The sequence below is a fragment of the Coloeus monedula genome (genome assembly GCF_965178545.1).
Source record: "Coloeus monedula genome assembly, chromosome: 5".
Taxonomy (NCBI): Eukaryota; Metazoa; Chordata; class Aves; order Passeriformes; family Corvidae; genus Coloeus; species Coloeus monedula.
This window is the reverse complement of record NC_138785.1, coordinates 59,403,718-59,474,781: the sequence shown is the minus strand read 5'-3', so window position 1 is coordinate 59,474,781 and position 71,064 is coordinate 59,403,718. Positions and strand designations below refer to the sequence as shown.

Sequence of the window (71,064 nt, the reverse complement as noted above, 5' to 3'; positions counted from 1 at the left end):
TCTTCTTGTATCTCTACAGTAGTGGGCAAAGTATAAAATTTCATTCTGAATATTACATGTTTGAAAGCCTTTTTTTAAGGGTTTTTTTGAAGGGTTTTTTCTGTAGCATGATTAGGCAGTGCCTTCCAATACTGTATTGCACAATAACAGCTCAGAGAACTGCAGGAGGCAACTGAAGTTTTATGCATAAAGCAATAACTTAGGAAACAACATCAATACTTCTACCCAGCACTGTCTTTTATAACTTGCCTGACACCGGTAATCTCAGGAAATGTCAGCTCATAGATAATAATGCTGAGCTCCTTCAGAATGCACATCAAAAACTTTTTGAAAAAAATTAGTGCATCAACAAACATTACTGAAGAAACTAAATGCTGTGCAAATTTAACAGACAGCAAAAATTCAGAGAAGCACAAAGAAGCACTGTGACTGAGCTATTTTGTACTTTTATGATTTTGTCCTCTTCTGGACTCAGGAAGAAAGACTTAAGGACTTCTCTCAGCTATCCTTCATGTTTTCACCAGCATGGCTGTACCAAAGGCTTACACTTGGCTTTGGCGCTGCCTCCAGCCCATCCTCCAGCTACACACAAGATCGCATCCACCTTTTCTTCACCAAGAAGTTTTCCAACTTCTGCTGTCACCTTCAACACATAGAATAAGAATATACTGAAAACACTGAACTGATAAGGTAAAGAGGTAAACACCAAGAATGCCCTAAAGTTACTTTTTCCTACTTATGTATTTGAGTAACACAAGACAAAGCAATTTAAACAGCTATAGAAAATTAATATTTATGATCTATGAACTCAAAACAACGGTGTTGAAAAATAACTATAGGTGAAACTCAGATGAATGAAAGCCATAGAGCGTGTGATGTCACTGGAAATAAGTGATCATCAGAGCTGAAACACCTGACCCTTACCTCTATCGTTAAAAATTATTATTGACTTGCTTTTGGCAGGTTCTCTTCCAAGTATGGTGTCGTTTAAGATGGGGACGAAACTCCAGGTCTGACTAGGACTACTGGTGTCACTTTTGATGACAGTGCAAGAAAAACAACTAAAGAGTAGCCTTCTTATTGGTTCTGTCTAGATCACAACCATCAGTTTGAGCCTGGCTGTTAAATTTGAGCTTGTATACTTTTAGGTATCTACAATTTGTTCTCTTTCAAATGTAAGATCTCGCAGCTGGTAATGAATTTGTTGGCTACAAATTTTCTCTGTCAAAGTAAATAGCAAACAATTCATCTCTCAACAAGAGAAAAAGAACCAATAGCTTTTGCAAAAAATATTGAAAATTGTATTGCAAATATTCTATGTTACTCTTTCGAAGCTTTAGGGGTTGTGTAGATATAAAGAAAACATATTGGGTAGATATTCAGTATATCAGTAACAGAAATTGGTTTGAACCTTAAAATGCAAAAACTAAACCTTATCTATTGAGAATACAGCAAAGTATTTTTTTAGGCTGTCTTAGATTCTCCCATATTCACTTTTGTGGAAACCAGTGTATTCCCCTAGGATCCCTTGGGGTTTAGGTTCATACGCTTTGAGTATGCCATCTACCTACACACAACACATTTATAAGTCAGGGTATTTGAAAGAAGTGCTGCATTTTAAGATGTCCTTACCCATCTTCATTACAACTCACCTGCTTCAGTCTGTGACTTTTAAAAGTCAAAACAAAAGCAAAGCAAAACTGCCTTATGTGCTGAGCCTCCAATATCCCGGATCAAGCTCTTTCTGTGTATCCAGTTAAAAGGAATTACAAAAAATTAAAAAGAAGCGACGAGCAGAAGCTGAAGGACCTTGAGTTTCACGGTATGGCCGCACGACCGCCACCGACTGCGCTCCTGCTTCCCGCATGGAGCCGGACCCATCCCTCCAGCCGCCTTGCTCACCGCGGGCGGCAGCGAAAGAGATGCTCACAGCCGCGGCGAGGCTGCGCGCATCGCCCGGCCGAAGGGATGCACACACCCGGGGGAGGCTGGCTGGGGCACCACCCCACCCAGCACCGACCGGCCGCCCCGCACTCGCCGCCGACCCACCTGCTCGGCCTGCTCGGGGAAGGAGTCGGTCGCCCTCACCACCACGTTGGCGCTGGCGTCCGCGTTCTCCGCCAGGTCGATGCTGGCCACCCACTGCCACGGCGAGAGGAACGCCGCGTTAGCGGCCCGCGCCCCGCAGCGCCCGGCCCGGCGGGGCACGGCCGCTCCCCCGTGGGGCGTCCCGCCTCGCCACCTCCCAGCCCGGCGCTTACCCAGTTCTTGGACTTGAAGTACCGCACGCACTGGGAGCCCAGCGCGCCCCTGCCCCCGTACACCAGCACCCGGCCCGCCGCCATGCCCGCTGCTGCTCTCCCGCCGGCGGATGGGCCGCCCCGCGGGGCGGGCGAGGGGCGGCAGCGCCCGGTCGGGGGTGGTGCCAAGGGCGGGGCTGGGCCGCCCGCCCGGGCCGTGCGGAGCCGGGGCCAGGCGGAGGAGGCGAAGTCCAAATACTTCGGCCGAGCCACGCCAGGGGGCCGTGTTACCAGTCCTGCTGTTAATTAAGTAATTAGTGGTTCTGAAGGTCCTCCCAGGGCTCGGGTAGCAGTAACCGTAGAAGCGTGCGGGCAATTACGGCCGGTTTTCTGTAGCGCTCATGGATCGCACCTGTAGCTTGAGTTACGCCGCATGAGTGCCCTGGGCTACGGCACGGCTGGCCAGGCCACCCCGGCTGCGAAGGGCTTTGTGCGCCCCGCTGTAATTCAGAAGATTCCAGACCCATCATTTCTGCCCTTCAGATAACTCTGCCTGCAGTGACATTTAGAAGCTGGGTGGGAGCAAGCGCCGGGAAGCTCAGCACGGCTCAGGCGACAGCAGAATCCTCCAGCCAAATTACACTGTTTTAATGCTTTGTCCCTTGCACACAACTGTTTACCCGCTTTCTTTAATAATCTAAGAAACTGGATTCTTCTCGAAATTTTCTTCACATGAGGTTACAGTAAAAAACTTGATGTCATTTGAGCAGGACAATTAAACCCTTGAGGAAATATTAGACAGGCCATAGAGATAGAATTACTTACTGCAGAAAGAAGCATCACCGTGCTACAATGTAATGAAGCCCTTACTTGCAACCATTTCAGGATGTTGCAGGAAAATGTATTTTTTGCCTTGATTTTTAACCATGCAGATTAATTGCTAGACCTTCAATATACAAAGATAAGTATTTTGAAATGCCTGATATTCGGCTGTGGATTTTGGAGCATGATGAAAAGTGGGAAATACAACTGACTACTGCAGATAGGGCTTGGAGATGATCCCTTGAAAGCACTAGGATGCCTGGCTGCTTTAAAAAGACGTTATTTTCCTTGGCTTCTCTAGTAAGTTTTGTGTCTTTTATCTTGATTGTTGTTGCAATGGGGACCCCAAAGTGGATGACTGGAAAGATCCTTTGCAAAACAGGAGCTGATTTGGTCAATGCCACAGATCCAGAGCTGGTAAAGTTCATTGGAGAAATTTACTATGGACTCTTTCGGGGCGGCAAAACACGCCAGTGTGGCTTGGGTGGGCGGCGTTCCAAATTCACAAGTAAGTACAATTTTGGTTGAATATTTAGTCTAATGTCTAGTTGGAATTTAGCACTTTATTCTTTTTGTTTACAGAACTCGTAGAATGCAAATTATTATTATTATTAAATAAATATGCAGTCTTTATGGTTTGGTGTTTGAGAGTGAATATAAAATTTCTATCATTTCAGGAGTGATTTTTGCTACAGTTGTACTCTGTAGTCCTGGAATCAAGATGGGAAAAAAGATCCCTAGGGATAGATGGAGAGTTTCCTTTTAGCCTTGTGAAGGGGGTGAAAGTCATTTGGAGATGACCCTGTAAATCATACTTTCCCCTTGACTGACTTTTTCTATGCCAAGTTTTGCTTTGCCATCTCTCTGCTTCTGTCCTTGCCTTCTCTGTTGAACTCTTCTGAGGTTTTTTTCCCTTTAAGAAGCAGAGATTTATTTAGCTGGCCACATTTTTGTATTTCTCTGGCTGTCATAATGCAAATGTCTACCATAGCACACACCACTAACTGTATTAATAATGTTGAAGAAATTCTCACCTTCTTTTCTATTAAGTTTGGAGACAATAAATTGCTGAATTCTTAACACTTGTAGAAACTCTTCTAAATGTATTCCTTTTAACGTAAAATATTTTCTTGTGGTCTTGAAAGCACTGAGCTGTATGCTCGATAATTTCCACATTTTAGTCATCCTGTTTTGTAGTGAAAATGGTAATTTGCATTGAAGATTTTTAGTTCACTGTACAGATTTCCTGCAACTTAAACCAATATGAGTTGAAGCTGCTGCAGTCTCACCCTCTCCCTAGCCCACAGCAATGCTGTCCTGTCCCAACCTTTGCATTGCCTCTGGTAGTTGTTGTGGTGAGGTAGTTCAGAAGTTAAACTGGCCAAAAATTTAACCTACAAAAATAAATAATTGTTTTCCCACAGGATCGTGTCTGACTACACAACTGCACAAGCACTCCTATAAAAACTTGAAGGCAGGTGTGACTGTGGGACTTGAGAGGGAATGGAGAAAAGAACCAGAGCAACCTCAACTTAGATCAGCATGACCAGTTTTTAAACTGGATGAATTTGGACTGGTCACTTTTAGAGTAACCAAATTATTGCTCAAGCTCTGACTGCAGCTGCAACTTCATGACATGGACATAGCAGTCATGCTCATCCAATCCCAGTTCTTTCACCCCATTCTGTCAGAGATGAAGAAAAAGGTAGCCAATCTCCTTTAAAACTCTGTACAACTTTCTGGACTATTTAATAAACTTTCAGATTTTTTCCTGTGTAACCTGAGAGGAAGGCATAATGTTCCACAGTCACGCTGGAGCACATTGATATGCATTTGGAGGACATGAGCCTGCACTCCTTAGACAAACAGAGCTCTCACTGAAGGTAGTAAGAATTCTCCATTAGAACTGTAAAACTGGGTCATTAAGTTCAGTAGGCACAAATACACATTTTGGTCAACGAGTGTTCCAGAGATTTTCCCTTTTAAATATTTTAATAACTCTATTGAGTTTGATATTTTCACAATACTGTTTTCAAACAACAATACACAAAGCTGTTACTTTTGCACAATGGTGAGCAGGACTGGGGATTCTGTGTTTGACATGACATTTTTCTGGTTTGAATTTCCCCCTTAATCTCTAAGCATTCTGAATTTACTGGGGAGCAAGAACTGTGAGACTTTTCTTGAGGGATGTAATGATATAAATGGGACTTCACTGGCACCATAGATCAAGACAAAGCTAACACCTCATATGGTGCAGTATGGCAGTACCTCTGGCACTTTGGAATTCCAAATTGAGGTAATTTACTGTTATTGGTACATCCCCTTTCCCTCTGTTAACATTCACTAGAGTAGACTTACGGCTGGCACACTCGCTTTTAGCTGGGACAGTGACAGCATGACTCAATTGCCATAATAGGTATCCAGTGCTCTTTTGTACTCCTCAAGATGTATATCTGGCCTCCAGCTGCTGCATCTGGAAGTGTCCCATATATAGTGCAACATGTATGTTAGACCCATGGGGTTGTTATGATGGTCCTAAGACACCTAAGTTGGCATAAGATGCTTATGTTTTGACAACTGAGTCAAACCCTGAGAACAAGCTGGGGAAGCCACACATTTTGCCTGTGCATAGCAAATACTGCTGGATTGTGTCAGGAGTCTCCACAGAAATATCCTTCCCATGGATTCTTATTTCTGCATACTAAGCCAGACCCAAGTCTTTGGGACTTGGCTGCGAGACTCAGAAAAGAGACCAAATAATCCTTACAACTGCCCTAAAATCTCTGATGGTTTGTAAGGAGGCTTAATTCCGTGTGCTTTGTTGTTACACTGCCAGTTGTTTTCCAGTCAGAAAGCAACCTAGTTTTTGGATTCCCATTTCTAATATATACTTCTGATTCTCATTTAGTCCCCTCGTTTCATCTTGTCAGTCTCCTGTAGCTCCTCTGTACACCAGGCCCAGCTATAACCCCAGAATGAGCTACTGAAACAGATCTGTTGAATCACAATATTTTTGTATGGGATTTCTACAATATGATTTTTTTCTACAGAATCTACTATAATTCTGTCATGTCATGATCAAATTGTACGCCTGATGTTCATGGTGACATCCACTAACTATTCCTGCCTACTTTTTAGGTGGCTTGTTTGGACTTTGGGGTTTTTTTGTCAGTTATGCAGCACAGGAAGGAATTAATTTATTTATTTGTTTATAATATAGTATACCTTCTTTGTAGTAATGTTTTAGTAATTAGGCAGTAAGTTCTTCAAAACATGTATGAGTGTGCAGTGCTATGCTGAAGGTCTCTTTTTGATCACCTTGTCTTTTAGGGTTCCTCTCAATCAGCCTCTCTCTTTCCTCTCAGTCAACATGTCACCTACAATTCCCTACTCACATTTCTTCTGATTGTGTTACTGAAGGGCTGCAGGATAAACTAAACATTCAGGTGTACATTTCCTGCTGCTGGCCAATCTGCCCCCCCCTTCACCTGTTACTGTGAAGAGAGAACCAAGAAGATTACTGTTCTCTAGAGACAAGCAAGTGACAGTCTGCTTAAGGAGAGCTTGTGCCTGTAGCAAAACATGGGAGCACTTCACCTAAAGCCTACCTGACTGCAATACTTTACAAGCTTCCTACATCTGTAGATAAAACCCTGCCAGATGCCCAGAAAAGCATAAAGGGGCTATAAACATGAGATGAGAAACCAAGAGGAGAATCTTAAAGGGCAAACCTGTGGGATTAGGATGTATGAAATCAGGGCAGATCTCACTGGAGCCAGCAGTAAAGAGAGGAATAGAAAAAAAGAACATGAGAAAATAAACACAGGAAAAAGTGATACTATTTTAAGCAGCAAGGGGCCAAACAAGGAAACTATGAGACTCCAAATGGATGAGATTAAAAGCATAAGACAGGAATGAGAAGCTCAAAATCAGGAGTTTGGTACAGAGAAGAGAGGTGAAAAAGAGACAGGAAAGTATGCAGCAGACAATACAGCAGCAGAGATAAAGACATTAACACAACTAGATAAATAAACAGGACTTAAGCCTGAATCCTTAACCACAGATCCTGTGTAGATTATTCCTGTAGCAGAATATCCCTGGTTTGTCTGATGCACTGAAAAATAAGGCATCATGAACTGAGGTGTGTGTAACTAGCTGAATTCCACATCTCTGTAAAAAATAGTCTTGCTTAAATATAAACTGAATTTGAAGCAGCAGCACAGTGTGATGTTTACCATCATCAAGAAAAGCTATACACTGAATACACCATTTATTTTTCCTTGACAGTTTTCCCACACATGGTGAAAAAGTTGAACACAGGCCTGCATGTGATGATCATAATATTCCTCTGTGTGGCCATTTTCTTTTCTCTGGTCAGTTTTGGATTCTGCGTTCTTAATGCAATAAAAGTTCCTTACCGGGCTATTAACGGTCCAGCAGGAGCATGCCTTTGGAACTTCCTTGCAGGTAAAGTCATTTACCAGTGTTTTTTTCTAGTTACACTCATAGAAAATGATACAAGTTCCTTCTTTTGCCTTGGTAAATACCTCTTTGACTTAAATATTTGTGAGCACAATGACGGTTGCAGTGAATTCTCACCTATCAAAACAGAACTTCCAGGTGGCATCTCAGCTTCTTGCGTCTAGTCAACATTTAACAGGAGCTATGAATGCCAGCCTTTAGGCTTTGTGTCACTGATAAAAGTATGTTTGCCCATACAATAAAGCCTAAGCATTTTGAAGGTTTTAAGCCATGCTTTTGTCTATCCTTACTCTGTAGAGTGCTCACTGATGTATTCAATAAGTCTTTTGAGGCACAATCAAAATGTCTGTATTGTTTTGATTTGATAATGGTAAATACTTCATTTTGTTGCAGGTGGATTTGTAGTACTTGCAGTCACCAGCTTCATGGCTGCTGTGAAACTTCATCACCTCACAGAAAGAATTGCCAATTTTCGGGAAAATGTCTTTCGGTTCGTTATCTTAGAGGAACGCTCTGAAGACTGTTTTTGGATTTGTGTGGCAAGTGCCACAGCACATGCAGTCAATTTGCTGCTAATAGCCATTAGTGGGATTCATTTCCCTAAAATTAAGACTAAAACAGAAGAAGTGAATGTTACGGCAGAAGATATCATGTACTAACAAATCTACACAAAACTATTTTGGTCAAGTGAACTGTTGTGATAGGAACAGCTTCTTGGCTCTTCAGCCTTTGTTTTGGATAGATGATTTACATATAAACCTGAGTAAAGATGTCAGTCTACAATACCAGCAACTAACATGTCTGTGAAAAAGTAAAAAAACTCAAATGCTATAAATATCATTATTCTCAAAATGGACTGATATCTGCAGTGAATATATGCTGTTACTCAGTTTTTAGAGCATTTGCACTTCGGCATATTTTAGAAAACTAAGGTAAAATATTATCTCATCAAACAAAGTGTCTTCTTTATTTAGAAAGAAAACATGTTTATCACAAATCTTTGAAACTATAAGGTTATTTCAAAACAGAAAGAATGTATGTTTGGCATTCACTTTCACAGAATTATCTAGAGCATGTTGAGAGGGACATATAAGTTATGTTTGATGATGTTTTACAGCATTGAAAAAGAAAACATCATATGTGAGGCTAAAGTTAAGGGGCAGCAAAGTCTCTAAGTGTGTGTGAAATGTTTTTAAAACAGAAATTATCCAATACCCCAAGGCAAAGAAGTGAGAAATGTAAAGTATATGGGATGCTATTAGTCTATGAAGAAAAAATTCTTAGTTGCTAGATGAATATTTCATTGCAGCTTCTGGAAGTAAAGTAAACAGATTAAAGGTAATAGTGCTTTTAGATAACCTGGAAAATAATATTCTGACAGATTGTCTTTATAACTGCGTTAATTGTTAAATCCATCTGAAATCAAGTAAAAGTGATGTATGATGAAACAGTGTTGAAATGAATAGAGCTGGCTAAATGGATGGAAAAGTTGCTTTCTTAGGAAGTACCATGGTTTTGACAGGGATTCAACCAGTTCATGGGTCACGAGGAGTGAACATTTTTGAGAAAAGAATATGGAATGTACCACTAAGAATGGATACGGTGATCTCTACCATCTCTGGGTTTGGCTCTACAAGGTTAGGAGGATTATGAGTGAAGCAGAAATTTGTGAGGGTGCCTCTGCAATAGGCCCTAATAACCTGTCTTCTTCAAGACACTATGAGCCACTTTTTTTTTCAGGAGGACTAAAATTATTTTTTAAAATTTAAGAGAGAAAATTATGATGAGTCTAGGGAATTCATTTCTCAATGAAATAGAACAATTAAAATTTTAGCATAAAAGAGACTCAATAAATCAGAAAAAGTGATTCCTATTTTATACCACCCTCTTATTTCACTGTTCTTCTGATTTTGCTGGTGCTTTCACTCAGATTGTACCCTGGGCCACAACTCCAGAAAGATGGTCCCAGTACATGGACAGGCAGCAAACAAACCCAGTCTATGAAAGCGTCTTAGAGGGTAACAACACAGTACTGCCGGGGAAACTGTCCACAGAGGCTTCTGTGGTACCACCATCTTCCCCTCCCAGAAAATTCTGAGTGGCTTTGAAATAGAAAAACTTGAAGTGCAGCATAATTATGCAAGTAGAAAATGTAATACTTGTCATTTGTACTCTTTCTATGAACATGTATAATTTAGACGTAGTTACTGTACAGAAAGAATTATATTGTGACATGTAACTTAGCTTTTACTAAATATAGTTTTCTTCAGGAGGTGAGAAGGAAGCAGATTGTTAAATCCTCCATATTAAAAGATTGCTTTGAAAATGCTTTTCAGTAATATTAATATGCATGTATTGCAACACATTTTCATACTGATAATAAACTGGTTAGTGGCCTCCAAATTTCCACCCCTTCCAAAAATATTGTTGAATAAGAATCATTTAGGACTATTTAGGTAAGGACAAGATTAAACATTTGTTGGAGTGGATTCCTAGATAGGTCACAGTAGCTCTGTGGAAGAACCTGCAGAATGCACTGTATAGATGAAGTTAAAGGGGGATGGCTGGGCTGATCAGCATTTTAATTTCTTGGTTTGAATCAATTCAAGAGTGGAGCATACTCTGCAGTAAAGGTCCAAAAGAAGATTTGTCTTACAGCAGATGTATGAAGCATCATTGTGGGATACTGTACCTGCACGAGTAGAATGACCAAATAACATTATCACCCAATGGCAGTGTTGTGACGTGTGAGAAAACAGTATTTTCAGTTCAGAGTGAACAGAAGTATCGCCATGCATGAGCTAAACTTAATGAAACAGATGTAAGGCTAAATTAACCTTTCACCTGCACGGGTTGTCCGAGCTTAAGCCCTGCTAAGATACACTGATAGGTCAATGCATGGAATATTTGCCCTGGGAAATTTTATCTGCAGAAAAAGAGGTTAAATGCAGTCATACATATTTGAAATGTACAATTACAAAGCACATCCTGGGGTTAACAACAGGTAAGATTATCACTTAAACCTTTTCAGCTTTCCCTTGTACATCATAAACTAATTTCAAAAACGTGCAACTTGATATATGTGGTCTACTTTATTTACACATTTTTTATTATGCTTCACATAGTGTATCTGATCATATGCATGCTCAACACGTGGAAATTAATACTTCTCTGGGGGCACTTCTTACCTTGGAAGATTTGAAATCCCAGAGGAGAACATTTATGAGCAATATCTGCCCAGAACTTTGAAGACGTTATGGGTCTAACCTTATCTTTCCATAAAATTAAAGACATCCTCATATATCCCAAAAATACCTACTTAATTTGTATGTGCAGAATAATATATAGAAGCACCATGTAAGTAGAGAAGCTATGGAGTTCAAAGAACTAAGGAACTGCTCATTGTATCCAACAGCCTTGCCAAAATAAATTAAGCTAAAAATTAATTACCACTTTGATCCTTTAAATAATATGATGGTTTAATGTTTAAAAAATGTATTTTTACAAGATAAATCCAATTGGATGCCATTTGCCTCAGTCATTATTTCTGACTGCTGCTGTTCTTAATAAAACATGTTATTTGTCTCTGTACCATGTACTTCATGGAAAAAGCTGGTAGGTGGGAAATGCAACGGACTCCTAGAGAACAGGCCCAACTCCTTCTACATCATGTTCTGCTGGTTTAACAGCGTAACTCCACTTAAAGATGTATGGAAAAGCAAACATTGTTATACATAGTGTCATAAGGTGTCTTATTCTCATGTATAAAAATGAATTACTTAAAATCTATGCTTCATACTTCAGGGGCAGGGAAAGAAACAAAAAAGGTCTGGATCACCTGAAATTAAAGTCCAGTGCATGTTCAGTGCTCTTCAGACTGACAATACAATAGCTGTCAGCAAACTCCAACCAGTTCTTTTCCATGCAGTGCTTTTGCTGAGCATATATCTACTTCTGACAGTACAGTGACAGAATACAGACCTCGTATTCTGTTGTGAATTTTCCTGACAAAATATAACCACAGTCATTCTCACCATTTTTTTTATTTTCAATTACCACCTTTTTATTTCTATTTGTATTTTCAGCCTGAGATTGTTACTGCTTTCTCATAGAAAATAACGTGCGTTTGCAATAAGGCTTTATTTTTCCTAAATAATTTACATTTTAATCTTCAATATGCAAATTAAGTATGCAGTATGCAGACCAGGGCTGCTTCAGTTTGTGAGAAACCCCCGAGAGAAGTACGACCACGTATCTAGAACACGCCACGAGAGGGCAAAAATCCAGTGTGAAGCCGAGCCGCCCCCTCGTACGAATGCTGGTACACCAGCAGAAAACCCCAGCTCCCGTCCCCCGGACTCCCGGCCTAGGCAGCGCTCCGGCGGGCCCGGCCCTTCGCTCCGCGGCCGCGGGCCCCGCCCCTGGCGGCGCGGGCTGATGAGGCGCGGTGCGCGCCGGGCCCGCCGCTCGCTGGCCGCCTGCCGTGCCGCTGCCATGCCGCTGCCCTGCGTGCGGAGCGTGGCTGCGCGCCGCCTCGCCCGGGACGTGCCCCGCGCCTGCAGCTGCTCGGCGCAGGGCCCCTCGCCGCGGGGCCACAGCCGCGGGCCGGCCGGGAAGGTGAGGGGCTGCCCGCGGGGGGAGCCGGGGCGGGGGGGCCGCGTGTTCCTTCCTCCGCTCGGGCCCGCGGCTCTCGGCTGAGCCCCCCGTGTGCCCCCCGGAGCTGAGTCAGGAGTGGTGCGGCTCCCTCTGCCTCTCTTGGATGTACCAGACTGGAGGTCTGCACTGGCGGGGATAAGCTCTTTTGTATTTAAAATTACTGATTGAAAGAAATTTTGTCTTCATGTGCTCGGCAAAATTGTTGTAAGTTTAGTTACGTTGTATCTGATTTCTTTTTCACACTTTAAAGTAGTTGTAGTAGTTGATCCTGGTTTACTGAAGAGTTACTCTGTTCATTACGTTAGATAAATTCAAAAACTGAGATAAATAAATACAGAGGTAGCAAGAGTTTGAACAGTGTGCTCGCTGCCTCTCTGATGGGTCTCTAAATTTCGTGTTGCTTACATTAACGCGTGTCCTTTTCTAGGGTCTTGTTCTGGGAGTCTACTCTAGTGAAAAGGATGATGGTGCTGCCCAATTCACTAGTGCAGGAGACGCTTTTGATAGGCTTCTGTCCGGAAAGCTGAGAGCACTTCTGTCCCTGTAAGTGTGTGATAAGCTTCTGAAATGGATTAAAGTATCAAAAAATACCAGTAGGAATGATCTTTTTTTTTTTCATTATTAGTGTCTGTGTCCATATCACTGTCAGGCTGGTATTTGCTTTTAGAGTTTGGAGGGGACCTCCCATGATAAAACCAAGCACTGAGCAAACATGCAAAATGTTCGTGGGACCCATCCTCTGCTGTGAATCAGCACAGAGCCAAGCATACCGTCACATTTGTGTGGCGCACTGCGTGGTCATGGAGTGAGTGTAGTACTGTAAGATTTATCACAGTAAGGACCTCTGTATTGAAAGAATGCTTTTGTGTCCTAGATGTGGGCCACCTTTGAAGAAAGGCAAAACACGCATATTTCATGGTTTGCATCAGGTATGAACTTTGTGGTTTTGTATGCTAATTGATTAATGTATGAAGTTTGCCTTTACATCTCATTTTAAGCTGAGTTCACTGCTGTGCTTGTATAAATGGCCTACTCTTCTTCTCTCCTTTTGACCCTCTCAACTCCTGTTCTGCACTGCCCGTATTTGCACAGCCTTTTGCACAGTCCTGTACTCCCTCCAGTGTGCTGCAAATGGAGAGAATGTAAACAAGTCTGCTCCAAAGGTGCTGTACTCTGAATAGCTGCTTCCTGAATGAGCTAAAGCATGGCAGTTTTGGATCTGACATCTGTGCCTCCTGTGTCCAGGGGGGGTGAGTGTGTGAGGAGTTATTGATAGGTACAAAGACCTTCCAGACCTGACAGTTCTAACACAAAGTAGTCCCATCATATGCTTTTGTCAGGGGTTTTAAGTCAGGTGCTTGAAACCTCTGAAAGTAAGACATGGGACCGTTTTTCAAGCAGGACTTTTGTCTACACAGACATGATAGATCACAAGGTATGAGATGAGGATTCATCTGCTCAAAGTCAGGCTTTTGGAGCCATTTGAGAAGCCGGGATACCTCTAATGCATATACGTGAAGCTGACCAATATGGTATGATTTGTGCCTTTTTGGAGTAGTAGCTAAGGCCTAGGCAGGCATGTGATGTGACACTATGTGTCCCTGTCTAAGTAACTGAATCTCACGCTAGGGCTATTTAAGTAATCTGAAATAAAGCCATTTGTAGTGAGTATTGCCTGCCATGTATAAATTCCTGTGCAGACACCCCATGCAGGTGACACTGGACTTGGTAAAAAGGCTCTCATAAATTTCATGGAAGTTGAGTGCACTGAAAGTCCCATTATCCCAGTTCTGCATGTAGAATGGGCTCTGAAGTGAGTAGCAAATGTCTGCAAAAGAAGACAGGGGAATGTTAACTGGTATCACTGGTTTTCTGGATAGCTAACACAAGTTTCAGCATTTTTTTGACTAAAAGACTTTACTACAGTGTAGCAGTTTGAAAGCTAATTGTTAGAAGTTGACAGAGATGGAAGGGGAAAGCCTAAGATAATCTTAATTTTTTTAAGAGCTATAGGAGCATACATATATACATACGTTCACACATATATATATGTATATAGCTTTGAGTTTTATACTAATTTGACTTTGCTCTTAAGAGGCTCCTTTAGTCCTCATTGCTTTTTTTTTCCTTCCACTTGCTTGCAGTTTATAAGGCAAGCATTTAGTCTGCCATGCTACATTGTTTTCCTGAGTTCCGGAGAGGTGTACCTCTGTGCAGCTTTGGTTTGCTACCTGGCAAATTGTGCCAGCAGACCCCCCTGAGATGAGCTAACACACTGAGCTTTTGAAGTTGTTTTATTTCCTTGAACATACTACTGTGCCAAAAAAGGTTACAATTCTCCAGATCAGTTCTGTCCTTTCTTACAGCTTGAAAGCTGGATCTGCTTTCCAAGGACTCTTAGGCCTGCCATTAGGAGTATCAAATTTACCATGTGTTGAGCACAAAGCCCTGTCTGGTCTGTGCAATGCACATGATTATTAACTGGACAACAGAATAACTGACTGCAAGCCTGTGGCAAATGATTGGGAGCACAGGACAGCAGCACCATACTGGCACTCTTAATGAAAAGTGCCTGATATAGAAGAAGTACTGCATGTATTTTAATGATGTGCTTAGTTTGATTTAGAAAGTAAAGTCTTTATAACAGCTCTGCTGTGGCTGTAACAATGAGGAAATGAATCCATCTGTGTTTTGACTTCATCTAGGACTTTCCAAGTGTGGTGGTAGTTGGCTTGGGTAAGAAGAATGCTGGAATAAATGAACAAGAAAACTGGAATGAAGGCAAAGAAAATATCCGTACAGCTGTTGCAGGTTAACCATTTTTAAAATTTTTTAAACATTTTGTCTATAAAGCAATTGCAGTTCTGCAGCATGTTCCATTTTTGAAGACCAAGTCTAGATATGCCTTTGTTTTGAAATGCACAACTTACTGCATGGTTTGGTAAATGCATTTACTTGTCACTGATATTCATGTAAATTTTTCCTTAGCAAGGAGTTATCAAGAGTGTAAATCAAATCTGAAGACAGGAAACTGCAGTTATTTATATCAAATAACTTTCCTAAACAGTGTGATATTGAAAAGGCACTTGTCTAATTAGTATTTTGAAGCCTGGGAGCATCAGCAATTCACTTTATGGTCACTCTGTGCTTAAGTATGCACATATATTTACTTCTGCCACTTCATAACTGAGATATTTGCATTATAAACTAACATCCTTCACAACATCAGTACTATGATTCAGCATGTTCTCTGTAGACAGAGGAGGCTTATCTTAATCAAGGATGACTGCTGGATCTAAGTGTGTAAAATAAGAATTAAAAGAGTTCTCACTGAAGACTTTATAATCTGTGATTGGATGACAACTGTATGTCCAAAGTGTTAGCCTGTAGGTGCCATTAACATTGTTAATTAATATTAACACTGTAGCTGACATAAAATGCTGTTAAATTACTTGGGAACAAAATAGAATTTATGGAATACATTGTTTTATAAAAGGGTGTATAAACTCATCTGGAAGAAAAGAGCAGTCATATTCTTGGCAAAAATCTAAATTATGACAAATTTCTAATACCTGTAGATAGTCATAATTCATAGCACTCCAGAGTAATAGAGCCTTGCTTTGCTCTAGAATGAGCTTAAAGGAGTCAGAACAACTTTGATTTTTCCTTTTTTATTCTTGTGAAACACTTTAATTATTATAATTTATCAAGTGCTATTTTTAGTAAAAGTTTGTCAGTATATGGTTATTAGCATTTTTAATTATTCTACTGCATGATCTCTTTAACTGACTTACTTATAAACTCAGATATCTTCAGTTTAAATTATTTTTGCCTTGAAATGGCCCACTGATCACCTCGGACACCTGTTTTGCTGTTCTGTGCAATAGTTGCCCTTCAATTCTGTGCGTATTTTTCAGTTGGCTGCAGGCAGATCCAGGACCTGGAGATTCCTTGTGTGGAAGTAGATCCCTGTGGAGATGCGCAAGCAGCTGCAGAAGGTGCTGTCCTTGGATTGCATGAATATAATGAGCTGAAGCAAAAAAAGAAGCCTGTAGTTACTCCTCAGCTACATGGAAGGTGATGGCAAAGGAAAGCTTGCCTATTCACTTGTCTGTTTGCTTGCTTATTTATAAAACTGTGTGCGTTGCATGCTTGTGCATGAGAAAAACAAAACTGAAAGAGTAAGGCTAGCAACAGTACTCTTGCTAACTCCTACTCATTTGAATTTCCTGAAGAATTTTACATCTCAAGTATATTTATAGTGTTTGTTTTGTGTTTTGATGCCATGTTCAGAGGTTAAGGGTAAATAAATGCTGCTTCATAGAAAAGAAGGGCCAGAATAAAAGTAGAAGTAAAAAAATACCCGAAGAGTAGTTGTCATATATGACAATTTGGTATTGTGTGCCAAAATTCTGGAGAAGAGGTGTTTCAAACTCCATAAATGGATAAATCCTTTGGAGAATCAGGAAATACTAACTGACACCAGACCAATGCATTATGGATATATTTTACATAGTTCATTTGTTATATTTTCATTCACAGAGTATAATGTGAGAAGCTGGGGTTCTTCTGGTCTCTAAATAGACATCACTTACTGGAGACCAGAAAGTAGAACCAAAGCTTTTGGTTTCAGAACAATTACCAGAGTGGACTTTGGATATTTTGTATAGAATATTCTGTCATGCATAGGGGAGGTATTTCCTCTATGTACTTTAAACAGGAACAAATCCTTCCTTTCAAAGAAGTTAATGAAATAAAATAAAAATCTCTTGATTAAGCATGTCTAGATAAGCTATATGTAAAATAAACACTCTTCCCATTTTGTAGCACAGCTGATAGTCTGGGAGCTGATTAAATTCATATTAAATAAACATTTCCTGAAAACATAGATGGTCCTATGATCACTTACAACACTGGAAGTAATTTTATTATATAGTAATTTAGGTTGGAAAAGACTTCTGGAGGTCTTTCAGTCCAGCTCCAACTTGGATTAGGGATAACCTGGACATTACATACAACATTAAAGTTTGGTCAGGTTGATCAGCCCTTTGTTTAGTCCATATTTGAATATCTCCTGAGTTGAAAATTCCACGTCCTCACTGGGCCATCTGTTCTAGTGCTTAACTTGCCAGTTTCAGTGTCAGCTGACATTTGGCTTCTTAATTACATCCCTCCATATCCAAGCAATATTTCTGTATTCCTGGATTCCTCTACCATTGTCCTACTCTTTTTAGAGGCAGAATCCAGTTCAATGCCCTACTTTGTGATAACTTATAAACCAAGTAAGTTGTCTCAGTAAAATGAAAGGTTTTGTACTGGTTGTCTGGCAAAGTAACCAGAGAGACCTCCCATTTCCTACACAAGCTCTGTGTATGTTTGTTCTGTCATTTGTTGGTGAAGTGCCTTGAGTGCACTATGAAATGAGATCCAAATTCCACTCTTATCACATAATCGTATTTCGGTAAAGGCAAAAACAGAATTGGAGACTTTATATGGTAAATAAAAACTTTCAAGGCTGTTAATGTGATTACAAACTTTGGAAAGGGTATTAAACCTTGTGGTTAAGGATTTAAGCCAATCTTTGGTTAGTCATGATTAGGACAAGACCTAAAGAATTGGATAGATAATTTTACATCTGTCTGCTCTCAGATTTTCCTAGCTTTCTCTGAAGTATTTGGCACTGACTAGAACCAGAGATGAGTTACTAGACTAGATTCCTTGTGGTAAGATAACTGTGATATTCTTAACTGCTCCAAATTAATGATACTGCATTTTAAGAAAGAGAATATGTGAATGCTGACATCTTACTTTTGCAAATGTGTATAATCCTGATCATTGTGTGTTGTTGTTCAGTGCTGAAAGTGAAGCCTGGCAAAAAGGTGTTATCTACGCTGAGGGACAGAACCTCGCTCGGTACCTTATGGAGGCTCCAGCTAATTATATAACTCCCATCAAATTTGCTGAACATATTGAACAGAAGCTCAGAAGTTTCAGTAATGTTAAGGTCCACATAAGGTAAATTCCACAGAAATTATTCTTCTGTAGGGTAGAGGACCATAACAGTAAGATAAGATACCTTCCAGGTTATTCAAATCTCATTTTCCCTTTGCTACTTCAAATGACAAAAGCAGGGAGAGTGTTTGGGGAAAAGGTATGAGGGGTGTCCAGAATGGAGGCTGTTCTCAAGAATTAGAAGATGAGCTGTTAGTTTGCAGAGGAAGCAAGATACTGTGATGCAGTAAAGTCATTACCTGTCAATTAGTCATGCAGTCAATTACTGCTTAATTAACACGTGCTGTGAAAAGAAGCCTCAGTGAACAGAGGGCTAATATTAATTACCTTTTGTTTTCTTCCCAGGTGGGTTTTTTACATACCTTTCCTTTTTTTGTGTGGATGTGGTAATAAAACATCTTCTATTTATTGCTGTTACTGTTGGGATTTTTAAAATAGTTTTTAAAAATGTGAGATGGAGCCATAAAAGCCCTTGCAAGTGGATTTGCACAGCTGGTGCTTCTTGCCCCTGAATTTCTACTTTCTGCTCATCAGTGGAAACAGGCTAACTGGCTGTGCAAGTGTTGGAGGCTATTTTGTTGACAAGCAAAAGGCTGAGGGAAATCTTGCTAGCAGAAAGCTAAATGTAACCTGCTGCAATATTGTTACTTCATATGCCTTTAGCATCTATAGCCTCACAGGCAAGTGAAAGATAAGTGTTTCTGATGCAGAAACTGTAGACAAGCTGTTGTTTTTTGGGGTTTTTTTAAACAAGATAGAACAAAAAGAGCAACTTTGAAGTGGTTTTCTGCCTCACAAAAAAAGGTAGTAATGGTTGGATTTAAATTACAGTTTCCAAAATAACTAACTAAAATGAATTGGTTTGTGTACAAACCTTCAAGAATCATGATCTCTTAAAAAAAAACCACCTTGGTCAAAGTGTCCAGTTGAAAAAAACCAAAAAACCCAAACTAATATGTTTCTATTCCAGACCAGAGTCTTGGATAACAACACAAGAGATGGGAGCATTCCTGAGTGTAGCTAAGGGTTCAGCTGAACCTCCCATCTTTCTGGAGATTCACTATTCAGGGAGTGCTGATACAAATGATTCCCCATTGGTATTTGTAGGAAAAGGAGTTACATTTGACAGGTATGTATGCTAATATTTTAACTACTAGAGGGAGAAAATGTTTTTCTGCTATTCATGTTCAACAGGGAGATGCTTTTCCTTTGCTCAGCACATCTTCCAATGCCATTCCACTGAACTTGTGTTATATAGTAGCTTGTGCTGCTTTTCCTGGGGATGAGACAACATCAATTGTCCAAAGTAGGAATTAATAAGGTATCATCTTGTAAGGGGAAAAAGGAAATTCAGAGGGAAAGAAAATAAAGAAGGTGCTATTTTTTTTTCTTGTCCTGAGCAAACCTGTGGATGAAGAATTTACATGTTTAGAATTGCAGTATGTCACTGGACATCTAGATGATGCTTAAGGAAATAGAAAATAGTTCATTCTTTGCAGCAATTCCTTATAACTACTTTCCATGTCACATACTACTAAAGAATTTATCAGTCAGTTCCCCATCCATTTGTTGATTTTACCAAGTGTACTGTTTTTTTCTTGTTTTGTGCACTGCTGTTATGAAGACTAATTAGTTAGTCCACTGCAGTTTACCTGGACTTTTATAGTCTCCTAATGATGAGGAAGTAATATTTTATCTGAAATGAAAACCCAGATACCTTGCTTTCAGTACACTTACTAGGGTTGCAGGAGTATTTGGAGCACCAGGTCTAGCATTTACTGATATTTGGTGTTAACACATACTGATGGACAGAACATCATCAGTGTATGTGACATCGAACTTGAGCTGTTTGTTCCAGCGGTGGCATTTCACTGAAGCCATCATCGGGTATGGATGCAATGAGAGCAGATATGGGAGGGGCAGCAACTGTCTGTTCAGCCATTGTGACAGCAGCAGCTCTAAATCTACCTCTCAACATTATTGGTAAGTGTGTTTGTGTGGAGAATCCAAAAATCTTAGTTCTACAAAGTTTTGTGAGAGAGAACATTCCTAGTATTAGCAATGGTAAAAGCCATGTAGAAACATCATGGACACTTGCACACCTACTTCTCTCATTCCCTTGCTCAACCTCTCTTCCATTTTTACTTGCATACAAAAACATTGCTATTCTTTACTTGAATAAAATATTGGAACACCAAATTAAGATTTTTAAGGTATGATATTTAGATCTTAAGTGAGAAATGCTTGTCAATAAAGTGAGTGCCGATCCTTCATTACAAGAAGGAGTGTGCATGTCTGTGTAAGCAGACAGTATGAAAAGGAGTTCGCTGAGCTACCTCCATGAGTGCTTGTCACAACTGAACAGGAAGAGGGATCAGCTTTAGTTTCCTTAGGTGACTATCTCAGCAGAAAACTAAAACAAATGAAACCAGTCTGCTGATACTATTATGTATGTGCAATGTTGTTTTTTTTTTCCAGAAAAAAAGCTTATTTTTTTCTGCAGAGATAAAATTAAATGTGCTGATTCAGACGCTGTGGCAAGATCAGCTGGCAATGACGTGTAACATGTTCTAGGATAAGTTTTAGTTTGAGAAGCTGAACTTGGGAGGTAACTGGTACTTTAGTCACTTCTATGCTTCAACCAGAAGAGGGCAGCGATGCCCACACGCATCCTCACAGCGTTCCTCACCTTTGTGTGCGATGGGAAGGGCTGGCAGTGGAGCCTGTACATTCACGCCACGGATAGAAGTGGTGCTCCGCTTGTGGACCTTGTGCCAGGTGCAGGTTTTCCCTAGGAGTGGTGGAGTGCTTTTCATTCCATGATCCCAGTTGTAGTTGCAGTTTTGATGCTGAGCCTGTTTTTTTGCTCATTTCTAGTTGCTCTTGGTGTGGCTGGAGATATGTGACAACCCCGGACCCCTCTGGACATTATACAATGAGCAGAGTTCAAATGGCTCAGAGTGTTTATTTGAGAAGTTTTTAATTTCAGAAAGAAAGAAGTTCCATGTAAATAATTATATATGGAAGACATAATATTTATTGCTCCTCTGATATCACTTGTCTGGGAAAAAAGTAGAAGAAAATCTTAGTGATAAAATAGTGTAGGTGAGAGAGCATGGTGGTGCATCATGCACCACCACGAGTTTCCCTGATTGAAAACTGGATCATGTGTCTTTCATTAACCAGGAAAATTTGGATTTTGAGCTTAATTTCAAAACAACACTTCTACTGTTTTCTTAAGGAGGTGTTTGGGGCTTATCTAAGTGGGTTTTTTTCTATAACTTTTCTGAGAAGAAAATTAGTAATTCACTTTTCTTTTTGTCTCTGAGGTTTGGCACCCCTCTGTGAAAATATGCCCAGTGGTAAGGCAAACAAGCCTGGGGATGTAGTTAGAGCCAAGAATGGAAAAACAATACAGGTATGCCTCTGAAACTTGGATTTTGAGTACTTTTAATGAATTGGTGTAATCAACCAAGTTGACTGCAGTCAGAGTACGTTTGAAACAAACCCTTAAAGATAAGCAGTGCAAATGTACTGGTTTTAAAAATGTAAGAAGCATGTTATTAACTAGAAATTACTATCTTAGGATTTTTTTCAGATATAGATTGAAGAGATGAGGCATGTTTTATAAATTGCTAGGAAAAGTTGCAAAGTAAGGTCATTTACTGAGTGTGCTGGAAAAGCTTGTTTGGCACAAGAGGTTGTTAAAATGCTCTTACATACAGGCTCTCAGTCTGAATGAATAACATTAATTGCTTCCAGCAGACCCTTCAGAACAATTCCTTGCTATCTAGAGTAACTCATGAGAGTAAGGCATCCATTTTCTTCTGATAGAACCAATGTCTTTACACTGCCAAAATGCTCAGAACAATCAGAACTCTGAGTCATAGGGGCTGTTTGTTCAAAGGAGCTTGCCAAATCAGTATCCAAGATACATATTTTGTATTTATTACAAATGGTTCCATACTCATCTAATAGAATAAATTGTACTGAAAGTCATTGTGTGGTAGATCACTGATTTAATGCAGAATTAGATGGGTTAATATTTCCTTCTGTCTGAATTTCTGTGATTCTGCCACTTTTGACTTGCTGAACCTTCCATTTCTTTGACGTTCATCTCTGAAAACTGAGTTCAGTCACCCTCTGCTTTGAAAGGGAAAAAGACTGGCCATGTATTTCCCCACCAAGAAGAAATTTGCAAGAAAGTGCTGGTAGCTCAGAGCGCATGATGCAGCCTGTGTGCTCCACTGAGGCACCTCTCCGGGCTCTTCTGAGGAGCCAGCAGTACAGAGACCCAGCATGTGGAGGAGGTTGCAGTGCTGAAAGATGACTTAACCTCAGCTACAGATATGCTTTTACTTTATAAACATTACTACATATCAATACTATATTTTCTTCTTTTTTTTTTTTTCAGTGTAGTTTGAGTAAATTTTCATTACCTGAAGTTCCTAGGGCCTCTATCCAACAACTATTTAAGATAATATGTGAGAAATACATCAGTGAAAGAGATGTTTACAGTACTTTATCTGTTTTTTTACTAATTTTGCCCTTGAAGGTAGATAACACAGATGCAGAAGGAAGACTGCTCTTAGCTGATGCTCTCTGTTACGCCCACAATTTTAATGCAAGGGCCATTGTGAATGCTGCAACATTAACAGGTAAGCAGTGTCCCTTCCCTGCTCATTTTGCAAGTCAGTTTTGTGTTACTTATTAGTTGGGCTGTGGATTAGTTGCACTGTGTATGTAAATCCAACCTTAATTCAGAGGCAACTGGGATGATTTTGCATGTTGCAGGACAACAGTGAGCACAGCTTGTGTGTCTCTGGAGTGGGGAGGGGACACGTAGGACATGCAGAGTATGTGCTCAGCAGTGGAGATGAAGTTGGGCTGGCCCAGCCCAGCTGGAACCAAGAGCAGAAAAACCTACACAGCCTTCAGTGTTTCTGCACAGTGTTTCCCTGTGCTTCTTCCATCTCTGAGCTAAACCCTCCCAGCTCCCAGGGCTGTGTGATGCAGAGGTAGTGGCGTGTTCATGGAAGAATTCTGCCCAGTTCATATGGCACAGACCACTCTGGAGCTCAGGTTCCTGAGCAGCTTTGCTGAGTGCCTGAGCTCTGACATAGCCAGTGCCAGTATGTGAGCTAGCTCAGGCTTCCATGATGACAGGAGAGTCGTCATCATCTTCCCCAGAACTGGTATGACTGAAGTACCTCCTATGTTTTGTGCAGTTTGCATACTTCTAGGCATTTTGAAATGTGTTTTAATTGTTTAATCTCTACAGTTGCATAATAATGAGGTTGTAAATTTAAATTTAAAACCAGCAATTGTGTATGCAGCTCATGAACTCACTAACAAGCTGTCATGGGTGAGGTGACTGTAGCTGAAATAAAAGCAAACACAGAAGAGTAATTCAGACAGGACTCCACTGTGTTGCTTAATGAATATGCTAAGCAAAATAATCATGCTTATAGAGATTCTCTGCTATAAATTCATAGCTTTAAATTATGTTCCATCAGTTTTACGTGTTCAAATGCTGTGGAAAATTTCAATAGACAAAAAGGAAACTGATTTTAAGATTGTTGGTTTGTATAAAAGTGTTCCCACCTGGGATCCTTGGGCACTGAGCAGGAAGAAGGAGGGCTCCCATAGAAATTTCTTTGACATATTTCGTTAAACTACTTTTTTATTTTTTTCATCTCACTGAGGATTGAGTGTTGGTATTAGAGAAGCAGTTCTGGGGCATCAAATAGGTAAATATGTATGTAATCTCTAGTATTTTGATAAGGATTATTTTAATAAAGTAAATATTTAATAAAGTAAGTTTACACATGATGTGCTAAAGTCGACTTAAGTGAAATTCACAAAAGAGAAGGTATGAGCTCAAAAATTATTGAAGTCTATAAACTGGAAAAAGCCCACTCACTTGTATTTTCTACATGAAAATAATATTTTAGAGGATAGTTATTGTTTAATACATTATCTTAGAAATATTGCTAAGAAACATTAAGCTGAAATCAGAAAATTTAGTTTCATGGGAAACAGAATATAATTTTTATGATTTATTGTGTCTTTTAGACTATATAAATGTTTTAAAAATTGTTCAGACTTTCAAATATGTGAGTGTACTAAAGTCTTCAGGTTTTGCAGTGTGATTAATTCCTGTTACTGATAATGGGAGTTAAAATGGGGAAGTTCTGTGAGGAGTCAGGATGCAGGGAATAGCTCAGGTTCACCTTTGCCTTTGTCATATAAGCTCGAAGGTGTGTTTCTTTAGGTGCCATGGATGTTGCATTGGGATCTGCTGCAACTGGAGTGTTCACAAATTCATCTTGGCTTTGGACTCACCTCTATGAGGTAGGCCATCTGCATTATTATTAAATCATAATAGTAATAATTCAGTTATATATCTTATTGAAAAGTTAGTACATTACTGAAAGTCTTTATGCAAATTGAAAGATGTTATACATTTTGAAATTTTAGAGGAATGATGTCAATCCTATATTTACTTGAAAACAATGTTGACTATTACTAGCTCTTCAGTGAGATGTAATATCATACACCAAACATCTCAAGGATCTGCATGTTCTGATAACTTACTGCATATGCATAAGCTCTGGACTACTGGCAGTAATTAGTTCATGTTAAAAAGATAATTGATCTTGCTTAAAAACATGGAGACAGAAATTCAAAGAGGACTTGTGAGTGGCTGAAGTGTGATGGATCAAGGAAGCTTCTGAGGGGAAGAATTTCTGTTGTCAGGGAAAAGGAAAAACAGATAAAAAATGTGGTCTTTTGATGTTGCCTTTTGGATAACACCTAAAAAGCAGGATTGCCTGGTTTGTTTTGCTAACAGTGTATTCCCAAAAACCTAATATATTGGGCTGAAGATTTTTAGACTGATAAAACCTAAACAAAAAGAAGCATGCATGAAACCCCAGGGCTTACAAGTGCAGTAAAAAAAAAAAATAATAATTTTCCCAAATTATGATTGGTTTTTTTTTCAGGCCAGCATTTTGACAGGGGACAGAGTTTGGAGGATGCCTCTTTTTGAACATTACACAAAACAAGTAACAGACTGTCCTCTTGCAGATGTGAGTAACATTGGAAAGTACAGCAGGTAAGATGAACCAATATCTTTCATGTGCCCCTTTCTTTCACCGTATTTGTTTAATATGTGTGCCGTTGGAGTTGCTCTGGAAACAATACATTTTCCTTCTTCCCACAGAGCTGGAGGAGCATGCACAGCTGCTGCATTCCTGAAGGAATTTGTGACTGCCTCTCACTGGGCTCATTTGGATATAGCTGGGGTGATGTCGAATAAAGATGAGGTGCCCTATCTTCGGAAGGGCATGGCAGGGCGACCCACGAGAACGCTTGTAGAGTTTGCAGCTCGATTAAGTCAAGATAGTCACAATGCCAAATAAAAATACTTGTTCTAAAATCATCCACTCTGCCTTAAGGAAAAAAAATCTTAAAAAGTATAATTTGTAAATGAATGCCTCAAGCATATTTCCACTATGACAATTAAAAATGCATTTTATAAATTATTACTTGGGTAATAATATCCCAACTTTGAGATTTGTCATCCCATATTATGCATCTTAAAATAGAAATTGTTCTGTTTGAACTATTAAGGTATTTAATACCAAAACATGATAATGAAAATTATTGAGATGCCTATTTTATATGTAAAGTAGGCATAATTATTGTAAACAATAAATACCTTATTTGGATGTAAGTTTTGATTGAGAGAGAATAACCAATAGATGATAGATGTGCCTCAGTTTTGGGTGAACTGTAGGTGGTGTCAACAGTAACTCTGCAAAGTTGTTCATAAAAACACCATTCTGACATTTTTTCCTTAGACTGCTTTTTGTATGTACTGAGGCAGAAATGGTGCTGCATCAGACATTTTAGGCTGTTGCAATTAGTGTGATCAGCATGGCTTCAGCACAGAATTATGTAGTAAGTTCTGAACATGTCAATGAGAGTGTATCTTGTAACTCTTTCACAGAAAGCTAGTGAATGCAAGTTAGTGTTTGTGGGTTTTTTAGAGGAATCTGCTGCCATCTCACACGGCTTTTGTTGTCCTGATAGTTCCTGTCTTTACTGGTGTGAGGTGGCCACACTCCAAGCAGGGACAGTATTCCCAGAATCATTCAAACGTCAAACAGACCTGACACTTAAAACGTGGGCTGATGTTTTCTTGACAGTTTGGGGGATCCAAGTCTAGAGGATGGGGATTTGTTTTTGTTTAGGGTGGGGTTGGGGGGGGGTTTTTTGTTAAATGTTGTGGAACAAGTGATAGTGAACCAGTGCTTACCCAGGCTCACATCTGTGAGATGCAGGCAGGGCAAAGGCAGGAGAAGGATGGTCCCTCGGGGAAGAATGGCTCTGCTGGCTCTGCTTACCTTGTTCCAGCAAGGCCAGTGGTATCCTGGGAAGAGTATGGCCAGCAGATTGAAGGAGGGGATGCTCCCCCCCTCCTCTGCCCTAGTGAGGCCACTTCTGGAGTGCTCTGTCCAGTTCTCAGTGCAAAAAAGATACGGAGCTACTGGAGAGGGTCCAGCAGAGGGCTGTGAAGAGGATGGAGGGTCCAGAACATCTCTCTTATGAGGAGAGACTGCAGGAGATGGGCCTGTTTAGTCTGGAGAAGAGAAGACTAAGCAGGGATCTCATCAATCTATTAAAGTATCTCTTAGACACATGCCCAGCGACAGGACGAGGAGTGATGGCCATAAGCCAACCCACACACAGTGGTTGCCCGAGGGTCCGGCCCTCAGCGGGCGGGGCCGCGCCGGGTCCGCTCCTCTCCCGCCGCATGCGCGGCCGCCCCTTCCGCCATGGCGGGCGCGCTGGGCGGGATGTTCGGCTCCCAGGCTCCGGGGCCGCCGCCGCCGGGGCCGCCCGGCCCGCCCGGCCTCATCCCGCCGCCCGCGGGACCGCGCAACCCCAACAACACGCTGGTGGACGAGCTGGAAGCGTCCTTCGAGGTGAGGGGGGGCAGCCGCGGGCGGGCGCTGTCCTGCCGGCGCCGGCCCCTGCAGCCGCTCAGCGTGGTGCTTCCCTCCCCGCAGGCCTGCTTCGCCTCGCTGGTGAGCCAGGACTACGTGAACGGCACGGACCAGGAGGAGATCCGCACCGGTGAGCCCTGGGGAGGAGCAGGGCCTCGCCCCTTCCCGGTGCAACGCTGCTCGGAGCAGTGGCAGGACAGAAACCCACCCGGGAATGACCGGGGTCTGGTGGGAAGGTCTGAGTGTGCCAGCTGGTTCCTGGGGTTGGGTGGGTTATTACTGGCGTGCGGTGAAACGCGTGTTTCAAGCACGCGGGAAGTGATGTGATGCATTTGGAAGCTGTATGAAGCATTAACGGGAGGGGGGAAGGGCCAGGCCAGGCTGCTCAGTAGCGGTGCTTTAGGAACTGAGTGACGCACCTCCGTGGAGGCGGAATAAATATTGGTATGAACAGGAGATTGAAAAGTGGCCCTTGACCACTCTTTAGAAGTGCAATTGCCCCTGAAAATTTTCTGAAGGTTTACTGAGGCGGCGTTTCAAAACCGGCATAAATGCTTTTCAAAACTCCTTTCTGCATTATTTGGTCATATTCATTTGTTGGCATGGAACAGCTTTTATTACCAAAACAGTAGTGTGTAATATATGAGGGCAGAATGTTCTCGTCAATACATGCACATTTTAGAACCCTACACTGAGCTTGTTGCTTAGGCATGCAGAAATGTTTTCTTTATTCAACCAAGTTCCATTAATTATTTTATTACTCCTTGTCAGAAATAAAATAAAACCTGGGAGGAAGTGTTGTCCTGCGCTTCTAAAAGAACTTGTAAGTTTGTAAAGCAGTGTCTTACACAGATGCTTAGTGGTTTTATAAATACATCATTTTAGATATTCTGAAGATTTTCTTTCTAGAAAGTACTGTGAAAAGTGTTTTTAATAGACCACTACCATGAGCAGCCTGGAATCTTATTTTTCTGGAACCTGTTCTTTCAATGTTGTTGTTATATGTTTAGGTGTTGATCAGTGCATCCAGAAGTTTCTGGATGTTGCAAGACAAACTGAATGCTTTTTTCTACAAAAAAGACTGCAGCTATCAGTCCAGAAACCAGAACAAGTAATTAAAGAGGTATGTTAATTTACCTGTCTTGTGCTAAAGCAGATACGCTGTGTACCTTAATCACCTTGTTCATATTAATTAATTAATTAATTAATTTTCTCAACATGCTGCTGTCCCTTAAGTTGGTAGAACTTGACTGTTACCGTAACTCTCACCATGAACCTGGAGAAGGTGGATGCCTGCTGCTGTGTGGAGTATTGGAACGTGACTGATAATTCATTGGAAGAGACAAACTAGTTAGATTTTGCTGGAGGTGGTGATCTCTGAAATACGTGACATAGGTGAACAGCACTAGTGCATTCATAATGCTTTCCCTCTGTAGCACTAGACACATCTCCATTATTCCATTTTTCCACTCTAAGATCAGCTTGAAAACTCAAGGTCTAAAAAAGTTTTTACATGCTCTTTATGTGAGGTGGTTATTCTTATGAATACAGTCTGTTTACTAATACACAATTTTTTTCATCCACAGGATGTTTCAGAATTAAGAAATGAATTGCAGAGAAAAGAAGCATTAATTCAGAAGCATTTGAGTAAACTGCGACACTGGCAACAGGTCCTGGAAGACATCAGTGTGCAGCACAAAAAGCCTGCAGAAATGCCTCAAGGTCCATTAGCTTACCTAGAACAAGCATCTGCGAATATTCCTGCTCCAATGAAGCAAACATAATCTTGAATTTTACACAGCTCAATATTTTAAAAGCATTCTTTGTATGCTTTCTGTATAATGTAATTTGTACTGCAAATATAGTTAAAACAATTAAGCCAAATAAATTATCTTTTATTACAAAAGTATGGATTGGTTTTATGTTTCCATGGAAAATATTCAGAGTTGCTGTTCAGGGTGCTTTCTGGTAGAAGTGTGTCTCCCCAGAATGCATCCTATTCCTTCTAGAGAGGGTGGCCCTTGCTCTCCTCTTTGTCTTTTTGGTATGATCAAAATACTTGCAAAGATTAGTGTTTGATTTTACTAGAATATTTAAATGTTTTGTGAACCAGTAATTATCCATGAGTACTACTGCAGAAACACCCTTAAGAATTGTCTGTATGTAGGTCAGACACTGTTTTTTGAAGTGAATTGTCATTCTCCACCAGACTGGCTCACCTCATGGAAGGTGTCTTGGAATACACAAATTTGGTTCTTATAGGATGAATTGAAATGGAAAAATGCACACAAAAGGGTGGGATATATAATGCAGGCCTAATGTAACTGATGTTCTGTCTCTCAGGCTACTGTCGAGGTGGTCCAAAGTACCTACCCTCAAAATAAAGATACTTACTCATTGTGGAGGTGGGGTCACCAGTGCTGTCCAGTATACAGAATTATGTTCAATTTCAGTGCTCTATTTAGTAAGTTGAGTGTAGCCAAAAAAGATTTTGGAGGTAGAAATAGCAAAAGAGTCCTGTCTATACTACTAAGCAACAAATTTAATTCATTCATATAACCACTTCTGCATATACCTTTATGGGGGCAGAGTTGAATAATTAATTGTTGTAACCCTGGAAATAAGAATGGTTAATTGGGTATTGAAATTCTTAGTGTTCTTGGGGTAGCGTGGATGAGAAGTAATGAAAACAGCACTGTACATTTCCATCCTCACAGATACCAAAGCATCGATCAGTGTTACTGTACACTAACATCTCTCTTGATTGCAAGTATGAGAAGTGCCTTTTTGCCAAATCTGCTGCCAAAGACACTTTTCCAACCACACAGTTCATTCTGGAAAACATACTGGACAATTGGGATGAAAAGTATTGGCCTGTATATTGTTTTTGCACGACCTGGTTTTTGGTGGCAGGGAGGCCACAGAGATAGCTCCTGTGAGAAGCTCCTGGAAACTTCTACCATGTCCAGTAGAGCCAATCTCTGATGGCTGTGAAAGATGGACATGGCTGAAACTGGGCCAATGAGAGAGGTTGGTAATGCCTCTGTGATTACATATTTAAGAAGAAAAAGTCACACAGGTTTTGGCTTCTAGTCAGAGGAGAGGAGGAAATGAGAACATGTGAGGGAAAACAACATGGTGACACCAAGGGCAGTGGAGAAGGTGGGGGAGCCAGGATTCCTCTGCAGGCTGTGGTGCAGACCATGGTGAAGCAGGTTGTCCCCCTGCAGCCCATGGGTGCACGGGGGATGCAGAGATCCACCCACAGCCCGTGGGGGCGGTGTCCGTGCTGGAGCGGTGGATGCCTGGAGGAGGCTGTGATCCAATGGGAAACCCGGTGCAGAGAGGGGGCCCAGCTTCCAGGCTGGAGCAGCCTGTCCTCGGAGGACTGCACCCTGTGGAAAGAGAGAGCCCCAGCGCAGCAGTTTGGGAGGGCTGTGTGCCCGTGGGAGGGACTCACGCTGCAGCAGGGGCGGTGGGGCTGCTGCTCATGAGAGGGGACCCACACTGGGGAAGTTCACGGAGAACTGTGTCCCGTAGGAGGGCTCCCACAGTCTCACCAGGGGAAGGACTCCTCTCCCAGAGCAGCAGAAGAGAATCTCGATGATGAACTGACCAAAGACTCCCATGCCCTGTCTCCCTGTGCTGTCGGTGGGAAGGAGGGAGGGGCTGGGGGAAAAAGGTGTTTCTAAGGGCTTATTTTACTTCTCATTATCCTCCTCTGATTTCTGTTAGCAATAAATTAACTTTGTAACTTTAAGCTAAACCTGTTTCGCTCTTGAATTGTTTTCTCCTGGTCATTATCTCAATTCATGAAGCCTTCTCTAACTTTTTTCCTTTCTCTCCTCTGCCCAGCTGTGGCACAGGAGGGTGAGCAAGCGACTCTCGTGGGTGCCTGGCATTGGGCCAGTGTCAAACTATGACAGCCTGTAGAAGTGTTCTGCCCTTCCTTCCACCTTTGCACCACCAGTGAGATACAGTGGCTGTTTTGTATGAAGTGTTTGCATCTGTTAGTGCAGGTCTTGCTGGCTGTTGATGTAAGAAGATGTTAGGCTGGAGGTACACCTCTTTGCACATGTAAAATCTTTTTAGGTAGCTGGGCCCTGCTGGTCAAAATTAAATGGGGATTCAAAGCAACTGAAGAGGAACTATCCTGTCTTTAATAGCAGGCTGCTAGTCGCACATTTTTCTGCTGTTCACACTTATTGGGTTAATTACCCAAGACAGCTTCTTCATGAGTTCTTTCCTCCCAACAATGAGTTAGCACAATCTGATAAATGCAGCCATTCCCCTGCTTTGCGTTTATATGGGCATAAAACTAGGATGGAGATAAAAGGTACAAGTATGCAGTTGCCATCACTCTGGAACTTGGCGCATGTCTGACTTAATTCAGCATGACATAGAACTCTTCTGAAAACCATAGAAATTGGGTAATTTACAAACCACAGAAATTGGGTAATTTACAAACTTTAATGCTCGTACTTACACATCATCCTCATTTATCAGGCTGATACATGTATTGAAATTCAATGGGAATATTACACAGCAATGCTGACTATACAAAACAGTTTATGAAGCAAACCAGAAATTATTTCTAAACCAGCCTGCTATAAACATGCTATTTTTGATGGTGTACCACATGCTGTACAGCATAACATTCACTTAACAAAAAGCAATAAATGTTAAAATTACATTATTAGATGCAGAACTTACTTTAAACAGCTGATGAAGCAAGTGTATAAATGTACAGAAGATCCTTTTCCAGCTGGTGCCAAATTGACAGGACGTATCAGAGTCCAAGTTGCATATTTAATGAAATTGTGGAGTGGTACAGCCTCTTGATTAAAAAGTCTTTTCACATAACAGTATCCAGACTTTTTCTTCATTTTTTACAGAAATTGTTAAAAAAATGCATTTTTCTGAAATTCATGCCTATAACTCCATAGTTACTAGATGTAAGAAAGTGCAGGTATTCCTAACTATTTACTTAGAAATTACATCTTTTTTTTTTCTTCCCTTAAATCATCTATTGGGTTATCATTCATAAAAAAGAGAACAGGAATGACTTTTACAGTAATTCTGAGAAGTATGGAAATAGTTTGCTTTAAAATGAAAAATACTTAGTAAACCATTCTTGGTGCTGAGGATCTTGGTTTTGGTCATCTTTGGTTTGTGGTGGTTCATTGCCATGTGTCCTGTGCAAACAAATAAGCACTAGCATTACCGTCCTACTTACGTACCATCTTATCAATATGTAACACTTTTCCCAGAAAAACTCATGATCCTGTGAATGGTTCTGTGCTCACATGAATGGATGAGACCAAAAGGTGCCAACTACAATTTTAGTGGGATTTGTGCCAGCCAGGTAACTGGGCTAGCAGCACCGGTTGTAACATGAAGAAAAGCATGAAGCAGAGCCTAACAGCTATGAAGAAACATTTGAACATAGTTCTTAACTTGACATCCCAAAAAATTAAACAAAAGGATGCTTCAAGAATATGAAGTCCTGAAAATCAGAGAATGGCAGCTGCAATTCACTCTTAAAAATAGGAAATACAATTTATGCATTAAAAATGTTGGATAAAAGTTCTATTTGAAACAGAAAAATTTATCTGAACACTACCTGGCATACATAATCAATCCTATTACATAGTCCACGATTTTCCATCATTCGGGATTTTTTTAGCATATGATAGTGAATAGGACTTAACTTTCAATTGACTGATGTAAAAGAATTAAGCAAGTAGCAGCCAAGCTACCCCCAGTCTCCCTGCACATTTGTTTCTCTTTAAAACAGAAATCTCATTTGCCTTGGCAGTCATCTGGCATGATACAGCATGTTCGTATCTTTAAGAAGTGGGAATTGCCAAACAGGATCTAAGCCTGCGTCCCAGGTTGTTTTTGTCAGTAGTCAGCACCACCTGCCCCCAAGGAAAGAACTCCCTTGCACATAATGTACAGGATAACTAATCTACACCACGAGCTAGGCGAGAAGGCTGGATTTTGTCCTGAAATACAATGGTAAGGTTTGGGAATTTTTTAACTGGATATTAGCTACATACATTTTTAACTATTTCTTGAAGAGAGAGTTCATGTTTTAAAACACTGAACATTGTTTAAATAACTGATAAATTTGAAGAATTTAAGCTCCTCAGGGAGAAAACACCAAAGAAGTTTAGTTGCTAATCAGTTTTTAAGTCTCTAACCTTTGCCTACATCAGCCTAGATTCAGTCAAATATCTCCTAAAATAAAAACATGCCATCTATGTCTACCAAGTGCAAGGTGAGGCAATAAAAATAAGAAGGAAGACACATCCTTAACAGAATCACTGAAAGATGCCATGTTCACAATTAACTATGTTCTTAGTTAAATACTTGCATCTCCTTTTCTTTTCTTTTTTTTTTTTTCTTTTTTTTTCTTTTTTTTGTGGGTGTGTGTGTGCCTGCGTGTGTGTTTCTTGGTTTGGGGTTTTTTGTTTTTTTTTCCGGGGGGGATTGCAAGCATAAACTCTGCTGGGCAGGGATTATAGCCCACTTTTGCAGTAAAGTTCTGGGTCTGTCTGCAGAAAACCAAACACACAGAGTTCACGGCGCAGCAGGAACCTTACATCGTTGTGTATTTCCAAATGTCTAATGTGCTTGAATTGCCTGTAAGATTCTAAATATGAATTCATTTATTGTCATACAAAAAGGACAAATACCTTGTGGCAGCACTGCTGTCTGAGGACTGTATTGATGGAGAGCCCACCCTGAGGCAGCCAGGACTCCGGTCTAAGCTTGTAGATTTTGTTATTTGAGGAGCACTTCTTTTTGATCTCAAGTCACAGCTCAAAAAGCTCTTTGCGTAGGAAGCTAAATTCGGAACACTGACAACACGACTGGGCACCTCAACCGTTTTCTTCTGCTGCTTTTTATTGTAACAGAAAACTTCATTACATACACATTTTTTACAATATATAGTATAAAACCTCAACAATACTTCATTCCCACATGTCTTGTGAGGAATACCCAAATAGGAAGACTTCTTTTTCTATAGGCATTTAAATTAAATTCTCAGAGTATGCTGTGAGTATCCATGGATTTTGTCATCCAATTAAAACAATCTCTGTATTTGACCCTGAGATTTTATACACACCAAGGTGCTTTCCACAAACTTGACTTGCCTTCTTTCTATGGCTATTTGTAGACAGTATCACACAGAGAGGCTGAAATGACAAAGGGCAGATACCAATCAACTCAAACTGATTTGTAATTTTCCTCTATGCTTGCCGATCAGTAACTCCTAAATCTGCAAGCAATGGCCATGCTAATCCCAGTGGAAGACTGATGTCATCAGAGTTTTAGTGTTTTGTATCAGTTTAAACACCTGTTATCCATGTTGCATAAATACTTGTACTGAATTTCTCTTATGCTCAACAACTGACTGTAGGCTGGCTTACTGGAAAGAATTCTGCTGAATAACATTATCATAAAAAATTTTTAACACTTTTACTGTCCTGATTGCCTGTATGATCCAAACAGTAATAAAAACAATCACGACTTGTGATTTTAATTGCATTGCCCTTCTTACCTTTCTGGAGGGAGTCAAGCATACTGTAGTAGGGTTGAAAGAAAATGACCGATTCCTGTAAGATTCAGTGCTGGCTGAAAGTGAATGCTGACATTTTCTTCCTTCCTGAAGGGAAACAAAGTTATGTGTATGGAAACATGTATTTGTTGGAAGCTGGTATGGAAAGATACATTTGCCAAAGTATTCCAGAACAGAAAGAAACAACCAGTCTGAAGCAATGCATGAAACACTGAATAGAGCCTTTCAACAGATTCCAAAACACAGATGTACATATAAAAAGCAGTCTTACCACCAGCTGGTTGATAATCTCTTCTCTCTCACTTAATTTGTCTTGCAGACAGTTTATAAGGTGTGTATCTTCAGACCTGGACTCCCACTTTCTTGACTTTTCTTCTAATTCTTTAAGTCTGTACCAAAGAAAATGCAGACCAGAAAAAAAACTTCAGATCATGTTCAAGAGACACCTCAGATGTACTCTTCCCTAAATTCCAAGCCTAAAATACAGGGACAGAGCCAGTCCTTTCTGATAAAACAGCATTTTTTAAAAATGGGCATCTGTACATGGTTTACATAGAAGTACACAATATTCTGGAGTTCCAAAATAAATTGCCAGGGTTAATCCACAACTTTTATCCAGTGTAACATCCAGCCCCTAGTGTAAAATAGTAACAAGCTTGCACATCATGTTGCTAGTCTAGTTTCCTAAAGAAAAAAATCAGTGTTACAGTATCAATACACATCAATATTCATCTGTTTGTTCTCTTTTCTGACCCAGTAACTTTAGAATCCTCAGAAATACTAAATTCCTGTAACTTTCATGAAATGAGGCTTGGATATACACACTGCTTTAGTAACCCTGCTAAGTCAAAATCTGTAGTCTGAGTTCAGCTTTTTAAATTCCTTTCTCAGGGGAAAAGATTCAAATGCTATTTGATATGGAAACTCTTAGATATGGTGTAGAAACATTCATTTGATTGACCCATAAGAAGACAAGTAATTATGTAATCAGCCAAGTTCATGAATTTTGCTGCTTGAGAAACTGAATGCTATGAAGTTCACCTGCCACAACCAGGACACATACCGAGAAATGTATTACAGAATACAAAACACCATTTTGTGGGGTTTTTTTAATGTGTGGGTAAACATCTTTGAGAGCACCACCCCCAACTCTTATCATCTTAGAGTTATCTCAGAGTTTAAATAAAAAGATAAATCTTTACATCTGAAAAGTTTAAAGGTTAGAGGCCTGCTTACATGCCAGGTCTCTCTGTGGGCTTCTGCTGTGCAGTTGGGATAAGAGAAAAGGATGAGGGATATATATAAGGGATTATTTCTGAGAGGTCTCTTCTGTACAATCTGAAGCACCACAGAACTTCTTAACTCCACAGGGGGCTGAAAAGTGCATTTATTTACATGAGCATCATTTTCTTTGGAAATTTCTAAGGGAGTGAGAATGAGGTTAAGAAACTTTTACTCAACAACATTGCTCTGCTGAACAAAATTAAGTACAAGATCATGGATCAAGGCCTCTGGTATCATCTGCGACAAAGATGAATTTTCATTTCATAAAATTTCTAGATCTGACATGCAAGTTTTAATTTAGCATTATGAAACTTCATGTATAGTGTTTTTGATTAAACAATATCCAGAATTTATTACAATGTATCTGGGTCTTTTTGGTTTGCAAAGACAATACCTATACACTTCTATTTTGATCCTGATAATATTTTACTTATGATTAATACAAAAACTGTACATAGTAAGAATAATAAATTTAAACAGATCTCATTGCCAGCATTAGCCAGAGTTTATTATTAAATTACTTACGCAGTTTCTAAGGAGAAAATCTTTGCTTGGAGATGTGCCTGAGTGCTGCTGAAATCAGATACTATGTTGTCAACTTCCTGCCGGTGATCTCGTTTCATTATGTCCAGTTCTTTTTTAAGCTTGATACTGAGGTCTTCTACCAGTAGCCTTTCACTGGTATTAAAATATGTCTGAATTCTCATGTTTCAATACTAGTTTATGATCATTGATCAAAGCATGCAGTTTTGAGGCATTTTATTGACTGCAAAGGTAGTTAATTGGGCAATGATCTGGCTTCTGTCTACTGACTTGACTTTGACATTTTGATTGCAATCTGAGAAAAAACATTTTAACACTGAGGAAGAGAAAAATTATTTTGAAAAGTACTTGACCTTCACCCTTCAGGAAATGGAAGATCTATTCTGTATAATGATGCTATTGATATTCTGCCTAGGGTTAGTTTCTACATTAATGATAAAACATGACAATAAAGTACCATAGGGACTTATTTGTATTAAGAAAAATTATGTTGAAATATCTGGGATTTTAACATGAGGCTCTCATGATATATTTCACTACATCATGGCACCAGAAACATTTAATACTGCCTATCATCACCATCTTAAAAAAAAGTGAAGAAATGTTGTAACAATGCTTTTAACTATAACATTTATCTTTTTCAGAAAATATATTTTGAAAGACACTGATATGGTTAATACCATAAACTGAAAACTAAAAAAATGCCTTACATTTTCTCAAGCCTAACTGTAAGATTGCATTCTAATACCAATCCCAAAAGCAGTAGGCATCTATTGAAGAATCATAGTTTCATTTTTGTTGCTATTGCTTTGTTAAACCTTGGAGAAACTTTTTGATTAACTCAGTAGAGAGCCCATGTTCTATGGTTTACTGATTAAAATAGATGTGCTCAACTTCGCATATTAACAATTGTAGTTTTCGCAAAAGACATTCAGTTTACCTTCTGTTTTCCCCTATTTTCTTTTTAATGTATTCTGAAGCCTGTTTCACTTGTTTCTGAAAGGCTTCAGGAAAGGCCAAAAAGTCCATGAAAGACTTCTCCCCTTGAAATTAGAGCACAGCCATGGAAGTGACTGATTTGGCACTTAGCATAAAATAAGCAGCAGAAGAATAAGGGTAAAAAAAGGGAGAAGAATCCTTGAAATGAATCTTCAGGAGTAGAATATTCCCCTTCAGAATAGCCATTTTGGGACTTGCTCTCTCTTCTCATAAAAACACCTTTGTCTGCTCTCATCCTAATCCTTGTAAAAGCTTTCTGTACTGGAGGTGGAATTCACACAATTCAAGAGAATAGAAAGAGGAATTATTACTTCAAGCAGATTACTGGTTTCATTTACATGGCAAGAGTAGGGCTAGTAATTTTAAGTAATTTGTTATAAAAATTTGTCATATGAAAATAACAAGCCACTATCAGCTTTCAAATCAGAAAAGAAACTGGCATAAGACAGGGGCACAGTTGTTAAAAGTAAAAATAGCAGTTATTTATATGCACCAATTTAACTATTCCCCTACACAAATTATTAGTCCTGCAAAAGCAAAACAAGAGCTGCAAGTTAATGTTTCAGGTCTTCCATGGGTTAATTTCAGAGCAGCCTGTATGAGGTGCCTAGGTCCACTCTGATGGTCTCTAGGTCCTACCTCTGGTTATTTGAAGGATTTCTCCTTACATAATTTCCATTAATGCTTCCTTCTCAAATGCTTACTTAGTAGAGCTACACCATTTATTCCCTGTAAAGAAAATCCTCCAGCCCAGCAGCCTTAGCATCTGAAGCCCTTTAGACCTCATCGCTGACATGTGAATAATTCTTCCCTTCATGAACAGAGGCTCTAAATTCCTTCAAGGTAGCTTGAGGGCATTAATGAAACTCTCTGGTTTGCAATTCTTTCTGTTGATCTTGCTTCAAAAGCTTGAAATGAAATTCACTTTGAAGTAACTCTCCAAAGAGTGCAATTGCAAAAAAAAAAAAAAAAAGTTTCTCATTCTTTAAATAGCTACTGACTGGTAGACAGGAATGGAATTACTCTGGCCACTCTGACAGTCTGCAGAGAGACGTTCTATCCATTGAGTGTTTTCTCTAGATTATATGGGTCGTAATTTTAAAGATTCCTTTAAAGACACACTCTTCAGAAATCCTTTTACACATACAACTTGTGTAGTTAGGGGCAGACTTTCTACACCATTGTAAAAATTAATTGAAAGGTACTCACACACCAGATCCCTCAGTCTCTCTGTGAAGAGAATGTGTTAAATATGTTCATCCAGAAATTTCAAAGGATTCAACAGCCATACAATTGCAGTGGGCAGTGAACTCAGTCTTGTCTCCTTTGTAAGTCGCACCAAGGGAGGTTTAGGTTGGATATTAGGAAGAATTTCAAAGGAAGGGTGATTAGCCATTGGAATGGGCTTCCCAGATGTGTTTAAGGAAAGACTGGACATGGCACCCAGTGCCATGGTCTAGTTGACATGGTGGTGTTTAGTTAGATTCAATGATCTCAGAGGTCTTTTCCAACCAAATTGATCCTGGGATTCTGCACTTTTTCTGTACACAAATGGGAAGACCCATTTGCACCACTTGTGCTGTGCCTGTGGCTACTCGAAGAAGACATGGTTTACCTTCTACAAGACGGCCGAGACTTAAGTCACCTTGCCCTTCCTGTGCTCTGACAGCATCTCACAGCACCAGGCTCACCATCAGCCAGAGGCACTGTCAGCATCCACTGACACTGCCCTTACTCCCCCTGTGCAAAGCTGGCTGCTACAGCCAAAGCAAACTCTTACAGGGTATATATGGCACTCTCAAGTGTCCCCTTTGGAATTAACAGTCCATTGGTTTCAGCTACAGAGAGTATGTATAAAAACCTGATATTTATTCTCAGAGTCTTGATATTTTCTTGATAGCTCTTTGGTGAGTTTGGGATTTATGTGTTCCAGTGCCTTTGAAAGGCTGACATTATGCACATTTTCTCAGGTCACTCCTGTGGGGATACACTAAACATATTTTTCTGTGACATACGATGAACGATTAGTTCAAATGTATCTATTACGGCTGGAGGAAAATGTGAAATGAACTACTGCTTTTGCAAAATTCCTAGTTTCTAAAATTAATACTTTAGAAAGGAAAGATTCTGACATGCATCGCACTTAGAACACCACTCATGCTGGCAGTATTATTGAATCTCTACATAGCACTGTCAAGTGTGAATTCAAGGCAAACCTTCTATGCTGTTTATCTCTATCCTGAAGCTGTGCAGCTTCTTGCTTCTGTGACTCCAACTCAGCACTGAGTAGCTCCATTGTGTCCTTCAAAAGTAAATTCTCTTTCTTGAGTTCAGAAATTTCACGCTGACATTTTTCCAGTTCATCGTGAAGAGATCTGATCTGGCTTTGGCTACTTCCTTCCTAAGAAAAAGGTCAAATTTAGTTATTCACAGCCCCTTATTTTTAATATTAACATCTTCCTGGAATTGCATGCATTGAATTTTTGTGATCTGATTTTTCAATTATACATGCCATGCTATATATATGCAAGACAAAATCAGTGATCAAAATTTCCTGAATATATTCTATAGTCCCCACAGAATTTATTTTATTGTAACATTCATTCATCTACTTCTTTTGTAGATTCTGATCTTTAATTGGAAAGAAAAAGTCTTCCCATAGGGAAAAAATTATAAACATTTAAAGTGAGACATAAAGGAAGAAAACCCATTCCATTTCTGGAAGAGACTGTATACTTTTGTTATCGCTGGAGAGAGAAATTTGATATTATTGCTTTTGCTAAACACAACATGGCAATGAAGTACAAACTGGTCCCTTGCCTGTTGCTTCTTCAGTGTCCTCACACTCCTGAGCTCCATTTGTAGCTCTTCTATTTGTTTCTTTAGGTTCGTGCATGATGTCTGTTGCTCAGAGAGTTCCATCCTTAGAGATCCTAGTAACAGTCAGACAGACAATCATTTAGGCAGTCAGAGGCCAGCTGGATGGGAAAGGCAGATACAGGGAATATAGGTGAAAACATTAATATATTACATTTTGCTTTGTTCCTCAACTCCTCCCCATTAAGCATAATGGCTTCCTATTACTAGAGAGGTAACTCAGCTGAGCAATAGTGAGATGATAAGGAGCTACAATAGCAATGACTCAACGTCAGAGTCGGAGAGGTCATTCTGTGTCAGCTGTATTGCAGACTACATCATCACAATTGTTTCTTCTAATCTTGAACTTTACTGGAGCACCCCTCAGCTTCCCTGTTATTTCCACTGGTGTTTTATAGAGGGCCATAATGCAGACTGAGACTCTGGTCTTATTAGAGAAGTACAACGCTTATGTAAGCTCATCTGTCATATACTGCAACTTTTGTGTATATTACGTGCAAGTTTTTCAAGTACAAGAAGAAAAGAGTTTCTATCTCTGTTGTCTCCCTACAATTTTTCTTGAAGAAGAGAATCTATTTATTAAATTTATAAACTTTAGATAGAAAGAAATCTTTCTACCAAATTTTAATTACTGGGGGAAAAAAAAAACAAGAAGAAAATTCACTTTGTACTTTAAATACTTTCAAATTATTCTTTAATTAAAAAACATTTTATAGATGACCTTTAATAACCTGAGATTAAACCTGGAGATGTTACACATCTTCCTAGTGCAGTGTTCTGTTTACTGCTAAACAGTTTAGGGCACTTTGAAACTGCCTAAACAGTACATAGGGAGCAACTGATCTCCACTGCTGAACTCAATAGAACAGACTTGAAGCACATAAAATAATTCTTCTCAACGTAGAAAAAAAGAGTAATGTCATATTAACTAATTATAATTTTCCAATCTAATATGCCTGATAATACATACTTGAATGTTGTACACCAGATTACTCTCTCAGCAACATTCTGCTGTTGACAATTGAGGGCTTGGCTAACAAAGAATATTAAGTCTATATTGTTGAAATTGCAGGGTATGAAAGAGGAGATTAACAAAGACCTGAGTTCCCAGAAGATGGGAAGGAAAATGAATGGGATGAAAGTCAGTGGTTCTCAGCATATATATAATCAAGCAGTAGGAGCTGTGCATGACACTATACCTAGCAACAGGGTTTGCTGCTTCTGTATCTGCTCAAGTTCATCATGTAATTCTTTCTTTGCTTTCTCTTCCAAGGTTTGTATTTCCAGCCTATGAGACTGACGTTGGATCTTGAAAGTCTCATTAAATTCCTTTTTCAAGCGTTCTTCTGCCTCCTGGAAGCAAAAGTCCCCCCCCAAAACAAAGTAGTTGGAGCCTATTTATCAGCTTGTTATTTTACTTGTAATGCTAGGATGAATATGGCCTTTCATTGTAGAACTTTAATTTTCATCACCACTTCACAAGACACATTATCAATGCAAGTATAAAAATGAGCTGAAGTTAAATTTTAACACTTAATAGGTACAAGATAAATTGTCAGGGTATCGCCTCTCAGATTTGTTGTGCAAGATGAAAGAATAACACCAACATCTTTGCACTATTTGACATTAGAAAGTTTTATTATTCAACATACAAAGCCTCCCAGATTTGACCTGTTTGTCTTTACTTATCACAGTGTGTCAGACAAAGGCTTCTAACTTTCCTTGTATCATTCTTGGCTCAAGCTTCCACTGTCATTAGAAGTACTGCTGGTACACTGTAAATGATGGAGCAGTTGCTCTGTAGGGGCTCTGAATGCAAACTCCTGTCCTCTGTTTCATTCTTACCACCTCACTGCCTTCAGCTTGGTTTTGCCAGAACTAGAATTTTATTTGGAATATATAAACAGGATATTAAATTCTACTTAGGGTGGTTTTATCACCTACATTTCATAAGGTTCTCTAAGCTATGAGAACCAACAGGGACATCTGAACTCCATGTCACAAACACATGTACATTTTTCAAGTTGACTTTTTCTTGAACAGCAACAGTCTTTAGAACTTCAGTATATTGCATTCACATTTTGTCACTGAAATCAATCCGCTTGAACTTTTAAAAGCTTTGGTTATCCACTTATTGAATTGATTTCTTGAAGGTATATAAGGCAATACACATCCCCATTCATGCCTATTATTCTTCTTAAGTATTTATGTATAAATTAATAATGGATGAAAAAGAATAAAACTGAGTCCTGTTATTAATATACTCAGGAATTCCCTTGTATTTCTGAAGCAGGTGCACAGATAAAGGAGGTTGTATTCATTGCAGCCTAACTGTAGGGTATATTGTATTCACAATGTGGTCTAAGTTAAAATGTTAAAATTATAAAAATAAAACAATAACCCCACAAACCACCAACCAGCCCCTCTCAGCCTGATGAGGAGGAGGTTTCAAAATCACAGAACAATTCATTATGTGCAACAATGGCAACCCATCATTAAGCTAATTGGAGGTAACTGAGTTTTGATAATTGGCTCTCTCACTTAGATGGTTTACCCCATAAATATATATATTTATATATATTTACATTAGTATATAGTAAACTGACCTTGAGTTCCTGATTCTTGCTTTTCTCCAACATTTTTAAGATTTTTTGATGTGATGCCTCCAACTGCAGTTTAACATTTTGGTTTTCTTTAATGGTGTTTTGAAGATCCTGCAAAAGCTTCTCTTTTTCTTTGTTGGACTGTAGATTATGTTTCTTCAGTGACTCTTTGAAATTATTTGCTTGTTGTTCTAATATTTGCTTCAGCTGAGACACCTTCCAGAAAAGTAAGTCAGCAGGATAGGATTAATGGCTGCATTCACAATGGAGAGGAATTATGTAAAGCTGAATAGATTTTATGAGCTTGTGTTGCTCTATGAAAAAATAGCAAGACGCTTGTTTTGTGCAAGGAGCCCTTTTTCAGTGAAGAATGATAACCCTTTTGCATATTCTGTCTGTTGCTCGTCAAGTACTTTTTAAGAATTTCAAATCATCTCCATCTCATACGTGCAATCCATAGCTCAATTTGCACAATAATATGGCACAAACCAGAAGGCAGACCTAAGGCTCTGCTGAAACTATCCAACAAAATTGATATATTTAAATTGAAAGAGCACCTAGCTTCATCTGCCTCAGACTGAGTTTAAGTTCACTATTCATCCAGTTGTTTCTTGGCTTCTTCCATTGTGTCATCCAATTAAACACACACAAAAATATTTGTCTAATCAAGTTAGTGAAGAATAATTGCCAAATACTATTTGTAATGAAAAGCATTAATTGTCTTTAATATATCTGTGTAATGGGATCTATCTGTGGCCTGGATACACTCCAAGAATAGGCAGATGTCACAGCCACTTGGCAACCATACTTTTGTTTCAAGAGCTGCTGAAATTTATTACTTTTTTTAAAAAATGTGGTAAATCATAATATTCAATCAAAGGGACACTTTGGCTTCTGGTTACAGGCAAAAAAACTACTTTGTCTTCACACCTATTGAACTCAAGCCAATGTTTTCCTATATAAAGAAAGGAAACACTGAAGTTTTTAGGTACTGCAGTTCCTTATAAAACTAACCTTTGATGTGAAACACTTAATGCTACACAGTCCCTCATATCAATTGACACAATATGCATTAGCATCACTACACTCAAGTGTGCATTTTTTTTCTGGGCTTCCTGAAAATAAGGTGACTGAAAATAGTTTGCCAGAGAAATATGTGGTATATTTTATAATAGAAAATTTTGAAACAGGAGAAATGTTACTAGGAATAGTTCTCAAGCAAATTAGTCATTTAGGCAGGAAAGATGAAAAGAGGTCTATATAAACTTCATTTGCGGTCACAATGTTATAAACTTCCCCAACTCTTCACAGACAATTACTGGCCCAAAGCACTTCTAACCTGAAACAAGATCATACCAACTAGAAACAGGCTAAGCCGGGAACACAATGTAGTAAGGAATCAGATAGAAAAGTAGTTTTAAAACCACTATTTTTCAGTGAATAAGGGGAAAGGCCCTACAGAAATGGATCAGGCATACAAACACATTCTCATGAATCCTGTTACAAGTTACAAGTTAAGAAGTTAAGAAACAAACATTTCCATCCTATCAGGTTTCCTCCTCCTGTCTTGCAATTAAAAAGGCTTTCAAACAAACCAATGAAAATCCTTTTCTGGAATGTTTTGCAGTGCCCAAGTATTTTATTTCACTTCCTGGTTTCTAAACAGATAGCCAGACCCCCAATTTGCTTAAGTTGGTAAAGCAGCATTTGAGCCATGAAACCATGCCAACTCACATCAGTCCAGAATCTATTTGGATGCTTTCATTATTAACGAACCAGCAACACTGTGGGATTTTGTGTTTTATAGTGTCTTCCTGCTGCAAAACAAAAGTTCTTGAAAAATGTGTACTTTAATACCATTAATAATTCACTTTTATCCACCAGAATTGCATAAGATCTCAGAGACGCAAACATTACCTAGCTACTGTATAAACTCAAGGCAACAGCATCTTTTTAGGTTCTGCTGAATTCTTTCCAAATTCCAGGGTTATGTCTGCACTTGACCTTTCCTACAACAGCTGATTTTATGTCCCACTGTCTTCCAAGTAACGAATAAATGAACAGCTATTACTAAAAGATGACTGATAATTTTGAAATATTTCAGAAGTCTTTCAAGTTTCATTCATTTCTAACCATCACTGTCCTTCTTCTGGATTGGATGGCTTGATTCTTTTGAAGAAGTACTTCTCAGACTTGGATAGCCCATTAATAAAAATACTTGGCACGTATAAGGCTGCAAACGCCATCACAGCTGCATCACCCATTTGACTCCTGCTTTGACTATTTAATTCACTGTGCTTGAAAGCACATTTTCCTCAATGCATTGCTAGGGTATGGATTTAATATAAAAGACTTAAAATTGTCTCTTCATGCAGTACAGAAAAGCCACTGCAACTGAGAATTTGTTCTGATTCAAAATAAGGCGCCCAGATGCTACAGAGTTTTACTCCTACTATGAAGCTACTCTATCATAACAGTAATATGGCATAAGAAGTAACAACAAAATAAAGAAATTGCTTTCTACTGGCTTTTTTAGGCTTATTTCAGAATTACTTCAATTAAGTTCACAGTAAACAATGTTTCTAAATTGTGGCAGCAGTTCCTGACCAGAGAGAACAGTGTGAACACAGTCTTTGTCTGCTATTTGGTGGTATCTCCAAGATCCATAAAAACTCTGGGCATTGCTGTGCTAGCACTGTTCAAAGATGTATCATGACAAGGTGATGTCTGCACTTCCATTTTATGTGTCTTCTAATTCCAGAACAGAAGAACAGAGCCATAGAAAATTCTGAGTTGGAAGGGACCCACAAGGATCATTGAGTCCAACTCCTGGCCCTGCACAGCACCATCTCCAAGAGTCACACCATGTGCCTGAGAGCATTGGCTAAACACTCCTTGAACTGTCAGGCTTGGTGCTGTGACCACTTCCCTGGGGAGCCTGTTCCAGTGCCCAACCACCCTCTGGGGGAAAAACCTTTCTCTAATATCCAACCTAAACCTCCCTTGACACAACTTCAGGCCATTCCCTTGGGTCCTGTCACTGGTTACCACAGAGAAGAGATCAGTGCCTGCCCCTCCACTTCCCCTCACAAGGAAGTTGTAACTGCAGTGAGGTCTCTCCTCAGCCTCCTCTTCTCCAGGCTGAACAGACCAAGTGACCTCAGCTGCTCTTCATACAGCTTCCCCTCAAGACCCTTCACCATCTCCATAGCCATCCTTTGGACGTTTTCTATTATCTTTATATCTTTCTTATATTGTGGCACCAAGATCCTCTAACACATGCTGAAGAGATCCTGTAGTGCAAAAGCAAGGAACTGGAGGGCTCTAATCAATTAGCATTCAACCCGCAAAGGATCTCACATCCTTCTTTCCAAATGACTAAACAGATGCAAGTCTGATTTCTTTATTCAAAAAAATCTTATTAATACAGAAATACTGCCACTCTGAAGTGCAACCCCGGAGAGACGAAATTATCATGCTTCTGTCTACTCTGCATAGTGCTCCAGCTATGTCAGCCCAACCAAAAATGGGTCTTAGGCAGCCAAGGAAGCTATTTTTAGATCTAAAATTGTATCCAGGTTAGAACTGGATTAGTAACAGCACATTGCCTAACCTTTGAGGCGGAAGCTCTGGGCTGAGCCATTGCAAAGGTTCCCAGATGGGAAATATGCCCTCAGTGAAACATAATGTTATATAGTAAATGGTGCTTTCTTGGCTGTGAATATTCATGTACCTATAGCAGGAAACTATTACAAGTTGAAATAACTTCACTACGCTGGCAATACTGCCGAGTTATTAGTTCAGAAAGTAACTTATGAAGTAATCAAGAAAAATGCAAAATTTCTCTTCAAATGGAACATTTCCTTTTTGCGAGCAGTTAGATTTTAAGATACAATAAAATGTTTCTTAGTGTATCTGTTCATATTTACCATGGCATTGTGAACATAACATATGGCATGCTATGTACCATTTGATATTATTTATTTATGTTTATAGGGGCAATAATTTCCCACCACTCTCTGCTAATTTACCATGATCTTGTGATGTGAGTGGATGAGCAGTTAGAAAACAGAGGTTTCTTTCATATTTTACTGTCCTGAACATGTAGAAAGAAAAGAACATTACTTCAAGAAAAGTAATTTGATGACCCACAACCTTATTTTTTGCATCTGCAAAACCTGAGGAATAATTTCTTCATGTCATAAACCTTTCACTCTGAATAGGTCAACATAGGTTGGATTGACCCAAAATTCTCTGAGAGTAGAATCTGTAGGAAACAGTGGCATGCAGATGTGTAATGAAACTTAAAAAAAGACAGAAATTTAAGAACATTAAACTACACTTAAATTCTGTACTTGTAAGACTGGGAAATCGAATGTCAGAATGTCACTGTTTGATAACAGAATGTATAAATATGTTTTAATGGAGAAATGAAGAAGAAAACCCCATGCTGCACTCATAACTAGTACAGCTAGTATAGCACAGCTGGGAGAAAAAACAGGAGCTGCATATTGTGAGTACAGCACATGCCCTGATTGCTGGACCATGCACACCAAGGGGTAGTCATGGCATGTGGGAAAGTGGAGGTAGTAAAGGGAGGACAACATTTTGCTTAGCCTCCTGATAAGCCTATCTGTCCTTTCTCTGTCTTTAAACACTCAACAAGAGCTTATTATGGCCACTGAGAATCTATAAATGTCAACTGAAGAAGATCTAGGTCGTCAGCTTTTGCAGAGTTGTTGCCATACAAACTCCCACTGAACTTGAAGGAAGAGAAACTGGTTAGAATCAGTGAAGATACATCTCTATGCATCAAAAAAAAAATCAGAAAGTTAACAGGAGCTGTAAGGAAGATTCTAATCTCACTTTGTCCTGTAAACGAACAAGCAGAGTCACCCTGCAACCCTGATAAAGCTAAACTCCTCACGTTAGCACATCTCCAAAGAGTAATATATGAAATAAATAGGATTGTCAAAACCTTCATAGATATTTAGAAGCAGTTATTTCTGTTATTTCTATCTGGAGTCCTTGCATATTTTATTGAGTGATAGACACAAGAAATAGTATTAAAATCTAATCCAGAATCTCTCAGGATGAAAAATGAAGAGACCTTTTATTACTGCATTAAATTTATGCCCAGTTTACCTCAAGTGAAGAGTTTTGAAGTTTCCCAGTTAGTACTTCTTTCTCTTTCTCTAGTTGCTTTAGTTCACACTCGTATTTTCTTTTAAATTCATCTAGCTGTGCCTGAAGCTCCTAAAATTAAAAAAAAAGAAAAAAAAAAGAAAAAAAAAAGAAAAAACAAGACAAGAGCATGCAACAGCTGGGACAAAACATGCAGCATGAAAAAGAACACATTTCTTCTACATTAACCTAGATAATACATCAGTGTACACAATAGTACATGCTACCGTCCTTTAATGTCACTCATGTTATTCAATTTAAAAAACATAAACAGTTTGGTTTGGTTCTTTCTAATATTAGTGTGAGACAATACAGTTCACATGTATAATGTGTAATCTTCTACTGAAAGCTTCCCTAAGGTGTAAAACTGCACAGCATGAAGAGTCAGACTGTTTTGCCTTGATGTTAATGTTCAAAAATAATTTAGTATGCAAGAGTCACCCACAAGATCTGAAAAACCATAAATGCACATTGGCCATATAAATAACAAGATGACTAATGGGCAATTAGTGGAAAAGAGACTCAAAGGAAGCAATATCTGATAGCATTCATAAAGAAAATCATGGTGAGGAAGTAGAAATAAAATAATAATAAAAAAAGGAGGACTATATAATCACCTTGCTGCTGGAAATAGTTAAAAAATCAATGATAGCCTTGATTTTTTAACTATTGCAAGACACTGACCAAGAGCTTGTTGCATTGTTTGTAGCAAGTGTTAGCAATTACTTATTTTAGAAAGACTGAATATACAACTTCCAGAAACTTCCTGAAGTGATAAGCATTACAAGTTTATTATTGTGCTTGCTCTTCCTAGTTCTGCCAATTTGCTAACTTAAAAAAACTTTCTACCATGTCTTCAGACACTACAAATGAAGGAAACAGGAAAAAAAATAACAACACCTCCCCCATCCTGTACAGCTCCTTCTCACATACCCCATCCTGTTTAAAACTCAAGTAGAAATTAAAGGATGGAATTAAACAGATACATGAATATTGCAAGGGAGGTATTAGCTTTAGTCTTGCCTGTACAAAAGGGAGAGGATATAAAAGTCTTTTTGATTAAAACCTGAAGATCAGGTGCAACATTCCCACTTCAACTCTGTCAGCTGACTTTCTTCTCTGTATCTTAACTTTTCTATCTGGAAAAATAGATATAACACTTCCTTAACAGTTGTTATAAGCCTTAGTTGAATAAGAGGATATAAACAGCATCAATAATGAAAAAAATTGCAATTTTATTTAAGTTTTACTAACTCAGTATTTTTCTGATTAAATTAATATGAATCTCTAAGAAGATATTATTATAAGCAATAATATTTATTGCCTATAAATAATAAATGTCTACTCCTATGCCTTTTTTCTAAAGTATGAAGTGTTTGATACTTTAATTCGATCTGACTCACATGAAAAGCTTCAGCCTGGCATAATTTTAGGCATGTGTGTACAAGATAATAGTAAGTAGAATACACTATATAAAAGGCAAAGTCATTTTCATAAGGCTTCAATAGTGTAACGATGTACCTTAAAGCACTGCATTTTCACATACTGATCAAAAGTGAGCCCTTCCTCAAGAAGATAAAACAATTTACTCACCCAGGCTCAATTTTGAGAAATAAGACTGCATAAACATATAAACTCCAGCAGTTTCATAGAAATTAATTCTTCTGACAAACACTAAACACAATTCCTAGTCTCCAAGATTGGGCAGGTACTATGAAGCTCAACATTTAGGGACAGCAGCTGCTTGCTTTTTATGACTTAACAACTTGTCAACAAGTATTTGATTATTCTCAAGTGAATGTTGAACTCAGAAAGTTATAGCAGTGTTAACTGCAGAAAATGGGTAGAAGTTCATTCTTAACACAAAAACGGGTCTAAAAGCCACTTCACCAGTAGTCTGTTTGTCCCATTCTACAAACTGCTGAACTTAATCTTCTTTTTCTGTCTAGAAGATTTTGACAAACACACAAGTCCATTAGGAGTAAGAAACTAACTTCCCCCTTTGCTTACACTCAAGTTTGGCAAATCACTTGGACATGCACTGACTTGTGAGCTCCACTAATCATTAAAACACATGCTTAAAACTAAACATGTGTTTCAAGGTTATCCTCCATTTTAATAGAATTCAGCTCACATTTAGAATTCTACTGCACAGAAACATTAGAGACTGCAAATTTCCTAAAGCCAAAGGATTCAGTCACAGACAGCAGCTCTGATGAGAGTGAAATTCTTTGAAGAATCTCTTAAGCCAGTTGCTGCTAATGCATATCAACAACAAAAATAACAGCTCAACCACTTAAAACACACTGAAAAAAAGGTATTGCTCAGGTAAGTTGTTTGGATCTACAAGATGAGGATTCTTTCTGACTAAAATTAAATAAGGACATATATATGTGTGTGTGTATATATATATATATGTAAACATACAAATACTATACATATATAGATACAGTATTTGTAAACAGTTGTAATTTCATTGGTAACACATGCAGTCTGAATTAATTTACCAACACTTTGCAGAACTATATCCTCTGCCTGAACAATGCAAAATTTTTATTAAATCACTTTATCTGAATATTTCACAGCAGCAATCCATGACAATTTAAGTCATTGTGTTATTGTCATTAAGTCATTGTGTGTTACTGGAATAACACCCACAATACATTCTTCTTCAGGAAGGATCTTATATAAATCATTCCAACTGCCACATGCAAAGCATGCAAGGATAAGTATTGCTAAGAAGGCCACTTATTACATCAAGGATAAATTCACCTTTCTGTCTTTGGAGCTTTTCACAGAAATACATCAGCCTGACCGTTTTTTTTCTTCTCCTGATTTTTTTCTGTAGCAAGAAAATCCTGGCATTTTATGTTAATTCAAAGTGCCTACAGTAAGCATAATTCAAATGATGTTGCTGTGACCAATAAGATTAAAACCAGATGAATTAAAGCATCTATAAATAGAAGAACATTCCTACCTTATGCATTTTTTTTTTCAGATTCTATGACGTTTAAGACTGGCCTGATTTCCTTTGTATCCTGCATTACATGATCTACCATCCCTTTTAACAGCTATTCCTTCAGAAAAATCTTTTCCTTATGGATTTCCTGATGCTTGATTTGACAAAGAAAGTTCTCTCTTTTAGGCATATCCTTCTCGTAAACAGCTACAGTTTCCATAGCCTATAAAACACACTAGATGTATTGTATGAAAAAAAAAACCCCAGGGTAGAACTCTGGGGTGACAGTAGTCTATTTTGTGGTGAATATGTTATTTAGGTGGTAATACTCCATTGAAAAATATTGGCTTTATTTTAGTTAAAAATGCAGAACCGTACTGATTCAGGATGGTAAGCCTCTTCTGCAGTCTAGGAATGATTTGGGGTTTTTTACTGTTCTGGTTTGAGCTTGGGTGTGTAACTCACTTCCAACCATGCAGGCTCCCACAAGGACAACCTTAATCCTGTGAAAAAGTACAGTAGATGATTTGCTGATTCTGATGCAAAGTCTAATTTTCCTGAATGGTAGCATAACAATAGTTTAAGAGAACTAAAAAATTAGAAAAGATTCAGGGCTGAACAGTTGCTTAAGGGGAGATACTGTACAGAGGGTACTCTCAGGATACACACATTCCTCATTTTGCTGAGTTTATTCCTAGTATCATTTCTGCACAACTTTTCAGAATAACTCTTTTCTGTACTTAAAAATAAATAAATCAGTATTCCAACTTGACCTCAACAGAGAAAGTCTGCCTTAGACATTGTTCTCTTTAAGGTTTTGGTTACAGAAGCAGTTGAACACCATGCCCTGGTCTAGCCCAAGAATGTCTGTAGCTCCTCTGCTGTTTTTGCAGCAGCTCACGTGCTTCAGGTTATGAACACAAGTCAGTGTTCCACTGAATGAGCTCAGGGATCTGGGAATCTTACAGGATTGACTCCTGTACAATAAAGCCATTAATCTTAAAAGAGAAACTATGTTGATTTCAGTACTTTTGGTATGCCACGTCTTTCAATATTTAAGAGCAAATCACCTGTTAAAGTCCTTGCACATCTTCAGAGCTGCTCTTTTTCTCTCTTTGGTACAAGTCATTTGCTGCAGATGCGTTATTTGATGTTTCAGTTCACCTACTTTATTAACAGCTTTGCCTTGGGAATTCAACATAGTTTTCATATCTTCCATGGTACCAAAATTTACATTTCAAGTAGCATAAATAACTTGCAGAATTTCCAATATCACTGACTACTAACATGAGAAATACTTTAGAATGACATTAATGAGCATCTTACCTGTTTTATGCAGGATTTCCTTTTCTTAATGTGAATTTCTCTCTTTGACTACACTTAGATCTTCTTCCTCTTTTTTCACTATACATTTTGATCCCAGAATTTCTTGCTGTGTTCGCTTAAGCTACACTTCCAAATCCTAAAATATGCATGACATTACTTCCACGTTTATTACATATGTAATTTTCTTGTGATAAGAAATAAATGGTCATTTTCTCTCTTGATGTTCCATGACATAAATCATGTACAGAGCTGGTTTAAATGCATTTTTTGCTCTTCCATATGCTTAAACTGCCTCTGCTGCCAGAATATTTTTGATGTGGAGCCCTTCCCTCACATGTAGTTGGCATCATTGTAAAGTGAATACCCATCAATAGTTACCATCTAAAAGATGTCTGAGATTATCATAAACTTTAAATAGGTTATGCTTCTATTAATTTCATGACAACCTATGCCAAAAGTTAATGAATATTTAGGGTTAGTTAGTTAGTTAGGGTTTTTTTCAGTTGCTGAAATACAACAACTTGTAACATAATCCATTACACAGGTGCCTAAACTCAGAAAAAATTGGGTTCTACAGACTTTGCTGGGAGTTGTCTTTCCATAACTAAAGAAAAAAAATTGAACCACATTAAATGTTCTGTTTCTGGAGGTTCTAGTTTCAGTTTCAGATGTCTAGGATAATACTGCAATACTCACTCAGATAAAATTGCCATTTGTTCCTATATGAATGACAGGTAAAACCTCAGGGTTAAAACTAACTTGTATTTAACACTCTCTGTAGCTCAAAACTTCAAGGTAAGCTTGTTACTTTTACCTCTGGCATATATGTCAGAACTCTTCCAAAACTAGACTGAACAGATCAGACTTAATGACTTGTCAAACTTTGTATTCTCCCTTCTACAGTAAAAATAATAAATGTGCACTAATGTAATACCATTCATCATAAGGTCTCAAACCTCTTGGAATACACTAAGGAGAAAACAGAAAAATTCATCTCGTTGAAACAAGGGCCCTTTCATCTTTCAAGCCTTATAATAGCTTTTCCTGCTAGTATTTACTAATGCTCAAAAGTATTTCTGATTAAAAAGATGTTTCTATTTCCCTGTCTGCCATTGTCCATAGAAGCCTGAAAAAAATTTATTTAATGGTGGCATAAGAAATAGACAATTTAGAAAGGAGAAACTTCTATTTTTTTTATTTAAACTGTAAAGAAACAGAAAATAACATCATGTCTAACTGTTTCCCTCCTTCCAGATTTATCCTAGTCTGAGGGTATCTCTTCAAAGATTCAAGGCAATATTCTCCGTTAGTGTGTAAATCAGCCTCATTCCACAGACTTAGAGGATTTGAAATGTACGAGCTGAGCATGTCCTTCAGAAAATATTTCAGTTTTATCCAGTTGATACTGAATTTAGAAAATAAGTTGCTAATGGCACCACCCTCTTATTTCTACTTCCTATAATATTTTACATTATTTATTCCTAAATTATTGCATTTCATATACAATAAATCAGAAGAGTAAAAACCATGTGACTAAATTTTCATGCGTTTATTCTTCATTTTCCCTGAATGTTACCTAAAGCACCCACAAAAAATAAATCAAAATCTTCCTTTCTCTCTTCCCCTCTAATGCTTCCAACTTCTACAGAGCCAGGATACTTTTTAGTATTGAAACAGATATTACAGATTGACTCAATTTAAAAAAAGGGCTTATCTGCACCTCTGCCATTCATTGTATCCTCTCCACTTTTCTGTAAAAGATAGAGGTTGTTCTGCTACAGATCTACACACTGAGACAATGAAATCTGAATCGCGTTGGGGAAGGTGTATTCAATTCATCCTCTGATCTTGTAAAACAAAGAGGCAGTACCTGTATTGAAGGCTGAACTCCCTCGAAGAACATCCTCAAAGAAGTAGATCAGAACTCTGCCTCATCAGCAAAATGATAGTGGCAAGCAAGATGTGAGGGCAGATGGTGAAAACATTTAAGAGCTGTCTTGGAAGAACACAGCTGACTGGGCTGACCCTGCTATCTGCAGAATTCTGGGGCTCTCTTCGTCTAAAGGAAGTAAATCTTCTCTCCCATTAGGGAACAATTCTTGTTATTTTGTGATACTCCAAGTCTAGACCTTCAAGGTGTTTTCTTATCTAATATGCAAGATTGCTGACATAGGGCTGGGGGCATGTCTGGTAGGTGAGTTTATGTGATGTAAAGGACTAAAAGTATCAGAAGGAAGTTGAACTGTTGAGGACAGAGCATGGCTTGGTGCTCCAATTTCAGCACTGTTCATCAGCATCTCTCCTGAACTCCCACCTCATGTACCAAAAGCAGCTGTTTGGCAGATTGCCCATGACATGCCAACCTCTGAGACTGCATCTGACACATGATGCAACCAGGAAGAGTCTGCAGAGCTGTGCTGCAAATGTGTGAGATACACAGCAGTGAGGGTGGGCAGGCAAAGTGCAAGGTGAGAACTAAAGGCAAAAGTCTCATGGCTCAGCACATGAAACTTCACAAGTGTAAAGAACACTTCATTAAATGGCACTTGGTACAAGCCACTGCTGCAAGAGTCATACAAACAAAGCACTTGATTCCTAAACTGCCAGCTCAGGTCTCTTATCTAACCCTGTTCATATCCATGCACTGAGCTTTTTGCAACCACAAGGAAAAAGGAGGAGGTACTCTGTAAACACTCATTGGTAGTAGTAGTGCCTGCTTGCTGTTCTCATCACATTTCTGGGCAGGAAAGGTAAAATTCTGTTCAGCCAACAGATAAATTTTACCTCACGGGTCCCTCAGGGAACACAGTCTAGTGTTCAAAGTGTTCTCCTAATGAGTTACTAATCACCGTAACTCTTTAAAGCTGTGAGCATTATATCCTATCTCCTTTGTAAGCCTCTAAAATTGCTTTATTGCTTAAAAAGCATTTGAATCAACATGATATTTAAAATACCCTCCTCTCCCAAACTTTAAAGAATTGATAATTTTCACTTTCTCAGGCAGAGATAGGGATTGCAGTCTCATACTCTACCTGTATTCTCTCCTTCAGCTTCTGGGAATGCTTCTTCCTCTCATTTATCTTCTGGCATTTCTCCTCTAGGTCTGCTTCCAGCTTCTTTACCTGCTGCAGCAAAAAACCTTCCTCAGTCTCTGAGCTCTTCTTTTGCTCTGTTTCTTTTTGCTGACAGTTTGTTTCTATCACAGATTGCTGCATAGCTTTTTTCAAAGTCTCTTTTTCTGTCTCATAAGGGGCTTGCAGTTTGCTTGTTTTCTGAGTATATTCTTCAGTTGCTTTCTGGTTCTCGCTCTTCAGGTTTTCCATCTCATTTATTACGGTGTGTCTTTCCACACTACATTTTTCATCTAAATTTAATTTTGTATCTAGACTTTCTCTTCTAAATGCTTTGCATTCATTTAGCAGTACATCAAACTCCTGATTTAAATGTAGAAGTTTGTATTCAAAGCCTGCATTGGTATCTACTGTGTCTGTAGAAAGGCCCGTCGGTGCTTGTTTCACTTCTGTTCTTGACTCTTTCACTTCTGCTTGCTTTTTACACAATCTTAACTCTGCCAAGGCTTCTTCCTTCAATCTCTTGTGTTGTGCTACTGAAATTTCAAGGGCCTGAATATGCTTTCTCAATAACTGTTCTTCTTCAACTTTGCTTTTACACTGGAGAATCGTTTCTCTTGTCTCAGCAAGAATATTCTGAATTTCTTCTTCATGAGCCTCTCTCAGAGCCTGTATACTGTCCTCATGTTCATCATTCTTCGTATTCAGGGCATATATCACCTATCAAACAAGAAAAATAGAAAAGTAAGTTATCTTGTGAACAGTAGCTATTAATCCAGTTACTGTATTTATCTAGGTGTTAAACACTTAAAGAGAATTACTACTATAGATTAATATTTTTTTTTTTGTGGTGGTGGCTCTTTGTGTTGTTTTTGGGGCTTTTTTCCGCTAGGAACAGAAGGGACAATTATAAACTGCAAAACCTTATAAGAAAGGAACACAGTACTGTGACAAACAGTATTTTTTATCACTTTTTGTCAGAAATTTCTTTTTTATTCTAGGTAAGTTGTCACTTCATGTCACTAGTTTGATCTCTAATACAAGGAAGGAAGTGGGGTCCCTTGTCTAGCTAACCGACTCCTTACTTGAAGTCCAGTTCATCTGTCCTTCAGTGCAGCAGGACTACTAAAGGCCACATTGCCTTTAGCATGACAAAGTGCTGGGGACCAGTAGTGGCAAATCTGAACAGTGAAACCTGAGGTCCTGACATCCAGTTCACGTGGACCAAAATCACTTCGTGATGTAAATGAAAGTATGAAAAGCAGATTAAATTCTGCACTCCTGGCTCCAGTCAAAACACCACGGAAGATGCACTCCTGGAAGTCACATTCCTGACAAGTTCGTTTGGTCAGCATTTCAGGGTAGGTATTACCTGACTGCAAGCATCTTTTGACTTGATTCTGGGAAGTGTTCAGGCAATGCGTTTCAGGGTTTTCCCCCATCATTTCAGTAACAGCTATAAATCTCAAAACAGCTTTTAGCAGATCCAAGTGACTCTCTGATGACAATAAGTAATTTTTCCAAACAACTGATTTAAACCCTGTAATGTTTTATTTTCTTTTAAAAAATGCAGAATAATAATTTTCACGACTGTAAGACATTATTACCCTAAGCAGGCTTCATCTTTTACCATAACATACACCAAATATCTCTCACAGAAGCTGATGTACAAGCACCCTACTATTTTTTCAAAAATAAAATGCAATTAGAAGCCCATGGTAGTCTGAAATGAAGAGTAAATGTCCATGTTAAATTTACAGGACAGCTACACATAATTGCACAACAGAGTAACTGCCTTGAAAAGACACATGCTTGTCTTTTCAGATCTCCACTAAGACGTATGGGGGCTAATCCAGTTTCTACTGGACGTAGTTATCTAACTCAAGGAGAACAACACATTATGTAAGAAGGTTTTCCACTTGCTTGGTTGGTTAGGGGTTTTTAGGGATAAATTACTGTCCTAAAAAAATAGGTTTGGAATTTTTACACAAGTTTGACAGACATTTTCAGTCTGGCCTGAGCCCACAGAAGTTAATCAAAAGATTTTTAGACAGTGTTTAAGAAAATCGTAGCCTTAAGTAAGTAGATAAATAAATAAATAAATACAGAAACAAGGTCACAATTATGCTAGAATTGCAGCCCTATAATCTTCAAGCCTTCATCAGGGCAAGTCTCAATTGAGAGTCCAGTAAGTGTCTTGACCAGAATAAGTGTCAGAAGCCTGCAATGTGTTATATAAGTTCCGAAGATGTCTTCAGAATTATTGAATTTGTTTATCTATGTCCTACCACTTTTTGTGCTCTCTGTATAAGAATAACATATTGAATTTCAATCAACCATAAATGAAAGCAAAGACACTAATATATCTTGTGAGTAGTCAACTTCCTCCCTGGCTGTAATGAATTAGGTACAGAAGCCTTAAAAAGTCACAAATACAAAACATGGTCTGAATATATTTCTGGATAAACATTTGACAAAATAGAGTAACAGCATCATATTTCAGAAGTATATGAGATAAGAAGTTATTATCTACATTTAGATAGGTATATTCTGGGGCCTTAGATTACAAGCCATTAATTCTTCTCTGTTATTTTTAACCATTTTCCTTTGAAATGGAAATAGTTACAGTATACTGAGCAGATTTCTTCATGTCACTAACTAAAATCACTCCATGAACAGCTCTTATCAATTCAGGAGACAGACATTAAGACTCCAGGAAGATTAGTCTTGCCCACGTTTTCCACACTTTTTTTTTTTTCCAGTGACCAGTAATTAGGCTGGGCAACTCTTCAGTTAACTAGGCCAGATGCCGATGATCATATTTCCGTATTTCATTCCACCAGTAAAACAGAAATGAACATCTAGCTTTTGTGACTCAGTCTTTCACTCAATGATAAATTTATCTAGTAAATCACCACGGCCTGGCTCATACTATGTTGTGTTCAGGTTGCCTCTAAAATCTGACTCTCTCATACAGGTTTCCCAAATTCCACTAAGCATTAGACTACCACCAGCATGTTAAGTGAGTTATCTAAAACAATGGAAGAAACTGGGCTCCCTGCCCCACCTATTATTCCTGCACACTGTTTAGTAGTGGCTAGAACCACAATGAAGCATTTTGACTTGCATGCCCTTAAATTTAATCTTCAAGCTTGAGTGCTGAAACTGACTCTTCCATATCTTAACCTTCTTAAAAGATTTAATTTTGAGACGGCTGCTGCTCTGTACTTTATGAAATTTAAGCCCTTCACACATGCCTTTCACTCCCTACTGAATACAGCTACTATATTCCTATTTCAGATACCTCATTTTGAAGACTGCAGTTATACGAGATGAATCCGGTGCTTTATGTGCTGAAAGGAAAAATACTGAAAAATTATTTCAGACCTGCACCTTGTGAGTGTACACTAATGTGGTATAAATCTCTTAACAGTTGTGTTGATAAACAGCTTTCAATAAGCAGCTCTAAAACTGATTGTTTGACAGTACAGACAGAATAGCTTTCAAATGAAAAGAGCACATCACTGCTCTTGGAGGCATTAGCATAATACCAATGGCTTCTGCCTCCTTACAGTTCTCCAAAACCAAATGGATTGGGAAACACTATTGAATTTATAGCACCTGAGTGTTGTATGGCAGGTTGGTAGAAACACCATTACATACATAGACTTGAATATGAAGATTGCAGTGAATGCAAATAATTCTTATTTGTCCCATTTTATCCTCCAAATGCTGTAAATCTAAATAACATTTCCTTTCTCATTTTCCTTATGGTGATGTAAAATAACAAACAAACAAAAAAAAAAAAAGAGGAAACATTCAACTGCACCTCAACAGTGAAGACAGAGCTAAAGCCCTGAAATAAAAAAAGATTCTCTTCCTACAGTAGTGTTAAATACTATTCTTAGAGGAACCTGACTATCATAATGAAAAAAATGGTTCTAGCAGGTTGCTTTTCTAGCTGAATAGGAAGTAGAACAATTTGGTACGGAAGGTGAGGAGTGAGGACGTTAAGATGAATCGAAGAAAAACAAATGATCGTAAGTGTTCTTCCTTCAGGCCCAAGCTAGTAGACACAAAGCCCTCCTGACAAACAAAAGAGGGTTAAAAGCAAAAAAAAAAAAAAAAAAGAAACAAAAGAATGAGAAAAGGCCCTGGATGGGGATGCCAAACAGGGTACTCCCAGCAGCACTCAACACAAAGCAGGGAAGGAGACAAACTTCTATTACTGAGGAGGAAGTTTTTTAGAGGCTAACTGATGCCAGCTGACTCTATGCATCATCTCCTTTTCACTAGTAGCAGCAGCATCTTGTCTTCACTAGCAGGTGAATTTGTTTCTTTGAACTCATCTTTGTCTACTTGCCAACCAGACCAGAGCAAAGTGAGGTACTGATAAACATGTCAGCCTTAAATGGTCTCTTTAAAAGCAAAGGACAGAGAAATTATCAAAATCAGCTTTGGTTATTTAAACAAATGGCTCCTCTATGCCTTAGCCTCCTTTGCCACCAACTCTAAAGGCATTCTAGAAAATAAACCCATCTCCCACAATTTATTAATTAATTAATACTCTAACCTGTCTCCCATGTTCTAACACTGAAGAATAATGTCTTTTAATTAAGGTACAGGCCTAGGCTATGATTACCTACAGTGCTGATCCAGTTTTACACCTAAGCTGATTTCATACATAGGTGATAAATTATAAATGATACTGCTCTAAGGTATGACCTGGGACCTAAAGAACTAAGTCTCACCTCTCTCCTTGCATTCTCTGTGGTTCCCTGAAATCACAGGAATAATTTCATGCATCCAAATACTTACTGCAACTGTTGATAACATAAACACATATGTAGTGTCGTGTAGTATAAGAAAAGCTTTAAAACAATTGTCACTCCAAACATCCCAAAGTGTTTCAGAAGAGGTGTATTGCTGGTATCCTGCACCAGAATGAACCCTAATTACTATAATAAAATAGGATTTTGCTCCAGAAGGTTCTCTTTTATTTCAAGGTAAATCTATATCCTTGCATCCATGATAATAAAGCCCTTCAGACCTCGGAAGAGTGATGTGGTGCAGCACAGAGGTAGCCAATGGCTCTGTATGAGATCCCTCTGTGTTTAGATGATCTGATGTCTCTTGGGCAGAAGCTCATGGTGCAGTGTGTCACCCTCCTGAATGCCCCACAGGCTTTCCTTATCTAGAGATACACAGTAGAGGAGGGCAAGTTGATCTTACATTCTTCAAATTTGAATATGTTGCCCCTTTTCCTACACGTACCATGTATTACAGTCAGTCCAAAAAATACAATGAAATACTAAAATGTATCAAGAAAGTATAAGCATAAAATGTCTACAAGTTTCTAATGTATTTTGGCACAGTTTTTGACTTTTTTTGCCACTCCTTTTGCTTCCCTCCCCCCTTTAGTTTAAATCTAATACAAGAAAATAACACAGGTACATTTATTTGGTCCCATTTTTTTACCTTCTTATTTTTCTGCTTAGTGTAGTGTAATACTGAGCACAGAAAATCGTAGTTTAGTGGTTTATGTATTGCACTCAATCTCTCAAGTGTCATCTAACATAAAATGAGCTCTGGCCTAAATTTTACTAAAGAGACATCCAGCTGTCCCTCATCTGTATTTTACAGATTCTAATAAGCTAAACAGAATAATTGCCAGGCACTTTAAGAATTAGGAAGGTAAAACTATATTGCAAGAATATTTCCACAAGCAGAGCAGGTGCTAAAAAAGGCACCAATAATTTCAGGAAAGGAAAAATAGGCTGTAGAATCGCAAAAGTTAATTGGGAGCCCAATAAGTGTCTTGACTGCAATAAGTGTCACAAGTCTAATCTGTGTTGTACAAACCCCAAAAATGTCTCCAGAATTACTGAATTTGTTTGTCTAACAACTTTTTGTGCTATCTGTATAGAAACAATGTATTGGGCACCAATGCTACATCCCAACAATTTCAGCAAAACAAAAATACATTGTAGAATCACAGAAGTTAATTCTAGAAAGAGACTCCTCTGGCTGGGAAAATCACAGGCAGTTTGCTGCTGAAATTGCTTCTGGAACTGTTCAATAAAACCGACTCAACTTTAATCCCTTCTCTTTACACTGGTCACAAATCCATCTGCTATGACTGGTTGTAAGCAGTGCCTCATCAGCATGGCAAGAAATAGCTCTTCCTAAACAGTTAAGGAAACACTGAAGACTTCTCCAGATCTGACATGGAAATTCTGAGAGAAACTGGTGGTTCTGAAAAACAGCTACCACAGAAGGAGGTCTGAGGAGGCCACTAGTAATTACTGCAAGGAGATGACTAGAGAAACTCTACTTGTTTCATTCTCAGGAAGATGTTTCCTGCATACAAGAGGGGATTCATCTCACTCAACATCGTCCATTGCATCATCACATATCTAATCCAGGTTAGTCAAAGGAGAAAGACAGGCTCCTCCAAAGGACAATATTTTTTTTCCCAACACAGATGTCTAAATCAGGGAACAGAAGTGAAATTGCTTCATGGGTTTATATCTCTTTTGCATATCCCACTTCCAGCTCTCCCTTCTTCTACAGAGCTGAGAGTCCCATGCAAAGGGAAAAGTTTTCATATCAGAGGCTGAAACTGATAAATTGCCTGTTCTCTGGGGTTTCTCTCTATCCTGCACTAGTGTCTCACTTCATACTGACTCCATTTCTATATACCCATTTCATGCTGTTTTACCAACAATCTACAAACCAAAACAGATATTGGGTGTTTATTAACTGAATGCAGTTTATTTTATCTTCCATCTAAATTCCTTATTTCCTTCCATTTTGTTTAGATGTTTATGACTCTCTTTCAATTAGTAAAATCTATTAAGTTTAATGTGTTGTTTATTTTTACTTCCAGGTCATTACCTACTATGTGAGACGATGCAAGATCTAGCCCAGATCTTTGTAGTATCTGCCTCCCTACATTATGATGTTGTAAATCTTTTTTACAGCTCCTGGCTCATGTTGTATCTCATATGTCAAAATCCTTTTCTACATATACTTGAAATAATTTTTCAAAACACATTATTATTTTTTGTAGGTTCTGTATGCAATTAAGAGCTAGAATAAATAAAATCAGTCAGCATAACATTTACATTAAATATATTTTTACTTCTTTGTTATCCGTGAGGTGATTCGAATTCATCTTGAGCATATTTATCAGGTTGAGCTGTATTCAAATGTTGTCAGAGGATCACATTACTTTTCAGTAAAAGCTAAATTAGGTCAAATGTCTGTCTATTAAAAACCACAGAACTACATGAAAACACTTGAAAAGATCATGCTTGGACACTGAAAAATCAATGTCAATAAACACACACACGTATGTAGGCAAGCAGAAAGGCCAAATTGTTTGATTCCAGAGATCTTTCTCTTCACATTTTGCAGGCTCTGTCTTGGTGAAATGCTTGCTTAACTCCTTAAGATCTCACATATCCCTGTAAATCTTAGGCTATTACAGTCTTGGACAAGTTCAACTTTATCTTGGGAAGCTCTTTCAGATGTATAAAGTGCAAGAAGTAGAGGATCTCTCTGACACATTTATATCTATGTCCTCTGTCCATTGTTGTCACTGTAGACCAGTTGAATTTTTAGTACACAAGTGAAGTCGCCAATTCTGTGTAAGTAGAAGGGGAACGAAGACCTCATTTGCATGAAATTCACTGATAATTTAGCTCTGGTTTTTGTTGCATATCAAGCTCTTCTAGGATATAAACCTATCTAAAACTCATAGAAGTTTGATCTCTATTATGCTTCAAAAATAGGAGTTAATCCATCTCATCAACCAGATTTAAGTACAGTGCTGATAAAACTCATTTGCCAAAATAACACTCTATTTTGTGAAATGTTTCATTACATCCCAGACTTTTAAAGAACTTTAATGAGTCTAAATGGCAGACATATATTCAGTGCTTTCAAAAGTTTTGTTTGGTTGGTTTTTTAAATTATTCTAGATATTTACCTGAAATTTTATGCTTCCAAAACACCTTTCTGATTTGCAGATTAAGGTAAAGTAACATTGTCCAATTTTACAAGAAATACAGTACCCAAAGGGACTTGTCAAGTAAGCTCTCACTTCATTCCCATTTTACCAAGTATTTAATTTAAATATAGTAGAATTTGGAAGTCTTGAAAATATAAACTGTAGAACTGTTGATTTAATTACAGCTTGAGGTGAAATAGATTTTTCCCAAACAAATACATATTTTTGTAGAGACAAATATTATAATTTATTTAAAACACAGTGTTCATTGCAAGTTTTGCCCTTTATGTAGACCTGTGATAAACATAGATAAAATGAGTCTTGTTTCTTCCTAATCCAAACTAAAGCATTACACAGATTGGATCAAATTCTTACTCTCCTGTAGTTTGCATTCTCAGAGAGGATTTTTTAAAATTTAAAAGATTTCTTTATACATTCTAGATACTTTGCTAATTAAGAAAAGAAACCACCAGAACCCTCAGGTACCTATGAATTTATAACACCAGTTTTTGCTGGCACCAAGATTGAAGTTCTTGCTGCTGTAAGCAAATTCAACTAAAAGATCACAGGGATTCAAGAAGTGATTGTAAAATGTATTGAATAAAAATCTAGTTAGGGCTAGGAAGGATTAAGATACTCTGCCAATCTTTGGAAAATCTCACAGATCAATGCAGGCAATGAAAATACTTTAGGCAAGAGCACCAGATGCATGTCATATTCCTGTAACTCTCTGGGCACCATGAGAATCAAAGTGTTTTTTAAAAGATATTTTTAAAAGATATTTTTCTTTCCGTTTTTCTCCTCACTTTCAAAGCAGCGTCACTGGAGCCCAAGTCAACACAGTGTTATGAAGCTAAAGGGCTACATAACAATACACATCATAATACTACACTATTACTTGTGTACCCAGGACATTTTTACACAAACATTTGTAACAGTAAAATGAAGCTAGATTGAATACAGCCACTACTCACATTCCCATTCCAGGAAGATATTCTTATTAAGCATATGTGGGACACCTTCTGGGATTGGATCAATGATCACAAAACCAAGAAGGTTTAACCACCATTTATCAGCAGAAAAAGTGGAAGCAGTCTGCAAAGAGTGTAATGGCAATGTACCAAGTTGCATTGCAATGTCCTATAGTCTACAGACAATTCATTATTCTTATGAAATACTAAGGTATATCAGCATTTAGTAAAAACATATAAAAGTACTAGCTATAGCTCCTACCACCTTTGTTATCAAATTCTAGTAGTTCTCTCTTGCTGAATGAAAAAAAGTAAAACAATTAACTGTAGTCTCATACTTACATTTAAAGGTAGCTCTTCTATAATGCTCTAAGAGGGTTATATAGTTACAACCAGTCAGTGGTTAGGCATAGCTGGATGCTGTATCTTCCAAAGATAATTAAAACAGAAGACTTCTCTGGTAGTAACCTGTTTGAAGTTAAAGCTGTTTTTTAAGTGCCTAAAAATCAAGTCAGACAAAGTTCTGAGTGACAGCCACATTAAAACATATAATCTTCCTTCAGAAGAATTTCATTTCACCCAGGTCATTATCTTAAGAAAAAAAGAAAAAAAAAATCCCTATTTGAAAGTAGACAGTCAGTTTGTAGTTTCTTTAAGAAATAAAGACACTGTTTCCTCAGTAATAGTTATGTGTGTTCTGCTGTCTCCAAGCTTTGGAAGACAAATGAATATACATTAAGTAAAATGCCACGTTTGAACTAGCACAGCAAAGTTGCAGCTATTGTGCCCCACTCGGGGGTTGGATAAATTAACTCAGACTTGGTACTGCACTAACTACATTCACAGACTTCCTGCCAGCTTTAAGCACAAGCCCAAAAAAAACCCCAAAACTCACACGCCTATCTGTTCCTACTTAAAAGAACAGTAGTTTTCAGAACCAGACTAAAAACAGTGTGGTTGTGTACAGGCAGGAAAAACAGTGAGACACTTAACACGTTAAGATGTGACTGTAGAGGTGGCAACAGAGGGAGTTCTACCTCAGTGTTACAGCTGTTTTAATAAAACATAGACACTCTTTTAACTAATGAGGACGTGACTGCTGGGGGTGGGGGGGAAAGAACATGATACTTCATGGAAAAAAAGGACTTTATATACAATATCCAATGCTGGAGTGTTCAAAAGCCTAAAAAAAAAATCTCAAAATGTTTACATAAGAATGTCTTCAACTGACTTGGCGTTACTAACTTCTAATTTGGGTATAATTTTTGCAATTGTAAAACATTGGCATGTACATACTGGTTAAAGGAAATATTAAGAGAGGGGTACCATTATAGTGTCACTGAAAAAGGTACTTTTAAATATTACCATAAAAAAAAGACAGAAGATGAAAAAGCTATAAGCTTGTAATTTTCTTCTGTGCCATTAATGGATCATTAGATATTTATTACCTATTGCCTGTAATTTGCATATTATTAATATGCAAAACATGTTGTATATAAACATTAACTAGGATTCTTCGATAAAGAAACTTGAATTTATTATGTACTCTCCATTATAAAGTAGTCTTGAGTTGTCAATTACTAAGACCATCAGATTTTCTGCAAACCTGGTACAATTAGTGCCAAATGTGTATGGTAGGGAAGTAATTCCATACATAGATGTCATTCTTATACCTTGGATTCATTTAAATGATAGTTTCTACCCATCCAAACAAGATACTAGATTTTTTCCTAATAGAAGTATGGCTGCAATACTGCTTTTAACCAGCTGATCAACACAATTTTATGACATTGCACATGCATTTAATAATCCAGGATTTTCTTTAAGGGAGGAACTTTCTGTAAGGAAAAACACAGTGGTGACAAGTTAAGGAATTTTAGCCTGCACATTCTCGTCACCTCATAGGCAAAAATAATGCTACCTTCGAAATCCTGATAGCAAATTGTACACAAAAATAATGAAAACAAATATATCATAAAGTACATGGGGCTATTGATAGCTGATTTTTTTGGTCTTGTTAGCACATAATTTAAGCAGTTTTATAAATAGATTCTCTCTATTTGCCTACATGGAAATAATTTTTTATATTCCTTGCGCAAAGGAAAAATACTGTTGCTCCAAAACCATGATCCTAGTTTTTATTCTGTTCTATTTTGCTTCATTTCTGTAGAATAGAATACCTCTCTAGAGACCTGAGATCAAAAAGCCTCAAGCACACAGGAGAGCTCTGGTAGCATAATAACTAACTGCAGAACAGCTGACCACTGTAAGCATTAGTCACTAAGTACCGTTAACACATCACAGTAAACAAGGTCAATAAACTTAAACTATGTGAAAAAGGCAACATATTTCAACACGAACATGAATAGACCACAAAAGTGCTCTGTTAAGGGTTACCCAGCTGTTACATGCTTCCAGAATAAACCATTATTGATCATATTTCACTTCTAAACCCAAAAAATGGCTGATAGCTTTATGGCAAATAAATCAGGAAAGGTTAAAGTTCTAATATACAGCCCTGCTACAAGACACTGAAGTGGTGTAAACAGTCTATGCCCTCACACACGCACCAGGTCACCTGCTAATTCTTCCGTAAATTTCTGCCCACAAGAGTGAAGCTAACAGAACTAAACATGAGCATACATTTTTGTGCAAAATCAGCCATCCCTCCCTTAAACAACTAAGGAAAGTGGGTTTTGCTTTTCTGGCTGATTTTCCACTGCAGCTTATAAAATATTGGTCATATTTTCTACCTTGCTGACTGAGCTGAGGGGCTAAGCCTCCTAGTCACTGCTGGTGATAGGCAGTCAGAATATGTAACATTTTGAACTTCTCCACACAGAGTCATTAAGGAACATCTGCCTATGCTGCTGCTTCTACAAGAGGAACACACTTGCTTCCCTTTGACATTTCTTTCCCCTGAAGGAAAAAGAGGGTTCGTGTGTTTTACTAGCAATTAACTTTTCCTTGCATGAGCACTCTCTTCCGCTGTTACAACTCACAGTATACAACATATATACACAAAATTCTTGCCAGACTACTTGACTTTTTTTTCAGTAACAGTCTACTTGACCAGTAATACTGCAATTTAAAAAGTGTTTCTTACAACAAGGCTCCCAAATTCACAACATAGAGTCAGATGAATCCTGAAGGAAAAAAAGTATTTGAGAATAACTGTCTTCTCTCATTAAAAAATACCCCTCTATTGGTATCCAGGAATTTGTTTCTAAGAAGGAAACAGAAGTAGTTTGTGGCTTAGGTAGCTCTCTGATCACCAGTTACCATCACCTTCCTAGTTATTCATATTCATATTCAGAACTCAGTCCAGAACAGCAGATTTGGTTTGAGCCCCACTGGCAGAGGTTTGAAAAGAAGCCTGAATAGCATGGATATCTGCAGTATATCTAGTTCTTGTCGGCTCTGTCCAAACTGCCTTTGTTAATGAAAGCTGATCCACTTTCCTCAACACTCCTCTTCAAGAGTTCATTTGAATTTCTCATCCTGTTTCAAGCGAAAAGGACTATCTGGAGAAATTATAAGCACATGAAAACCCTGTTAATAACCAGTAGATGTCAGAAATCCATAGCTTGAAGCAGCAGGGAGTGACACCCAAAGCACCTTACAAAAGTCACCATGTTTCTTAAACTCCATGTTATTGCTAAACAGATACAGAAATACAAAGAACTGGGAAGCATGACACAGCATGCCACGGGTCCAGAGTCTGATGGAGGAGTTTGAACTTCATTTCTGGTATTACTTAATTACTACTACACAGTCATGCATTCTGCTACAATCGAATACCATACAAATACACTCATTTCAAGAGAAGTGAGCTACAAAAACCAGTAATCTGTGGCTGAAAGCAAACAAAACATTGCTAAAAGTTTGTATTTTTTGCTGCTACAGTCAAAAATGTGCAAACCAGAAAAATGTATGACTGAAGGTATGAAAACTTCCTCTATTCTACCTTTTCAAAACCAGAGATAGCAGGGCAGTGGAATGGGAACAGCTCTCAGAGTCTCTGTCCAAATTACCTGTTGGGATTCCCTGTATCAACCAACATCTGAAGACATAATCAGCACTACATGCAAGGATAGAAACTCATCACCTTACCCAGTTTGGTTCCTGTTGATACCTTTATGCACTTCTCCTTTGCCTTTAAGAGTAGGAGAAGGCCCCTAATGACTATGTAACAAACAGAATGGAAGATCTATATCTTATACCTAATTTACACATTTTGTATTCATCTCACCTGGCACAACGCTGAGTGGATGAGTAATGAGATCATTATCTCCTCATTGATGAAAATCTAAAGTCACTGAGACAGGAAGCTGCAGCTGTGCAACAACACAGCAGTATTGCATACTAGGTTAGAAACAAAAAAGGAAAGTACTATGGGGCATTTAAACTTAGGAGGGATTTTATTATAATCATTCTGACTGTAATATAATCAAGAAAATAGTGCTTTAAAAGGGAGCTCTCAAAATTCCCAGGCCAAAAATTATTATAACAGATTTCCCATATAGCTATTTTTCAACTGATCTGGCGTCAGATTTTGCTTCTTACATGCTTGCTGCTGGTACTGCATTAGTCTACCCAGAATTCAGAAGGGAAAGCATATGATTTAAATTCCAGTTGTGCCATGAATTCTCAATAAGTATAGTGTTATTGCAGAGAAAATTGCTTCTTAAAAGCCACATTCCAAACCAGAATGATTTGCTTTTCAGAAGTACTTTTTTGAGCTTCAGGTATAAATCATCTTTATTTCAGATGACTGAAAAGCATCTAGAGGGGAAATTCTATTAAAAGTAAAGAAAACAACCCACACATACTTTAATAGTAGAAATTTAGCAAAAGACATCTGAAAAACCACTGCAATAAAATTTTGCAACATATGGGCAAAAAGTAAGGATCCTACTGTGCACAAATACTATTAAACAAACAAATAATCAAAGAACCTGTAAAGTAAGTATTGATATAGTACAGTAAGTAAAAAATAGGAAGTATATGTAATTAGAGATAGCTCTTGTTTATGTATTGATACACATGATGTACATTATCACACACAGTTATCATGAGATGAAAATGATGGCACTGTAACTAGTAAGCCATTCTAACTTGAACACCTGAATGACTTCTTATTCTTTGGCCTGTATTTTTAGTCAATGTTTTTTCATTGCTTATATGTCTCTGTCAATTGCAGTGAGGTTACAGAACATATAAAAGCTGTATTGGTAAACAAGGGTAGTAAACAGGTTTTTCTCACTGATAAAGATGCAGCATAAGAATAGGTTAATAGGTAACTACCATTTCCTAGATATTTTCCTTATTTCTTGACATAGTGTGGAAAATACAGAGTAGTTCAGTATTGATTAAAAGTTTTAAGTAGCATATACGACGTAATTTAGTCCTGCCTCTTCTCCAGCTCCTGTCTTTTGTAAACGTCATTCAAAGTATCTCTTCTTATGCACATCAGGAACAATTAGCTGCACATCAAAGAGTAGTATTGTACTGTAGTACCACGCATTGGCTGTAGCTTTGCAACATTACTTGAGAACCTATAAAATGCAAATTACTTGCAGTCTTCATAATTCTAGACGAAAAGTGGATACTGTCAATCCCTCCCAGCAGCTCCCAGACAAACCCCGCGTTTTCGCGGAGTTGGAGCCCTTCTCGCTATGGTCTCACGGTAATTAGAGCAGTTCAGTGCGAGGTGTCCATCGTCTGCCACAAAAGCAATCCCTAAGGATGGGCTGTAGCCCCTGCGGGGGAACTGGAGGGAAGTTTGTGCACACCGATGTTCTCGGCAACAGCCTAAAAAGAAAGGACCCGTTTACTCTTCCCTCCTCTCAGACAGGGGCACCAGAGGAGACAATTCCGAGACACCCCCGACACCCCTGGCCAGGGCAGCCTCACCTCCCTGGAAAGACTGCAGCAGAGAGACTTACCTTAGTGAGCTGGGCAATCTTCTTGCACATTTTCAGGTGCATTTCCCGATTGCACTCCTCTGCCGAGCTACTGCGAGCGGCTTTAGATCCATTGCAAGTCCCGGGCTGCTGAATGTTGTTTATGCCAGAGGCCATTAGGCTTGAATTTTAATCACGTCTGTCTGTGTACGCTCCGGGTAGCGCGAAGCCGGCCCCGCTGCTCGCCCCTCCCGGCTGCGCGCACTGCAGGAACTTCAGCCCCGAACAGGGCACGCTCCAGCCGCTGCCGCTCTCCCTTCTCTGCAGATGTCCCAGTCCTTCAGCAAAACACCCAGGCGAGCAGGCAGAGAACAGCATGTGCAAACATCCTGATTGGGATTTTTTTTTCCTCCCCTTCTCTTCAAATGGTTGAGCTTCCGCCAGGGGAAGACGCCAGCGGCTGGGTGCTACAAATTCCCCACTGGAGAATCTGAGCCAGCCTAGAGGCAG

The 71,064-nt window shown here is 38.6% G+C and overlaps 5 protein-coding genes across 9 annotated transcripts in view; 3 read left to right on the top strand and 2 right to left on the bottom strand.

The window, feature by feature from the left end:
- QDPR (quinoid dihydropteridine reductase) overlaps positions 1-2,377 on the bottom strand; it is a 9,287-nt gene extending 6,910 nt beyond the window's left edge. The window contains exons 1-3 of the mRNA XM_082281429.1: positions 2,262-2,377; positions 2,050-2,142; positions 547-643 (exon numbers count right to left, since the gene is read on the bottom strand). Of these exons, the coding sequence (XP_082137555.1) occupies positions 547-643; positions 2,050-2,142; positions 2,262-2,345 (274 nt within the window). The 5' untranslated portion in view covers positions 2,346-2,377. The remainder of the gene's footprint in view (positions 1-546; positions 644-2,049; positions 2,143-2,261) is intronic.
- A 940-nt stretch (positions 2,378-3,317) lies between these two features.
- CLRN2 (clarin 2) lies at positions 3,318-8,206 on the top strand (the record flags this gene model as incomplete). Its single annotated transcript, XM_082281946.1, has 3 exons — positions 3,318-3,570; positions 7,353-7,532; positions 7,941-8,206. The coding sequence occupies 3 exons, from the start codon at positions 3,318-3,320 to the stop codon at positions 8,204-8,206; spliced, it is 699 nt and encodes a 232-aa protein (XP_082138072.1).
- A 3,799-nt stretch (positions 8,207-12,005) lies between these two features.
- On the top strand, positions 12,006-25,659 carry LAP3 (leucine aminopeptidase 3). Its single transcript, XM_082281625.1, has 13 exons — positions 12,006-12,164; positions 12,631-12,746; positions 13,078-13,132; positions 14,909-15,014; positions 16,121-16,280; positions 18,057-18,218; positions 19,186-19,344; positions 20,074-20,198; positions 21,545-21,633; positions 22,771-22,873; positions 24,490-24,569; positions 25,220-25,332; positions 25,441-25,659. Exons 1-13 carry the CDS (start codon positions 12,042-12,044, stop codon positions 25,637-25,639), a joined length of 1,590 nt encoding a protein of 529 aa, XP_082137751.1. The 5' UTR covers positions 12,006-12,041; the 3' UTR covers positions 25,640-25,659.
- A 1,389-nt stretch (positions 25,660-27,048) lies between these two features.
- On the top strand, positions 27,049-29,129 carry MED28 (mediator complex subunit 28). The gene is made up of 4 exons (XM_082282434.1): positions 27,049-27,208; positions 27,293-27,359; positions 28,240-28,352; positions 28,816-29,129. The coding sequence occupies exons 1-4, from the start codon at positions 27,059-27,061 to the stop codon at positions 29,011-29,013; spliced, it is 528 nt and encodes a 175-aa protein (XP_082138560.1). The 5' UTR covers positions 27,049-27,058; the 3' UTR covers positions 29,014-29,129.
- Positions 29,130-31,708: 2,579 nt separating this feature from the next.
- On the bottom strand, positions 31,709-70,857 carry FAM184B (family with sequence similarity 184 member B). Of its 5 annotated transcripts, XM_082281849.1 has the most exons (13): positions 70,597-70,729; positions 69,956-70,462; positions 55,625-56,383; positions 48,269-48,379; positions 43,127-43,339; positions 41,720-41,873; positions 40,464-40,576; positions 39,860-40,044; positions 36,627-36,779; positions 35,089-35,206; positions 34,800-34,904; positions 33,931-34,136; positions 31,709-32,424 (listed from the first exon to the last, which is right to left on the bottom strand). In XM_082281849.1, exons 2-13 carry the CDS (start codon positions 69,956-69,958, stop codon positions 32,334-32,336), a joined length of 2,211 nt encoding a protein of 736 aa, XP_082137975.1. In that variant the 5' UTR covers positions 69,959-70,462; positions 70,597-70,729; the 3' UTR covers positions 31,709-32,333. The 5 variants fall into 5 exon arrangements, with proteins under 5 accessions (XP_082137975.1, XP_082137972.1, XP_082137973.1 ...); XM_082281846.1 differs by lacking the exon at positions 69,956-70,462 and having other exon boundaries at positions 70,597-70,857; XM_082281847.1 differs by lacking the exon at positions 69,956-70,462 and having other exon boundaries at positions 33,931-34,133; positions 70,597-70,857.
- Between the last annotated feature and the right edge of the window lie 207 nt (positions 70,858-71,064).

What these genes read in the sequence shown, in the direction of transcription:
- LAP3 (XM_082281625.1), top strand. Translation starts at nt 12,042, where the DNA reads ATGCCGCTGCCCTGCGTGCGGAGCGTGGCTGCGCGCCGCCTCGCCCGG. An exon ending in ACTCCTCAGCTACATGGAAG is followed by an intron (nt 16,281 to 18,056) that starts GTGATGGCAAAG and finishes GTTGTTGTTCAG; the next exon opens with TGCTGAAAGTGAAGCCTGGC. An exon ending in GAATGCTGCAACATTAACAG is followed by an intron (nt 22,874 to 24,489) that starts GTAAGCAGTGTC and finishes GTGTTTCTTTAG; the next exon opens with GTGCCATGGATGTTGCATTG.
- MED28 (XM_082282434.1), top strand. Translation starts at nt 27,059, where the DNA reads ATGGCGGGCGCGCTGGGCGGGATGTTCGGCTCCCAGGCTCCGGGGCCG. An exon ending in AGCTGGAAGCGTCCTTCGAG is followed by an intron (nt 27,209 to 27,292) that starts GTGAGGGGGGGC and finishes CCCTCCCCGCAG; the next exon opens with GCCTGCTTCGCCTCGCTGGT. An exon ending in CCAGGAGGAGATCCGCACCG is followed by an intron (nt 27,360 to 28,239) that starts GTGAGCCCTGGG and finishes TTATATGTTTAG; the next exon opens with GTGTTGATCAGTGCATCCAG.
- FAM184B (XM_082281846.1), bottom strand. Translation starts at nt 70,731, where the DNA reads ATGGCCTCTGGCATAAACAACATTCAGCAGCCCGGGACTTGCAATGGA. An exon ending in GGACACTGAAGAAGCAACAG is followed by an intron (nt 40,045 to 40,463) that starts GCAAGGGACCAG and finishes CCTTTTTCTTAG; the next exon opens with GAAGGAAGTAGCCAAAGCCA. An exon ending in AGAGATAAACAGCATAGAAG is followed by an intron (nt 36,780 to 39,859) that starts GTTTGCCTTGAA and finishes TTTTAATACCAG; the next exon opens with TGAAAGGCTACTGGTAGAAG.